This window comes from Argentina anserina, chromosome 7 (genome assembly GCF_933775445.1).
Source record: "Argentina anserina chromosome 7, drPotAnse1.1, whole genome shotgun sequence".
NCBI classification, from domain to species: domain Eukaryota; kingdom Viridiplantae; phylum Streptophyta; class Magnoliopsida; order Rosales; family Rosaceae; genus Argentina; species Argentina anserina.
Genome location: NC_065878.1, coordinates 1,449,100 through 1,513,297, shown reverse-complemented (window position 1 = coordinate 1,513,297; position 64,198 = coordinate 1,449,100). Strand labels below are relative to the sequence as shown.

Sequence of the window (64,198 nt, the reverse complement as noted above, 5' to 3'; positions counted from 1 at the left end):
TTTTTAATTTTACCCAAGAGGTTTTTGTTTTGCTTGGCAAGGTTTTTACCGAGACAACAGAATTGCACTATGTCACATTAGGATGGCGATACAAGGGAGAGTGTTGTAGAAGAATCGTCTCATATTCATACTTGGTGTATCTTGTCCTAATTAGTATAGCCTAGTTAGATAAGGAATGTTAGCTATTCTTTGATTCATCAAGATCTTTGTTGTAATGTATATATATAAGGTTCTATACTATCAATAAAATCATAATTTCTTCTCTCGAATTCATTTTACTATTTCAAGTTGCTAAAGATGCACTCTTTATTAATTGGTGTTTAATTGAGATTTTTAGATTGAGTTGTGAGTTTTTTTTTTTGAATCACTATAATTTATAGTATTGTATTAGATCTATATCTATTTTTTGTATTTTATGATTTTATTTATAATTATTACCTAGGGCTGCCGTCCTAATCCTATTTCAGAAAGAAAAAAAAAGTCTGAAATTGAAAATTAAAGTCATCGGAAAAAATGTTGAAAACCAATCCAAATTTCTTAATTGGTTAACGAATAATAAGAGATAAGATAACTGCAAAATTCAATTTTCAAAAAGTGATTTGGGTAGTAAGGTAGTTGATACCGATAAGGTCTATAACTCCAAAATTCCTAATTTTCACTAATAATCTTGGAAGTAATCATCTTATCAAACCCTATATGCCCCTATATTAAGTATAGTATATTTTCACAATAAATTTTGGGAAGCCTAAAAGCTGTGAAGAGAGAAATCAATCAAATCATCATTATATTTTAGGGTTTAATTGGCGTATTAAACGAGTGAGTAATGATGATTTAGTTCTCGGAAATCGTAAGGTCAACCCAAAAGTCCCAATTTCAATTCTGTTCTTTGTTGCCCCCTCCCCTTCCTTTTTTATTCCTCCTCCCCTCTCTCCCTTCTCCCATTTATATTCCTCTGAAAGTGAAACCTCTCATTCACCCCACTAATGGCTCCTCCACAACGTAACCACCGCCCTTCGTCATCGGAGTCAGAGTCAGAGTCCGAGCAGCCCAACGACACGACTGTGGTGGTCACACCCCAGAGGAACACCAAGCCTCAGAAAAATCATGTCAAGAAGCCGGAAGCTTCCCCGTCAAAGCCCCGGTCTTCTTCTCCTTCCTCCGGGGAGTATGAAACAAGAGTGCATGCAGTGGCAGCTGATTGCAAGCCCATGCAAGATTCCAAAAGGCCCATGCAGGAAGCCCCCAAGACTAGGTCAAAGTCCGCTGCTAGCCCTGCTGCAGCGAAACCCGGCGCCAAGCGTCCCGCAGCCGGCGGCGGTGACGTGGAGGTGAGCAAGGCGAGTAAGAAGGCCAAGAAGGAGGGGAAAGCCGAGAAGAAAGGGAAAGATGCTGGAGAGGAGAATGAGGATGTGAAGAAGGGGAGAGGTCTGTTTCAGAGGCTTTGGAGTGATGAGGACGAGATCAAGTTGGTGAAAGGCATGCTGGAGTACATTAAGGTGAAAAGAGGGGCGGATCCGGTAGCTGATTCGGATTCGTTTTATGAGTTTGTTATACCATTGCTGACTGTGAGTGTCAATAAGAGCCAGGTGCAAGATAAGTCACGGAGAATGAAGAAAAAGTACAAGAACATTGATTGCAATAAGTTTAAGCCAACCAAGGATCATGATTGGGAAGTCTACAAGTTGATGAAGAAGGTGTGGGGAGGTGGTGGGGATGAAGCCCGAAAGGTGGAAGAGCCCAAGCAGGGGGATCAGAATGGTACTGGGAAGGGTAAGGGTGTGGCTTCATCTGAGCCTTTGAAGGAGCCTGGGTCAGTTGGTGTTGGTGTGTTGAATGGGAGTGGTGGGTTTGTGAAGGGTCTGAATCAGGGTGGTGCGTTTGTGAAGGGTTTGAATGAGAATGGTGGGTTTTTGAAGGGTTTGAATGAGCTTGGGGGTTGGGAGGATTTTGTGAATCAAGATATGAAGTTGGTTGATGAAGCAAAGAGTGCAGATGTGAGTGGTAAATGGAAGGAGTTGCATCTTCTTGAACTGGAGCTTTTTATCAAGAAGACTCAGGTTATGGGGGATCAAGCCAAGCTGATCTTGGAGGCTCTGAAGTCTGCTGACAATTAGCTTGCTGAATAAGTTCAACCTTATAAGATTAAGACAATCTTTGTTTATCTATTGGGTAGAAATCCACTGTGATCAGGTAACCCCGTAGAAATTGATCTAGATGTTGAAAGAAATAGGGAGATGATCATATTTTGATTTTTGTTTGTGGATTTCTGACTTTAGTAGGGTTGAAGATGCAGTAATCGGTTAGGTCGTCATCGTTTGTATGTGAATTCTAATGTCTTTCCATGTCCTTTAAATGAAGTAGCTTTTTTACGTTTCTGGCATTAAAGTTCCTGCATTTATTTTGATCTGCTTGATTTGTGTCAATTTCTATTCTAAGTTACCAGAGCTCCAAAATCACCCAAATCTAAACATAAAGATTATGCAGAGTTTGCTGGTGGTGGGACTTGGGAAAGTTGTAATATAATCCTGCACTCCAACCAAATGACATATATGGGGGCTCTTTTATTGAGGACTTACATTTTGATATACTTGTATAAAATTAAGTTGTTTGAGTGAGGTATGTACATGATACTAGAAATCCTGTATGTCAATGGATTAGACCGTTTAGTTGTTGGAAGAAGATTTTGTCCGAGTACATGCTGAGTTCGAGTTTCTGGAAATTTGAAGAGGACAAGTATCCCATGTTATCTGAATCCAAACTTGGGATGCAGCAGAGATTTTCGCCATGGACTAAGAGACTAATTAGTGCCATTGTGAATGATTGTAAATGTGGTTGTTCTGGTCCCAAGAATCCTAAGTTCCCCAACTTTAAATTGAAACTTTCAGGTTTGGTTACTGGGTTCCAGTCCTTTTTAGCTTCTGGGATTTGCTTCAGCTGCAGAAGAGCATTGGCAGGTTAGTGATAATACCCACTTTTGTGAATTTATTACTCTGCAAGGATGGCTACTTTAACTATAAAATGAGCTAATAAGACTGCTTTGGGCAGTGTAATTGTTTTTCCTTGTAAGATAGGGTGATGAAGGTTGACACTTGACAGAGATTTTGATGCTGGGTTAGGGTTCTAAGTATCTGTGTGTAACATTATTTTCCCTGTGTTTACCTATTCAGAATTCTTTTTAATAGAATAGAATAAGGAAAATCATAACAATCTGAACAAGAAAAGAAACACTACTAAGTGGCTTACAGCCTTTCATTGAATCAGTTTTCAGTATTCCTCACTGTTTCATAATGTTACTAATTATGATTGTCCTTGGTCATGCAAGTAGTTACAGAATAGTGGGATAGCACTAACTTTATGTTGTTCATATTCTCTTATATATGTTTATCTCCAACTGTGTTGTTGTGCTATTAAGTATTAGGTGAGGGGCCTTTCTTTCTGCAAACACAGAGTTATTAGCTTACTTCAATTTTACAACCTTAAGAACTGAAACGGCATTCTCAATTTTGGTGTGTAGCCTCACTCTCTCTTTTCCTCTCTCAGGCTCTCAGCTATACATGGGATTTTCAATTCATTTCCTTTAAGGGTTTGTGGGGTTTTAGATGCAGACCTCGTTGTTTTGACAGAGATTCAGTCTTGATTTTCTGTCTTTTCAGGGTTATAATAAGTATTGGAGACGCCAATTTATAATTAGCACTATATCTGATAAATTATCTTATCCCAGTCCCCAACTTTGCTTTAGAATTTCGGTGTAATATTGGTGTCTTGATTGTTTGCAGATTAAGGAAGACTCAGTCACTTGCTGAAGCTTTGGGTTTCATGGGAACAATGACTACCTCATTCCTCGAGCAGCATCTAATAATGATGGGGTTTATATTCTGCGGAGCTTCTGTGCTTTGATGGTCTCAAGGTGTTCCTCGATCTCCTGCTTACATATTATATGAGCAATTGTACATGGAGCTCTTTGGTTTGTTTCATAACTCAGTTAAGAAATATTATACGTTCATGAGCAAATATTTATCCAATTCGAAGAATTGTTTTGTAATAGCGCTAGTATAGATAGTATTACAAATTGGTGGTCTGTGATTTACTTTGTGCATTGCATTACATTTCCAGGATGCGTAATACTTAGCAGTAGAGTTCTTTGAACTATCTTACAAATGATAACCAATACCGTACACGAGTTTTCATTTGTCTTGGCTGAATCATAGGTTGTTTAAATCCCCTAGATTTCTACCATGTGACTGGCGGTCAATTCTGTTTGAAAGGTTGACGTGGTCCGTCTTTGTTATCTTAACTTACAGCTGAATTTCACCTACTTGTTTACTCATATTCGTGTTCTGCAACTTCTGTCGTGGTAAAATTCTATATGTGAAACCTGGCCAGCGCTCATTGTGTAAAATTCAGCGACCTATGCAAGGTAAAGCTTCAATTGCATGCTTAATATGCTTTCATTATCAAAACTGATCTGAGATAATAAACAAATTGATGGGTGTATATGAAATCTCAGTGCATGCAGAAAATTTATGTGTTCATATATATGCTTGATTGCTAAGTCAATTGTAAGTTGAACACTGAAATGTGATCAAATCCAAAATGTATAGATCTTTAATTCAGATAGCAACTGTTAATGTTCTTCCAGAATGAAATTTTGAAAGATGAATACCACGAAGTTTTACCAAAGAAACACGGTCCGGCACTCTAATTTTTATATAATATAATCTAGGATTCTAGGATGTGTGTGGCACTAAAATTTCTAGTTGTGGTTTCTAGAACGTCAGGTAGCTTTTGCCAAGTCTGGATCCTGAATTCTTTGCAAACCCCATGTTAATTTTATATCTCGTATGTACATGGTGTGGTTTAATTTGCTAAATGCTTGCAAGTTGCAAATTGGTGATGGATTGACTGCTTTAGAAAATATGGCCAGGTGATTGGCTCATTGCATGCATTAAAATGTTTCTTATTCAGCACCATATTTGAAAGATGCTTTACATCACTAAGACATAAGATTTGAGTTTGAGAATCTATGTTCATTGTTCTTATCACTAAGATCGGCACAAGCATTTCACTCTTGCATGATTTGAAGTTACATACGGGCTCCAAACAATTAAATTATGGACAATCCTAAGGTAATGATTTATGCAGCCTACTAAAAGTGATCACATTAAGAAAACAAAGAGGTTGATTCCTAGGTTTGTTTTCTGGGCTCGAGTCATATGATTTTAGGACCAAACCTGGAAGATATGGTCTGCTTTCATTTTTGATTCACCTAATGTTTTCTTTTCTATTTTCGTCTGCCGTTCGCTTTCTCACTGGGAGGGTTGATGCAAGGTGGTTCGCTTTCTATTTTTTTTTTCGACCAAAAAATAAAAAAGCTATGGATATTCTGGTTCTGCTGGAAAGTGTCCCAATTGCTTTGGGTGTGCAAAGTAAATCTGAGGTGAATTCATGGGATTTGGATGTGCCCCTTATTTCTCTGAAAAAAGAAGAAATTGGGGTCAGCCGCCAGGTTTAAAGCTTAGGCCAATGCTCTAGGGTTTGTGGAGGTTGCAGATGGTCTATTCACCCCAGATGTTTCAATTGAGGTGAATATGAAGAAGAGGAAGGGTCGTCCACAGGGTTCCACGAACATGAGACCTCCCTAGGCGAAGAAGATAAAGGAAGCGGTGAAAACTTCTAGTTTGATTTTTCCTGGTGCACTAGTTCACCCTAATGCTAAGGGTAAGGATAAGATTTAGATTTAGTTTACATGCATATTTCTATGCTACGTTATTTGTAGAATAGGCATGTTCTTTTTTCAATCAAAATTTTATGTTGTAATGAATAGACATATGTTAAGTACCGACTATGGGTTCTCTTATGATCTATTATATATCCGTAACATGATAACGGAATGGTATGTAATAGTTATCATGGTCTTTCCTGAATTATTAAAAATCGTATGATCACATCACCAACCACTAAGATCGATGGTGGTCACTTTCCTCCGAAATATATGTTAATACTTGAAACATGATCAAACATTCACCCAAAAAACTACTGTCACCAACTTCTAACTCAATCAACTCAAAGTAAGATGGTTATTACCAATGAATTTGGGGATGTTGTAGTTTGCATGGGTAGTAGTTTAGGGTACTGAGCACATTTGAATTTGGGCACCCAAACGTGAGTCGTCTGCTGTCCCCAAACATCTTCAACAATTAAAAGATACCCAGCCTCTTAAACTACTTGTTAAACTGCACTGCCTAGTAACGTAAACTGAAACGCATTATATTTTTTGTTGTATTCAGATTTGATTGCTAATTAAACTGTCCATTACTCCAGTGTATAATAGCATCTGATGCTAATGTAAATGACCATAATTCCGAGTTCACGAGTGTCGAGTCTACAAATACCAAATTAATACATCAGGAAAAAGGAATACACAGCGTAACTTATCGCTGCCTTGCTCTTCCTCAAAAAAGCTAGCATGCAGAATGTTTGCACCCAAATAGATATAAACTTCAACAATTTAGGACTGTCAACGGAGCCGTGCTGATTCTCGAGTTCCCAAGTCTTGTTTATCTCTTTAGTATCTTCCTGTTGGCGCTTGCTTATATTAACATTGCAGCATCAAGAACTTCAATGCTAAATCCACCATTTCCAGACCATAGTTGCCTGTACTTTTGTCTATTGTCATTAGCCCATCCATAATTTCAGAACTCTATCCTTACCGCCAGAAGCAACCTTTTCACCATCTGGACTCCAATCAACAGCATAAACCTTTGCAAAGCAAAATAACAAAGTAAATTGGTTTTACTGATGCCAAAATGAAGAGAAAAGGACAATATACAGAGCTTCTCAAGCATACAACAGCTAGTTTTAAGTCACTGAACATCCAGAAATAAATGGGAGAATAGTTCAAGTGGTTTAGGTCTACTGTACTTAAAGATACAGCTATATATTTGTTTCTGGAGTCTTCTTATGTTTTGTAGCATCAGACGTTTAGAAACAAGTTAAAAGACTTGATTGACAGCAACAAAGTAAACACTCTGTACCAAATTACAGGACAACAAACTAAAGCCAAGTTATCAGATAAAGCAAACTGTTCTACCCAAAAACATAGACTGGCATCTCGAATGATCATTTTGCAGGCTCTACAAATGAAAGATAATTGACTGCTTGCAGGGTAGAGGAAAACATACCTCATCTGCATGACCTGGAAGGTCTTGTTTCAATTTCATTGTCCTGATATCCCAGACCTGATACATTGAATTTGAGCAACAGGTCATGGATGTGTCTCCGTAGAATTCCATTATTAGCAAACAATAACATAGTATACCGACCAAGGTCAAAATTAACACAAGACCGCAATGGCAAAGATTATAATTTTTTGATGCTCAAAAGTTGGAATCACAAATGGTAAACAAATTCTTTATCCACAAGGCACAACTTTGTCATAGCAAAGTAAGTTATGCCCGGGGTATTATAAGACTATGAAAAAGCTCTTTTTTTCCTTTTTTTTATCTCATATAAGACAACAATATTAGGCTCCATATGCACAAGCTTTATTTGAACGCCATTAGTCTGCCCCTCTGAATCTAGCTTAACATATGAACTGATCATTTTCCTAAACAAAACAAACTGAGCACTAGACCAGTAACAAGTTGGAAGATGATTGTTTTATCATGGCATATATGACTATTCAAATGTGAAGAAATCACATTGTAAATTTGTAATCATTCAAACAATTTAATGGATGGTGATTTTTAGCTACCCAACTATACCACATTAGTGACGTTACTCATGATACTTCAACTCAATGTGAAAGATGAAGAAACTCTAATTTTTCAGGAACCTTATCCGCAAAAGCATTTATATCAGTAAAGGTGTACCTTCAAAGTCGAATCTTTGCTACCACTTAAAAGTAGCCTGCTATCTGCGGACCAGCTGTGGGGCAATATATAATGTCACAATTAGCTTAGCTGTTAACATAGGCACATCCATAAAACTAACACAATTCAATATAGTCAGACCTGATCTGGTAAACAGGACCAACATGACCCCGGAGAACTCCAAAAAACTTGCCAGTCGTGCCATTCCATATTCTAACAGACCTATCGAATGATGCACTTGCTATCCATTGCCCATCAGGTGAAAAGTAGACATGGTTTACAAGCTGTTGGCAAGAAACATGGAAGTTTAAAAAGCTTCAATGCAAAAATTGGCAACTTTAAATGAACGTTAACAATCATCTAATCATAAACGTAAGTGCCACTGCGCGTAAGAAAAAAAAAACAAGAACACCCAGAGAACAAACTACAACAGCTTAGTATCCCGTAACATGTCTGAGTAGCCATCACAAGCAACCTATCAATAGAGCTCCAGAACAAAATTGACTTTACAATGGAAATGCATCATGCATTCAAATATGCTTGGAATGACAGTCATCCAATGTCAGCAACACCAATGAGAAATGAACGAAGATCCAATTTGCTCCATGTTTTAAAAATTCTTTAAATCAGCAAAACCAGGCAATAGTATGAAAACATGTTACCTAACAAACTCTTGCCAATGTCATCCAAAATTGAAATTGACGAACATTATACTAGATGTTTGCACACATAACAGATATACAAATAAAATACTTCTGAAATTGCTATCATCTTCAAGACTCATTTTTTCATATGCAATATTTTGCCAGTGTGCTGTGGCCCGTTGGTTATTAGGGATAAGTGACATGGTATGATAGAGAAGAACATAAATTGAAAAAGTACAGCATTATGACACTTCAGATAAACAAATCAACACCTAGAATCTGCAACTTAAACAAATCAAGAAATTCTTTTACCTGTTGATGACCTGTCAAGCGAGCTTTGGGTTGTTTGCTGACAAAAGGCTCCCACAGAAACATAGTGAAATCATCGGATCCAGAAACCAATCTTTCAGGAGCTTTGCCTTTCATCTTGTTATATCTTTCCAAAGCTGCCTACATGTCAGTTGAAATATAATTACTACCACGAATGGAGAAAGGAAAATAAACTATTCAAAATCAATAATGTCGTACAATGAATATATGGGGGAGGCAAAAAATTACAGAAAACAGATGGTAATATTTTATTTCTGATTGGATAGATGATAGTATTTGAACAAACAAAATTCATTAACAAGAGTAAGGATTAATAAACCAAGAAAAGTTTTTAACCAAATCAGTCGGCAGCCTAGATAATCAGGTGAAAAATAAGATTGCCAAGGCTTAACAAAATGGTATGCTCATGGATGTCAAGAATATCAGGTACACTGGCTATCTAATGTACGGATTATAGCAAGTGATTCTATTCTCAATGAGGAATATAAATAAAGGCTAAACGAAGTACCAAACCACGCAATAGATAATTACCTTTTTCATTTCCTCAGGCGATGAATATTGCTTGCCAGTGTGATCATAAGCCCCAGTGCGAAGAACGTATTCAGTACTCAATGCAAGAGTGTTAACCCAGTGCCCGTGACCCTATAAAGAATAACAGATGCAAATAACATGTAAATGAAGAATATGGAAAAATAAGACATAAAGGTAGAGTTGAATGAAACCCATGCCCATCCATGTTTGAATAAGAAGCTAATGTATTTCATCCTGATATCATTACAGACCGAACGACAATGAGGAAAAAAAGAGGGAGACATTCTCTTGATGAAAGAGCCACTATAATTTATCCAAGAGGCACTTGTCTATATCAAATAGAAAAAATAAATTATAGCATGGAAAAATAAGGTGCAATATCTCGTAAAACAACATAATTACTTATCAAACTCTTCTGCATAATAAAAGGACCAGTAAGGAGAAAGATTTCCAAAGAACCAATTATCAGTCTGAGTTATCAAATGGATAACGAAATACAGAAAGGTCCAATCCCCAGCCCAAGCACTCTTTGAGAAATAAAATCATGAGGTACCTAAATTGCTATCTAATGGATAGTGATGACGCATACGTATATTAAGAAATATATTAGATTAACACCCTCGTGATACACTGTTATGGTTCGCCAACTCAATTTATGGTTGAATTCCTGTATCTTAATTGATGGCAACAAAATTCCAACTAACCAAAAAATAAAACCACTAAGATATCATTCGTTAACACGGGACTACACCAAACAACAAACCCTGGAAGAATTAGGTTTTCAGAACATAATGACATATTTTCGTATCTAAAATTACAACCAACAATGCGAAAAAAAAAAAAAACTTAATTTTGCCACGGCTTGAAAGATGTATTACTACCTTGAGTTCACGAATCAGCTTCCCCTGTGTAGTCTCCCAGACCTTAATCGTACAATCTTGGGAACTGTGCAGGTAAGGTTGAGAAGTTAGTTAGATGTCTACAGTACATTTTAGCTTAATAATGTATTTAAAAATGGGCTAGTAGTATTGCTGCTTCAGAATTCTAGTCCCAAGATACTATGCAAATGAGAAAAGGTCATCTTTTAAGTGGACACTTCCAATGATATTTCTATTTTCTGAGCAGCAAGGCATCATTTATTATTAACGAAACTTAGGACTGTTTACACTTGGATGTCAAAAGACATCCAATTGATTAGCCTTGTGGACACCTGAAACGTTTACTGTTGTACAACTTATAGAAACATACAAACAAAACTATCAACTGGTTTAATTATTATTGCATGAGAAAAGAAAAAGAGCATACCCTGTATATATAAAACCATCTCCACCCCATTTTACACAAGTTATTGCTAGTGTGTGGCCACTAAGACAAATTACGCATTTCTTCAATGTAACGTCCCATATGCGTGCATCACCATCTTTCCCAGCACTTACAAAGCGTCTACATGGAGCAGCGAGGTGGACTGGTTCCCAAGAGATTCCAGTAATCCATTTCTTGTGGCCCTATTACACATGAATAATGCATAAAGAGTGTCCAAAAGCACATACACACCGAATACGACAACTACAATTCTCATAGAAAAGGTTGTTTTAGGAACCCACTTTGTCATTCAGTTGTTCTCACAAGGGTGATCATTTACCACAGTTGGACTAGAAGGTTTAATTAAGTCACATACACGGGGAAAGATCTTTTTATTGAAATCTTCAAATATTAACTTCGAGTTAACAGACCTATCCATGCTCTTACTCGAAAAAGTAGATGATTGGTTAAGGATAGAGATTTTACAGTAAGTGGATTGCCTGATGGTTTTCCTGTCTGTGGATCCCAACATTGAAGTTCTCCAGACTTGCTCCCACTAACAAGATACTTTCCATCAGCAGACCAAGCAATACAAAGAACCCAATTCTTATGTCCTGATAAAAGGAAACAGAACAAGGATGAAATCGATTAATCTCACACCAAAACAAGAATCATGGAATAATGTGCAGCTACCAGAAGATCCCACAAGCCTATGCAACAAAGTCTTAGCATCTAATAAGAAAATAATTATTTCTAAATTAACGAGTTTCTCTTCAGCTGTTTGAGCTACAAATGAATGTGATTTTTAAATGTAATGCAAATGAGAAAAGTCAAGGGGATCTCAGATATTTTACCTGAACATGTGTACAAAGGTGTCTGAGTATTAAGGTCCCATAACCGGACAGTTGTATCACCAGAACCACTCGCCAAATGTTTACTATCAGGACTAAAAGCAACAGAAAGTACAGCTTCTGAGTGACCTGTAGTAAGAAAGATAAAATGAATTCGAAGATGAACCATATAAATTCAAGCTGCATATCAGTAACAAAAATTGACCAGATGATGTAACTGCTTGGCCCCTCATGAAGCTTTAGAACAATTGGTTCAGACTTCAATAAAACTATCTAGACTTCAATAAAAATTGATCATGAACTTCCCAATTTATTTGACACACTAAGACTTGGCCATGATCAATAAAAAAGATGATATCTGGCAGTAAATAATGGTCGTGCTGGAACACGTATATGAAATTAACACTCATACCAGCAATTGTGGCTGAGCAACGATTGACAGGGCGAATTCGGAAAACAGCTTGTGGTTGATACACGATTTTGAGTACCTTTTCAACAGAAACTGCCAGGAAAATAACAATAAATAAAAGAAGCATCCACTAATGTTTACACAATCAAGTCAGCTGAATTGTTAATAAGAAGTTCCATAGTGATTTAACTAACTTTTGTTCTTCTCCGCATACTCTCCCAGCGACTCATTAAGCTCCTTATTTCCTACATAGAAAGTATAAGGCAGCTTCTCCTCCTGAGCAAACACAAACCACAGACATATCAGTTATAAGAGCATGACAACAACTTAACATCACATGATCATTTCTTGCTAATAGTATTCATCGAAGTAACGAACCATCAGGAACACATAATGTCCAAATTATATTGAGTTACATATATCAAATTGGGTATATTTAGTATAAAAATCAAAACTTGAACAAGTATGACACGAGAGCAACATCAACAACAAGAATAACATAGCAAATATAAATGACGGAAGAGTAAAGATTGAAACTTTAGTGAGAAAAAGAGGTGGGTTTGACATTTTCAAGGAGCTGATTGACGATTTGTTGAAGTTGGTGGGTGCCAGTTTGTTGAGGAAAATAGGTCGACGGTCCTAATGGATTGTCATCTGGGTCCGTCAGAAGGCACATCACGGTCTTGTCCATTGGGAAGCTACTCACCTCAAATTTGAGATTGAGGGAAGAAGATTTTCTGGGTTCTTAGATTTGGGGCAGGAGAGACTAGTGTGTTTGGCGCCGGTGGGAGAAGAGGACTTAGGGTTTATGGCGCTGGTAAATTTCAAGGGGTTTATATAGGCTACCACGAGTTGGGTTTTACTTCTTACGGAATTTTACGACTCGAGTAAAACTTAAAAACTAACATACGGATTTTAGGGCATCTCTAACAATACTGTTAATTGAAATTTTCTGATAATTTGTCGAATTTTTAGAGTTCTAGCATAATTGCTAAAAGATTGCTAAAAATTGAATTGCCAAAGTTATCAATTGACTCATCCATTACTAAAGAAAAAAACGTCTCACCTGTCAACCTACGATTTGATAAATATAATATTTCAGCACTATTGTTTGATTAATATTTTTTTTTAACTACGACAGAAAGTCTAGTATTAATTGGTAATGTATAAAGCAACATAAACACGTTTTTTATAATCACAATTGAGAACATGCAAAATAATCAACAACTATATAACAATCTTTGCAGAACTAGAACTACAACCAAGCCTTTAGCCATTTATATGCTAAGTCTCTTCAGTTGGCTCATATAGTAACCAAAAACAATGTCATGTCAACATTAGCTAACTTATTTGAACTTACCGTAACACGAGATCTAGGCTTTCGACCCAAATAGATTTTGAAGCCCAAATCTGCCAGCATTCATCACTTGAGTCCCAAATATGGATTGCAAAATGACAAGGACTGGGAGACAAAAATCCAAAGTTCTCATACCCAAACCATAGTAGCCCAGGCCCACAAAGGAAAAATTAGCCTAAGCTGCTCGGCCCAGCCCAAGTCACTTAAGTATCTAGGCACCCAATAATGGTCATCCTAAGCAACTCCATCCTCTTATGTCGACTAGCATGCCACCGGCCGCTCCCCATATCTCTCTGCTTGCATCCTGCCTCTCTTATACGCTGTCGGGATCATCCTTGCAAGAATTGAACCCCACCGATGTCGGAATGAGAACTTTGTGTTGGAAATAAAATGGACTTAACATTATCTCAACTACTTAAGATAATACAAGTGAATTAAATCAAGTATAATAGCATAATTATATACATAGTAATCCTATTACGATTGTTATTGAGATGTATATCTCTTAGTAAATCTAGAAGTCTTATCAAATTCACAACTTGTTCAATATAAAGTTTGTGATATCAATTAGGTTTCTTAATAGATAATACTTCAGTCAACTTTGGACTCTCTATGGGTGAGCACAAAGTGGAGTTTAGACCGGTATAAATACAAAGAGATATTCCCCGATCACACACAAGAGAAAACATTTCAGTTCAGCCCCATACTGAGTTCTTGTGCTGTGCTTCAGAAGAGTATCTTTGGTGCAGCTACTGTGAACGTATAGCAATGGCTGGATTTGGAAGTTTTTCAACTAGTAAGTCTCTATACTATTAGGAACCTATTATGTTTCATTTCTTATTTAGTGTGCATTTTTGGTGGAATCGATCCTTGTTTAAGATGTTGAGATGTTTTCATTTACATCATTCATATAACACTTAGATTCACAAAGACTCGGATTTAAACACCACCGTCACATAACAAGCCAAACCGCCACTTATCTCCTCCAACATCATGGAGTCGACACTGACTTGGATCCCAAATCTGGATCTAGGTAGGGGTGGGCATAAAAAGCTGAAATTTTGATCTCATCCGATCTCGTCCCAAAATTTTAGGGATGAGATGTGACAGAGGTCTAAAAACGTATGTCCCATCCCGATCTCGTCCCGTTTCATAGTAGTGGGACGAGACGTGAGACGAATAATTTCTATCCCGCTTCATCATGTCCCGTTATGTCCCGCATAATAATTTGTCTTTAAATCAGATGGTATGTGCATTAGATTTCTTATAGAGATGTATGCTGTCATATTAAAGTCAGTACAAAATTCATTGTCCTCATAGATTATGATACTCTAATAATTGTAGTTACTAAATTAGCAACCAAGTCATGTGCAATTTGTTACATTGTTCGTTCATTTTTATGCTTAAATATACTGATGTATTACAAGGTATCGAGTTCATCATGCCAAATCCAAATCAGGATTTAGTTTTGCTAGCAGTCACTTGTAGCATCTATAACCACACTCATTCTACTAATACACTTATGTAGAGATCTAGTTAAGAAACTTACTTTTGGACTCTTTCTCCTTTTTAAAGATCATGAGGACACTACTTCAAGTATGAACAATTGTTCACCTCCAACTCCAAGAGGAAAAGGAAAGGGAAAGTCTGTACATGCTGCAAATGTAATCGATGTTTAAGTTTGTACCTCTGTTTCATGTTTGTTTTGTGACTAATTTGATATTTAAGTTTGTGATGGATTGATGTTTTATGTTTGTGATGGACTTATGATGGATTGTTTGGACTATTTAAATACTCAATGTTGTTAATTCATAGTTGAATTACTTAAAATGTTGAATGATAATTATATGTGAGAATTGAGAAATTAGGTATATTAAAATCATGGGACGGTAGGATTATGCCCGTCTTATTCCAATCCCAGCCGGGATTAATTATGAGTGTGATACATTCTCAAAAACCTATGTCCCGTCCCGTTTTAAAATAGCGGGATAAGTCTCATCCCGTCCCATGCCGCACCCCTAGATCTAGATTCTCCAACTTGGACTATATCAAATTGGGGCTTCAACCATGTCACCTAGAGCGATGCATCCCAGTCCAGCTTGCTCAGCTCTCTACCCCCAACCTCGCTAAGCAATCTCCTCCATCAACTAAGGCCTATGCGACCCTCCATGGAAACACCACCATGAAGAGTTGAACGCCGAGTTGACCAGAGAAGGCACTCCGAAAACCCATTTTGAGAAAATGGGGTGCACAATCGCTTACGGAGCACCATATTGGCATCATTAGGGGAGAGTGGCTCAGCGAAGACCAAAAATCTCATCAATCCTATGGCAAGGGGCAGCAGCCGCCAAACTAGAGAGAGAGAGAGAGAGAGAGAGAGAGAGAGAGAGAGAGAGAGAGAGAGAGAGAGAGAGAGAGAGAGAGAGAGAGAGAGAGAGAGAGAGAGAGAGAAAGAGAGAGAGAGAGAGAGAGACTCTTATCATAGGGTTTTAGAAAAAAAAACACAATATTATATGGAGTAATATTGTTAAATTAACTGCTAAAAACCCAAAATTTCAGTTGCTTTCGCTGTATCTCTACTATTATAAAGCCAGAATTTTACAAATCTCTACTATCATATAGTCAGCAGCCTACAAATGCACTAAATTAAAAATGGACTAATATGTCCCTCTATAATCTTACCTTCATACATAGATCAAAAGACAATTACAAAGTCAATTACGTAAAATTGTAAAACCATGTGTTTTACTGTTTTATTTAAGAAGAACAAAGTTATGAAACTATTATTTAATTTTTGAAATTAGTTTATAAATCTGATGGTTTAAAAATGGAGCAAAAATGTCAAGTATCAATTAGTCTAATGACATAAATCTCATCATAAACAAAGAAGTTGTGTGTTCGAATCACAACATACTGGTGGTAATATAATAGTTGTTGTATTAGATAAAAAAAAATTGGAGCAAAAATTGGAGTACAAAAAATGGAACGTCACGATCTGCCCGATAAAAAAACACGACAAGACTAGTCTGTCGACTATCTGACTATATGAGGGTCATTGTATGGTTCGACAAAACCAATGCCTCACAAACCTTTGAAGACCATGAGCAGTTGATCACTCACTCACCTACTTCGGCAACCATGTCCAACTTAACAACCCAGTTGACGATTCTGTTGCTTGTCTTAGTACCAGTAGCTTTTTCAGTAGAATCACAACAACCAGTTGAGGCTTTGCTGCGTCGTCTCGACTCCAAACGCTCCTCTGCGTCTGTTCAAGAAGCCGCAGTTAAAGCTCTTCTCTTTAGATTGCTGCCTACCCATGTCGACAGTTTCGAGTTCAAGATTGTTGGCAAGGTAGGTACCCATCAATTTCTCTATCACTCTTCTCTCAACCATTTTCTGGGTTTGACTTCAATTCAATGCTAAGTTGTATTATGTTTATGCTTGAATATTTATATATAATTGCTGAATGTTTCGAATTCGAATGTCAGGATGTTTGTGGTGGACATAGTTGCTTTGCGATCAACAATCACAACCTGTCAAGCCGATACGACCCCGAGATAGAGTATGCTTACTTATAAACTTGCCTAGTTACTGATCTAGTCTTTGTAATTTGGCAACACTTATTTAGGTACCATTACCTGCATGCATCTCGTCTGCACTATTTCTTTCAATTTTCCATTTCAGATCATTAGCCTAATTTTATATCTCTAGAAAATTTCTGGATTATATGGATTTCCTGTTATAAAAATTGTGGAGTTTCGCCTTATAAAGCCTCCAATTTCTGGTAGCACTTTTTTTGAAGTCAAAAGTTTCTACCTTCTAGCTCTCTTGGTCCTTTTTTTCAGTGTCCACTACTATCCATTGATTATATAGTTTAGATAGCGCATGTTAACTTATAATTTCATCAAAAGCAGTGACCATAGACGGTGTGGGTGTACTTGTTAATCAAGCTTAAAGCTCAATGAAGTTTGTTGTGTAGCTAAACTCCTGTCTAATCTTAGACGTTAAAAGGTTCCTGGTATCTAGAAACTTGTTGATAGGCTATGCACAGTATAGGGTGACTAGTATGTTCTTTTTTATGAAATAAACAGGTTAAGGTTTTTAAGAATTTCGTTATGCTTGTCTGGAAACTTTCCTCTATAACTGATCAAAAATAGAAAAGAGAATGAGACTGTAAGAATAAAGAAAAAGAGAGAAAAGTATTACCAGCTACAATTGTAAGTTTTATAAATAAATTGCATTTCTCTGCCAGGATTAAGGGTACCACAGCAGTTGATATTGCTTCTGGCCTTCATTGGTATTTGAAGTACTCGTGTGGTGCCCATGTTTCTTGGGACAAAACTGGTGGTGTTCAATTAGCTTCCATTCCCAATCCAGGATCACTACCTCGTGTAAAAGACAGGGGGTTGAAAATACAACGACCAGTCCCGTGGAACTATTATCAAAATGTCGTTACATCCAGTTGTGAGTCTCTGTTCTTTGTATCCACTTTCATATCTTTCTGATTGACTATATATCGTTGTAGTGCGGTCATGTGCCACTGACAATAAAAAAGGGGTGGCTGAATGCATGAGAATCCCTCGTTTATGAGTTATAGGAGGGTAAAACATGTGCAGCTACATGGCCTTACCCTTGTTTGGAGAGTGTATCTTTCATGACTCAGAATGAGTAATAATCACATAAAATGGATGAAAGGCCAACAGTTACATGAAATGTAGTACTACTGTCAAATATTAGGTGGTATATGTATCTCGACATTTGCATATCAATGAACTTATATAGAGGTAATGCATATTTTCAGATTCATTTGTTTGGTGGGACTGGGAAAGATGGCAGAAAGAAATAGACTGGATGGCTCTTCAGGGGATAAACCTGCCTTTAGCATTCACAGGGCAAGAGTCAATTTGGCAGAAAGTTTTCATGGTATGTAATAACTGGATCTTGCTTGTAGGTGTTTGTCCAATTGTAGGCTTCTACTTAATATGTATTCCATCATGTTGCGTCTTGTTTATCAAGCTCTCTTCTATATGTTGCTTAAAGAAACATAAAGTCTTCATTTGCATGTGTCTAATCATGTACAAACAAAGGGCACACAAGATCTTAGGTGTCACCACAAGAGTCACGCAGAGCTTAAATTTGTGTGTGTTAAACAACAAGTGTTTTCATTTATGCTTGTATGCTTCTATGTTCTTATTGTTTGCGAGTCGGAGCTATAATACAACTTAAAACATTAGATTACCAATTACTAGTACACCTTATTGTTTCTGTGTTTCTGAACATTTCCTTTTGTTGTATAATTGGGATTACAAATATCATTTCTAGAGTCAGAACATGTTAGGCTCCTTGTTCATTATAATGTAATATTTGCTGAAGCTTCTGTGTAACTGAAATCAAGTAAGATGATATGCATTTTGTTCTAGGGCTTGGTGTTAGGTTAAGAAAATTTGTGAGCACATTTCTGATGAAGTAAAAGTTGACACTAAAGAGAAAATTGATGAAGTGAAACTGACACTGCTAAGAAGATCGTAGTAAGCACATATGTCTTCAGTGAATGCTCCAATGAACAGGATGGTCGTGAAACTTCTACCTAGTAGATTAAACAGAAGTGCGGTAACAAACTGTTTTACCAAGTGTTATGCATAATATGTAAGACCATGCATAGAACATTGCAAGTTAAGGGGCCTCTCCACCCAGTTCTCATCAATGTTGGTTAATAGGCCCGATGCCTAATAAGGTCTTTTGTAGGAACCTACCTTTCTAATATCAGATGTAGAGTGCTGATTTATCAGAATTAGGTTGTTCCGTTGAAGTGTTTTTCCTGATTCTTTTCTAGATATTTATTCTCACTGTTTCTTATTAAGTTATTATTAATATTATTATTTCTTTTTACACCTTGTCTGAAAAAATGCATGAATGCACTATAAATAAGCAGTGTTGTTGTCCACAATATCCTGTAACAAGAAACTTTGTATTGCAGAATTTCAATATTAGTAAGGGAGACTTGAATGATTTCTTCAGTGGTCCTGCCTTCCTTGCATGGGCTCGCATGGGGAATTTACATGCGTAAGTGGAAGTGATATTAGAATCTTTAGAATACACAATATTATTCTGCGGATAGAATAAAAATATTCTACTTGATGTTGCTTGTAATCTTATAGATCCTGTAATTTTGGTTGAAAGAGTCTGCATTAATCTTATCGCAGGTGGGGTGGGCCATTATCACAAAAATGGTTGGATCAACAATTGGTTTTGCAGAAACAGATACTGTCCCGAATGTTAGAGCTAGGCATGACCCCAGGTGTTGTTATGTCATTCCAGAAATTACCTTTTATCATTTTGTTGACATCTGATGCTCCAATAAAAACCCACATAGTAATTGCATGTCTCTTTCGAACATAATGTATAGTATATATAGTTGCTAATTTGGGACCTCTTCTGTGCTCCAGTGCTGCCAGCATTCTCTGGAAACGTCCCAGCGACACTGAAGAAAATATATCCTTCAGCCAATATAACTAGGCTTGGTGACTGGTATACGTTTATCCTCTTCTTATTTTCCTCTAGTGATATCTCATGTCATATGTAGGGCCCATTTTACAGAGTAATCTGACCGAAATGCTATGTCAGTGCCTATAGCTTGATAAATTTGCACCTGACACGTTTGGAACAAATGCTATGGGGCAACATGTCTTTTATCCCCATCTTAATCTCCATTTATGAAACTGGATAACTTGCCCTCTATCATATACTATACTTGTCAGAAAATAACTCCAATATGTCTTTTCTGAGGTTTTACCTTTTTTGTGCTTTTATTAGGAACACCGTCAATGGTGATCACCGTTGGTGCTGTACTTACCTTCTTGATCCTTCTGATCCTCTATTTGTTGAAATTGGGACTGCTTTTATCAGGCGACAAGTTGAAGGTGTGTGCTCATGTTGCCTAGAAGTGCTCGAGTCTTTCCTTCTAGATTAAGGACAGCAAATCACGTCACTTGCTTTATTCTCTTATAGTTAATCTTGTAATGGCCTGTGTGTGTGATCCTGGCAAAATTTTTGGCTTGCATGTTCAGTTTTCCAATGCATTTGACCAACAAATGTGGGAAATAAGCAGAAAAATTAGGGAATGTAGGGATTTTGCTGATGGATCTGAGCTAAGACCTCATGCACTGACAACTCTGTACATACTAGTACTGTTTGGTGACTTTTTGTACCATCCATTATAGGAAATGAGTTCCACTTTCTGTTGTCATTTTTATCTTTAGCTCTATTTGCACCCACCTATTAAAACCTCAGTCTTAAAATACAATTTCCCGTTAACCTTTCTGATAATACACATACTACTGCTTTCAGACTTAGGTTGGTTTGGTATAGCTTCATTTTTAAAAGAATCAGCTTTTACGTTGTCTTTTATATTTTAGTGTTTGGTAACTTTTAAAAAAATCAGCTGTTTTTTTAGAATTTGTAGGTCACTCATAGTAGCTTTTAGAAGCTGCTTTTACGCAAAGCTCAATAAATGTTAATATTTATCTGTAAAATCTCAAATAACACTCTTATATATAATCATTCTTAATATGTTAAAACAAAATCATGTCCTTTTTAGTCGTTGACTAATTCTACAACAGTTTTGCTTAGAATTTACCAAACAATTTATTTACTGACAACACTTGTAAAAGTAATATTTACCAAACAAAAAACTGGTTTAATTCACAGCTGATTATTGTGACAGTACAGCAGAAGCAGATTTTTTTTTAAGTTGCAGCAATACCAAACTAACCCTTATATAGTTATCTGACTTATCTTGGTATTGAGGTAAAGTACTTTGTCTGAATAATCTATACTTGCTTCGTAGTGTTTTTCTGTCCGCACAAAATATAGCATATGTAGGTTTGACTGATAGAGCTTATGCACGATTTCTTCAGTTTCATGTTTTTTATACTGATTTACAATCTACTGGTGCCCTTAACTATAATGTTAGGCTTATTATATTGATAAATGACTGCCAATTGAGTATTTTGGCAGTTTATATTACTCCCCAGTTTCTTGCTTTCTGTTTAACTAATTTTTGTGGGTTATTTCTTACAGAATACGGGGATGTGACGGACATCTATAACTGGTAATTTATCTAATTTGTTCTTCTTTTTTCACTTCACCTTTTTGCTTAAGTTATTATTATTGTAAAGAACTAGTGAAAGTTGGTTTCAGAACATATGATATATGTATATGTGTATGTAAGTACATATGTCTTTATATAGATAACATACAGTTAGGTATGTAGTATGTCCCTCTTGGCACAGCTTGGTGGTAGAAACACCTTCCTTGGATTTTACCTGCTTTTGGATCTTGCATGCCAAGGTTATCTGAGTAAAATAAACTATATCCAATGCAGTGATACATTCAATGAAAATACTCCACCGACAAATGATCCAGAATATATTAAATCACTGGGAGCTGCTGTATACAAAGCAATGTCCAAAGGTGATACAGATGCCGTGTGGTTAATGCAAGTATGCTCTTAATTCTTCAAATCCCCCTCTCAGTCTGATATCATTTTAGTATATTATAGGATTTATTATATTCTGTTCCACCTTTCGGCCTTTTAGTTTTGTTAATGGATATTTATGGAAGAACCTCATTGTTTTTATTGATGTAGGAAGTTTACTGTCTGTGAGTATGGAGATGTTTCCATATGGACAAGTTTACTCGGTTATGCTCGAAATATTCCAAGCTGACAGTTATTTCATTTTGCAGGGATGGCTCTTCTACTCAGGCTCTGGTTTTTGGAAACCACCTCAAATGAAAGTATGCATGTAGATTGTAAACCTTAATGTGTATCTTTGCATGCTGTAATGTACAATGAATACACCTGTTTTGCATTGCCAGCAAAACATAATCATGCTTCTCTAAATCATGTAAGGTTAGGAAAAATCAATATATGTTGTGAATATGTGAAAGTAATTTCAAATAACCATAAGATGGAACATAGGGGACCCGGAGGAGGAAAGACTCCGAATCAATTGAATTCAGTAACCTAGGGGATATCCACTTCAAGGAAACATCAGCTAAGAGCCCTGGGTCATTAGTGATGTGCATAGACTGCATATAGCAATGCTAGAGTAGGCAGGGGCTTTGTGTTGGTGGGAGACCATAGGATAACAAGCTCCCTCCTTTAACATCAAGTATAATAGAGTGGAAATGGCTGTAAGCTCTATGATCGTTTCCTCTATGAAATGTTCTAGTGACTTTATTTAAGAAGGAAATGTTCAAGTGACTTTAATTTTATGTCATCTTGAAAATTTATGGAGTTGGTAATCTTTTCTAGATTTCCGTCTGAACTAATCAATTTACAAAATCCTCTCGCAAGATATGCTTTTGTTACTTTGGTAATTTGAATTGTTTCAACTACTTATCAATATATGCAGGCTCTTCTGCATTCTGTTCCATTCGGGAAAATGATTGTACTTGATCTTTTTGCGGATGTCAAACCAATATGGAACACATCATCTCAATTTTACAACACTCCTTACATTTGGTAATTGGGGGCCTTCACATGTCATCTGCTTTTAAGACCTTGAACTTCGAAGCCTCTCTTTATACTTGTTTGTTTATTTCTGTTTTTATTTTAAGTAAGTTGTTGTAGTTGCAATACAGAATACTTTTTTAAAATTATGTATTTCAGGTGTCTCTTGCACAATTTTGGTGGGAACCTTGAGATGTATGGGATACTGGATGCAATTTCTTCAGGTCCTGTTGATGCCCGAACTAGTGAAAACTCTACTATGGTATGCCCAATACCTTGCATATTTGTCCTATTACCCTGAATTTCACGTATCACAGACTATAAATGATCTTTTCATGTAACTCCACTTTCTAACACTGATAGAATTAATAGTTCTAGTATCATTTTAGCCTTGTCCATATACACTTCATGAACAACTATGCATGAAAATCATAAGTGGTTTTGTCACATAAATTACTTCTTGGCACTCAAGTAATTTGTCATAATAAATTAATAATAGGTTGGGGTTGGCATGTGCATGGAAGGAATCGAGCACAATCCAGTTATATATGAGTTGACATCTGAAATGGCATTTCGCAGTGAAAAGGTTACAGTTCAGGTAAATATGAATTTCACTGTCGTGTCATAAATTGTAATTATGGATGCAATTAGTTCCTTTCGTAATTTTGTTAAATATAAATTCAGGTGTTCTATTCAGAATAATATATGATGGCAACTAATAGATGCAACTATGATGTGAAAATGCGTGAGCTACATTTGTACTTAATATGCACACATGAACAAAAAGTGGAAACAAAAGATGGGAGTAATAGGATGAGTCCATCTGTCCAATGCTTTCACCAACACAACATATAGTGCTTGGTTTTGTTAAATGAATATAGAAAGAGGTTTATGCTTTTGTTGTTTATGATATATTTTTGTATGTCTGCATCCTTTTTTTCCTATGAAGGATTGGCTCAGGATGTACTCCCGTAGACGCTATGGTAATGCAGTTCATCAAGTTGAGGAGTCTTGGGAGGTTCTTCATCGCACAATTTACAATTGCACAGATGGAATTGCTGTATGTTTTTCAGTAAACCCACTTGTTGCATTTGCTGATGATTTTTTCTCTTTATTTCATCGATCATAATTTGAACAAAAATTAATTTTTGGAGGAGATCTGCTACCTGAGTGGATAGAATATCCGGTGTGTTAATGGTTCTGTTGTGTTATATGGGCTGCAAGGGTACCACGAACAGATTATTGAGTCTGATATAGTTATTGGATAAACACTGTTACACTCTGCTTTAGCAAATGAAGTTCCCTTGCTCCTTGTTCTTATAGGTGTCATTCCACTCTATATTATTCTTGTGTCACTTTAATTTTATCCATAGATTATAGTAGGAAAATTTAAGATGACATGTACACCCTACTGCCGGGAAAGAATTGAAGAGTTTATGAAAAAATTGAACTAAGCAAATATTTGTGTGCATCTCTTTATAACATGATTTAAACATGCTTATGTTTGTAAAATGATATAAGCCTGACATTTTGGGTCAGTCTAGACCTTTTGTCCTTCCTCAAATGGTCACTAAAGCTAATTTTTTGTGGGGGTCTTTTCACATTCTGTCTTCTGATGTTTGTTATTGAATAATTTGCTAGGAAATTTTCTTAGCAGAACTTTCAGTGATTGTGTTAGTATTCCTTGATGTGTCTCACTTGAAGTACTTTTGATGAGTTGAAACTTAAACTTTGCCATGAACGAGAAATATCTCACTGCCATATTACATTTTATGGGGCATGTTAGGTAATAGTTGAATGCACTCGCTGAATCATGTGGGTTCATACTAATGAGATGGGGATGTAACATGCTGCAGAACCATAACACAGATTTCATAGTCAAGTTTCCTGACTGGGATCCATCACTAGAGAGCGTATCGAATATGTCAGATCATAACAAGATGCACATGTTTTCGACACTTGATAGAAAGAGGAGATTTTTACTCCAGAAAACCAACTCTCAGTTTCCAAGGGCACATTTGTGGTATTCAACTCAGGATGTGATCAATGCTTTACGGCTTTTCCTTGATGCTGGAAATGATCTTTCTGGAAGCCTTACATACAGGTAAAGGGAGATAGCACAAACCTAATTTTCTGCTTTCACCTCTCCTTTAGTCATCTATGAAGGACATGGTATCTCTAATTGTTCTAAATTATTGCTTGTTTGGTTGATATATTTGTTTGCTTTTGTAATTTCCACGACCTCATAGAAAGCAAAAACGCATGATCACCAATCGTTAAGTTCAATTTCTTCCAGAATCTTTTAGATGAAAAAACGGACTTACTATGTTGCCTCCATTTATCCCATTATTATCACTAAGGCACTTTAAGGAGTCAAAGCATTGGATCTTCATATATGTTGTCACCATCCTCACAGATATGATTTGGTTGATTTAACACGCCAAGTGCTGTCAAAGCTAGCAAACCAAGTATATGCGGATGCAGTGACAGCTTTTCAGAAGAAGGATGTAAAAGCTTATGATGTCAATAGTAAAAAGTTTGTCCAACTCATAAAGGATATTGATGTGCTGCTTGCTTCTGATGATAACTTTTTACTTGGAACTTGGCTTGAAAGTGCAAAGAAGCTGGCAACTACTCCTACGGGAATGAGACAGGTAAGAAACAGTTTCCCTCTTTGCCTTTTGCTCATAGCTTATAAATCTTGTTGTGGGCAATATAGCTACTTATGAGTTTTGACATTATTAAGATATATCATCGTGAGGCAACAAACCTTACTACATATATTGAGGTCAGGTAAACCACACATTGCATTTTTTTTACTTTGACTTTTATTCAATTTATGCTTATATCTTATGCTTGAACAAAGGTCTGAGTCACCTGCACCTTTTTCTGATTTTTGTGTGCATGATTACTTTGTTCAACTTCTTGAATTTGGCCCGCAGCTGCCCATTGAAATTGTAGCACATACAACACTTACAATTGATTCTGTCTCATTACCCCATCATTTATGTGACAGATAAACTAATGTTGAAAATGCTTGATTTAAATTTGTTATTTTATTTTTCAGTATGAGTGGAATGCAAGAACGCAGGTGACGATGTGGTATGATACCACAACAACCAACCAGAGCCAGCTTCATGATTATGGTAATCTTAATTTCTTGATCATATAGTTGTGTCAAGCTTAGTCATTCGCCCCTTGACTTAGTGATCCTTCTCGTCAGCAAATAAGTTCTGGAGTGGCCTATTGGAAAGTTACTACTTGCCACGAGCTTCAAGCTACTTTTATTATATGTCAGAAAGCTTAAGAGAAAATAAAACCTTTGAAGTGGAAAAGTGGAGAACAGAATGGATATCCTTTTCAAACAATTGGCAAGCAGGTACAGAGCTTTACCCAGTGAAAGCAAAAGGAGATGCTCTTGCTATTTCTAGCGCATTGTATAAAAAATATCTCATGTGAGAAATATAGTGTTGCAAATTGTAACATATGCTTCAGATTTGCTCCTTACCATAAAGCGATCTGGTGAATCAATAACAACACACTTTGTCATTGATTCTTGAAATTTGATGTATGGGATTGTCAGTACAACAATCATCATTGGAGGAGCCAACCAAGATACTTTGCTGTGAACTGCAATTTCAATTCTGAAATAACATGATATTAGCAGCTAAAGGGTGTCATTGACTGCTTTTAAATTGTGTTCCTTTTATTTTTTTCTTTGGTTGAAACTTTGCTTTCGAGCTAATCACTAATGATGATAAGGTTATGAGAAGTCAGAAAGGAACCTCCGAATAATGGAGTCGAACGCTTGAACAACCAAATCAATGAAAAACAAGAGTATTCTATGTCCTCTCCGAAGATGAAGCAATCATAAAATGAGCTTTCCTTTTGACAGTTGCTTCCATTTCTATGCCCTTTGGCAAATCATAAATGTATCTGAGAGGTTTAGGGAAACTGATATAGCAAAGACACCGCTGTTTTTGAAGTTTGCCTGGGCATGGACGTTCAAGCACACACGATCTTTCAACAGATATACACAAACAAACAAAAAGATTAGCACACCAACATCAAATCCTTATGGTCACCCTTCCATTTTCGGTTAACATAGTCTTTCATATTATTCCCCCAACTTGCTAAAATTAACCAAAAACTAGCTTCTATGGGAAGAAGAAATGTACTGTGTTCAGTGTGTTGTAAAACCTGCCCTTGATTTACCCAAGACCTGCCCTTTGCATGTTGCATCATTAAGAAACTTTGGTTAAGTATGTACTGATTTACCGTAATTAATCAATTGCTTGCAGAAATTTGTATGGAAGTATGTTTGTGTTTTAAGTTTGTGAAGTTAGAAATGAACCTCCAAATAATGAACAGCAAGAACGGCCAAACTAATCTATGGGAAAAGAGTAAGGTCATCCGAAGTTAGACCAGAGGCAGTAATGAGTTCTCAGGCTTTCAAAAATGCCAACCATTTGTCATTTTATTCTTTCTTGAATCAATAAATCGAATACATGGAAGCTTATACATCAACAAATGAATCAGATTGTGGAACAGGCAACAAAGTGAACAAACTAAAGATTTACAATTCCAAAAGAAAAGAAAAGCAAAAAGTAAATATCAAAGTTCACTAGTCAGTTTTACAGTCATCCTACACTTCCGGTATGAATCTCTACAACTGCGACGTACCTTAAAATAGCTCCATTAGAAGTGGATCACCAGTTGCCATGGATCTTATGAGTTCAATGAATTCTGACTCACTGGAAACGGTCCATGGGTACACGGCTGGCACTTGAGCAGAATAAATGTTTGAATAGTTGCTCGATGATGCCTCTGGCCTATAAATCATTGTACTGAGCACGGAGTCATAGTTGTAAGGCAAATCCATTGCCATGAAAAACATGGGCACGGCTACCTTAGTATGGATTCCAAACTTGCCAACAAGACCTACAAGATCTACAAAGTCCCCAACAAATTGTCGAGGAATATAGAACACCTCTGCGTTGCAGATCATGAGACTCTGCTTACTTGTGTTACTCTCCTTGTAGTTGACCTGTAAATGAACTGGCATGTTGCTGACAACTTTCTTCACCATGTCCGCTTGTTTAGAAAACCATTGTGAGCCTTTTCCCTCAATTGAGAATGTACTCCAAGACTGAGGCACCTATGAGTGAGAATGAGAGACAGAGTTAGAGTTATAGTTAGTGTAAAAGCCTGGGTGTTGTACTTCGGATTTGCATTACCTTGTCAGTGATCCACAGCTTAGTTTTATCTGCTTGTAGTAAGTTCCAGTAGTTGAGAATTGTATTGTCTCGGAGGAATAAGAATCCTTCTGCATTAGCAAATCTATCAAATATTTTGGGGAGGTACCTGCAAACCATTGGAACTATCAAAGGAAGGACAACACTAAAAAACAATAAACCTGGGGGAAGTGAAGGAAAGTAAGTGAGTCAAATTTCGCCAACATATTATCTTATAAGAACACATATATTTACAACCTGAATTGTTGTATAAACCAATTACAATAAATTTAAAAAAAATATTTGACACCAGTGAATAACCAGCAAATAATATATATAAACAACCAATAAGAAACATAGAAAATAATCAACGAACATATCTAACTCAGTGCTCTCACCTCTCCAAAAAGATGATATCCATATGATAATGAGTTTTGTTACCACTAACTACATAACTACCACTATAATTACCGTCAACAAGATCCTATAAGTATGTACCAGAAGTAACGTATACATAGTTCTCATCAGTATTACAAAAAAACTTCTTTAGAATCCAAGCACTTCCTACCAATTAGCCTGCAGCAGTTCCTCAAGATCTGACGTAGTTCGCTGCGAGACCAGTTTTGTTTAGCTTTATACTTAGGGTGTTATCTCAGTTTCACATTCAAATGCATATTGAATGGAATCAACCAAAAAAAAAACAATACAGAATAACAGCCAATCCACCAAGTGAAAACCTAAAACGCAGCATTCACCCTCGGATCAAAATAAACACACAATTGCACAAGAGAAAAACCAAGACAAACAATTCTAACCTATGATATGTGTGGTACTAAGTGAGAAACATCAGAGAACCATGACATAAGTAATTACTTACTTGTATACTTGGTCCAGTGTGGCTTGCTCCACAGCTAAATCTGCTTTAGCACTGTCGCACAATATCACCACAGTTTTAAACACCCTACCATAAAGTAATTTCCACTCTAATGCAGTTCGCTCCACAGGCCCACCGATAAACATGATGACAACAACATTACCAAAATATTTTCTCCAGCGAATAAGATTCCCAATCTCATAATTCACCGTGTCGGATTCCTTAACTGCAAGATGCACAGAAGGTAGTTTTTGTGGAACAAATTCCTTCCTATCTGCATGAGTCGCATGACCAATGGCGGTCGGTCTCAGCTGATCTAGTTTTATAGCCTTCAGCCTCGGCTGAACATACCCAACGCCAAGCAGATCTTCAAGCCAAGCCGCAGTGAATTTCACATCCTTCTCATTCCAAAATCCTTCGTTCGCCATCAAAAAACTTAATTCCAATATTTTGTCAAACAACTTGACCTTTTGAGATCTCCAACTAACTAAAAACTTAATCAATCGACCCGCATTTACATGAAAATCCTTCTCTTCTGTAACTGGATATGCTTCAACATTATCGTTTCTATGTACTGTAGGGGGATAAACAACAACATGACCACCAATTTCCCACAATAGTCTTTGTGCCCAATAACCCCTCAATATATCAGAAGCCATTGTACTAACCGAAACAGGAAGCATTAAACCCCAAAATGCATTGGAATGGAACAATGTATTAAAAGAATTCAAGGGCACCATCATACCTTGCGGTAAAGCAACTTTTGGGGCATGCTCATCAAACTTTATATCCAATGCTTCCGACCCCGACCTCCTAGTGAGATAAAAAACTGAATCCACATCCGGTAAACCATTCGATATCCCCTGCTGAATGTACTGCATTCCCCCAAATACTTCCCCATAGAACTCCTCATGCCCAATATCACCTACATTTTCCAAAGGCAATCCTCTAGGCCAAACTGACCGCTGCCCGAAATGAATGTACGGATTCACAACTGTTCTATTGGTGTCCTCATTACTGTACTGCAAAATCCTCTCCTGCATTACACTTGCCTTTGACAGTTTCAAATCAAAATGCTTGCCAAGATCATTATCAACCACATTGCCTCGATCATCAGCGTCAAATATCACTTTGGCCCCATGCTGAATGGCGAAAAGATACCCAACACTCTTCCTTAAATGAGACTCATATGGAAGATACTCCACAACACGAAACTCCAGCTTAGCTTGGTCCTCCATTGACAAGTATATAGCTCCCTTGAGGCTCCAATCCAATGGGGCCCTTGAATTCCCAATAGCAAGCAGTTGCCAGCCCTTCATCCTGACTAGCTTTCGCAGCGAATCCGATGGAGGATCCGAAACAGAGACCACAATCCATCTGTCAGAGGTGAAAGAAGAGAAGGACTTACCTGAAATGGGTGGGATGGAGTTGAAGTTGATTGTGGAAAGAGAAATGGGTTTGGGGATGTTGGAGTGGGATTTTGGATTGAAACAGAGGAAGGTGGTGGGTGAGTCGTTGTTGTTGTAGAGGAAGAAGAGGGCTGCAATGGTGAAGCCTAAGAGTGAAATGGTGGCGATTTTGAAGAGATTGAAGGATACCCATTTGGAGAAGATCAAGGCTTTGGGTTGAAGCAAGTGATTGTTGAGATTGAGTTTGTGTGGTTTTGGGATTGAGCGATCTTGGACCAACATTTCTGATGTGGATCCAAAACTGCCCTGAGTTGTTCAGTCTAAGTTGTCTAACAACCAAAGATCGAATCCTTGTTGGTTTTCATGTTTCAGTTAAGGCACACGGACAGAGAGAGACTGGAAAATACGACTGTTGAGAATATCTGCCAAAAAAATGTAGAAGGTTCCACATTGGGATGATTATGATGTCGTTTATTATGAATGCATCGGCTTTTGTGAATTTGATGAAGTGATCATATTAATCTAATTTATAGTATACAGCAGTATGGAAAACCTCACTATAAATAAATATTGTATGTTAGTGTGTGTATATGTATAGAGTAAGGAGGCGACGTGACTGAAGGGATATATATACAATCCCCTATAGTGTTATATAGGGTAGATGCCTCCTATGATGACTGATGTATATCTAATTGGATAATTTGATACCCGATGTATGAAAATGAACAATTTAGTATCTAAAGTTTTCATTTGTAAATAATTTTGGTACTTTTGTTAGTTTGACCATATTTTCAAAGCTATTTTCGTCACTCTAGCTCTAAACTCTTTAATTCACAATTTACTTCATTTTTTCCTATTATCTCAAAATTACCTTTTAAATTTTGATACAACTCCTCCATTTAGATCTATTATGTATATACTTAAATTTATGTATTTTTAATATAGTTGTCACATCTAAATTACTACTAGTTATAATTATTTAAAAAAATATTTATATTGAGATTACACAAAAAATATCTATTTATTTTGCAAAAAATAATTAGAATGCAAAAAATAAATTAAGAATTTTTTATTTTTGATATATGCGAAGTAATGCTAAGTGAAAGAGATATATCAACCTTTTGGAGATAATTGAGAGGCAATTATAGGAAAAATAACAAACTACTAATAAGTGTCAAACAACATTTTAGTTTACAAAAAACTCACTTCCTAATTTGATAAAATAAATTATGACTAAAAGTTTCAAATAATGACCACATAATAGCAAGCTGTCACATATCATATGAAATTTTACTTTTTTTGCCCCTCAAAGCCCATCACATTTAAGAGAATTCAAAATTCATTTTCATTACCACATATCACATCTACATGTGTGTCTGCTACTGTCGACTAAGAAACTATCTGCTACTATTGAGAAACTAGCTGCTACTATTGATTATGAAACTAATAGCTACTATTGAATTAAGCAACATGCTACTGTCGAGTATGAAACTAGCTGCTACTGTCGGCTATGAATGTATTTGCTATTGCTATGAATTTAGCTGCTACTGTCGACTGAAAAAGTAACTGTAACTGTGGTTTTTAGTGAGCAAAAGTTGAAATTTCAAAATTTCTAAAAACAATTTGCATAGGGTACTTAAATGAAAGCTCATGACGTAAGAAACAATTTTATATATTGGCTCACCTCCAAATTGCCGGTGGTTTGACCAGAAAATTTAAAATTGCTTGAAAAAAAAAACTAAAAAATGAGGAGACACGAACTTGTTAGATTTGTAGTGGCAGCTTGGTAATTTTCGTGAAAATAGTGGTAGTTTTGACATTTCAGGATTAATAAGTAATCAGATTTAAGTTCACTCATTTTTGGGATTGGACTTATGTCCTCATTTGTATAAGAAATATGAAATTTGAGTTTTTTTATTAATTCAAATATTGTATAATACTACTAAGTAATTTTCTATAAGAAAAAAAAAGTAAAGTGCGGATTTAAGAAGTTTAGAGCTAGAATGACGAAAATAACCCTGAAAATATGATCAACATTGACATAAGTACCAAAATGACTTACAAATGAGAACTTCAGGTACCAAATTGTCTGTTTTCATACATCATGTACCAAATTGTCCAAGTAGCCATACATAAGGTATCATAGGAGGAATTTGAAGAAAAATTGGTTCCTTGTATCATGTGTTCCGGTTTTAAAGGTTGTTGATTGTCAAATCCCGGGACCGCTCTTCTGTAACACGATATTGTCCGCTTTGGACATAGCCCTCACGGTTTTGTTTTTGGGAGCTCAAAAGCAGCTTCCCAGTAGGTCACCCATCATGGGATTGCACTAGCCTAAGCAAACTTAACTTCGGAGTTCTCATCCCCTCTGAACTCATTGAGCCCCCCTAAAAGGCCTCGTGTTAGATGGAAGTTGACATGTACATATAAATCACATCACCCCCTCTCCATTGGTCGACATCCACGTCGGCACACTCGCATCACACGGCAGAATGGTTGTGTGATAGGTGCAAAAGCACCTATAAAGATACCATATTATAAAATCAATTATATCAATTATATCAAATGGCAAATATGGGTCATTACCCGCATAGAATTGGTGAAACTAAACTTAAAAACACAAACAGACGCATAAATCAGAAATCTGGCAAACTCAACCTAGGAGCGGAAACTAATTAATTAGCTAATCTAGACTCAACCAAAAATTACGAAATTAAATAAACACTAACCAGACACAGCGGCGAACTACCACACAAATTTTGAGGGTATTCGGAATTGGTTTGATTGGTGTACAAAAATAAATAAGACATAAGTACCGCTAAAACAAAATATTAAAAAGTGAATATAGATGTAACTATGAGAAAAACAATAGCTATGTACTTCTCTCCACCACTAGATATGCTTCAATCACCCCAAAACAATATAAATAATTATAAATGAATGCACTCACAGTTAAGCCAATGTCGTTAGGTCACTAACCGTATTACGTTCTCTTACTTGTCATGTTAAGTGAAATGTTGGTATCGACTTAACTATATTCTCAATTAATTGATTTATGAAATGTCGGTATCTAGACAAAAATAATTAAAATCATGAAGTTCTAAGAATGTTTGAGTAATAACAAAGAATCTAAGGACAATGTCGGTAGCCTTAGATTACTAAGAAATCACTTCACACAAGTTCATGCAAGATAATAAAACTCTAAAACATGCATCAAAGTATAAACTCAATGAGACATGCAATAGAATTATCAATGAACAATCAGTGAAGAAATTCTCATCTAAAATTATAGAAATCAATTGGAGTTTAAATCAAAGACATATCTAAAGCTTCGATTAGTCCCTAACTATCAAAGAATTTAATTACACATAATCTTAAATAAAAACATCAAAGAATACATGAGAGATGAATTAAAAGAGAAGAGACCGAACATCATTTTTCTTGTGGAGGCTTGATGAGATTTTAGTACATTGAGGAGATATGGGTTATAGCTTGAGAACTGAATCATCTGGTGGAGCTTTCAGCTCCCAAAGCTTCAAGCTTCTGTTGTTGGGGCCATCCGAGACCGAGTCCTGTCGGGTCAGTGGGTCACGGATGACCGTTCTGTCAGATAAAGGCTTGAGCTGCTCCGGTAGCTATAGCAATTCAATGCACAAGCCACTTTCAACTTGTTTGCTGCATGCATGAGCCCACGTACGACTTAAGAACGAGTTTGAAATTTTGCCGTCAAGGATTGCGTGGTGTATGGATGTTCCAATGGCAAAGCCACGACCAGGAAAGAGTGTTATTTGCAATGCAATGGCTGCAGCTCGTTCGTGAGACACTCCAATTGGAGAACAAGAGGATGATAAGCTGCTCTGGCTCCGACAAAGACGTTGTTGCTCAAAATTGTCAGTATCAGACTCCGCTACTGTGAATGAAATGGTGTCACCTTGAACATAGATTAGAATGGGTCTGGGGGAGTCCTGAGGTCAAGTTAGGTTTCCGGCCAGAGATCAAGTATTCGAGAGTGAGGGAAAGCGAGGTTTTGAGATAGGCAAGTAGAGAATCAGTAGTAGTGGAAGATCGAAGATGTGAATTCATAAAAGTAAAGGCGTTGTACGGGTGGAAATCTTAGCCAAAGCAAGTTAAAGTAGGTAAGAGGAAGGGACAACCGATCTTGTGCTCCTGGTTTCGGAGCCACCCTGCAAATCTCAACCAGTTTCACTGGGTTTGGTTGCGCCATTCAGGAAGCTAGAAGATCGATGTGAAGAAAACTGGACACAAACTGAATCTTGTGCAGCGTTTTATGGTTATATACTTATATTTCTTCAATAAAAGGCTACCTGAGCATTGAAGTACGAACAGTAATACTGATAACGCTAATATAGCTGAAGGACAATAAGGGACACCATATATAGCAACCATACTTCCACTTTCATGAACAATGCTTACAGCTAGCTAGCTAGCTTTGATAAATCTGGCCATATATACCAAAACGTCAGTGTGTCTCACTGAAATTGAATTTCGCTCCGGTACGTCAACTCCCAACATTAATTAGCGCCTCACTATAATTGTACATTAACGGACCAACTGACATGGATGGTGAATGTACAAAGATAAGACATTAAACAAAGGGCCGCGCTGGGAGGCCTTGAATATAGTCATGCACGACCTCAAATGTACGTGGTGTACTCGATCTCTTATTCGATCACCACTTATATACCATATTAGTCTTACAACTGAACGAAATAAACACGCAAATTAATAATTATATATTTTACTGTGCATATAGCTAAATTTCTTAGCCCGTGTATGTAAGTATATATTTATTATGAAGCCAAAAATGAGCGAGGAAAACGTTGGGCTTGAATGTTTGATCAGACAAACTAAACTCAAATGGAAGATGACGCATTTATATATATGTACATGCATGATGCATGCAAGTGTTTGTCATGTTTGATCGAGCTTGCACTTTGAGATAGATGGATCTTGGATCCTTAATTATGCAGTTATATGCCATTGCGAGATATAATGTTGGCGTTATATCTAAAAACAACCATTATTTCTTGTTGAAAACTGTTAACAGCAGGTCTAAAACTAGAAGCGTTCTGGAATGGTCCAACCCCATTGTGATCCGAAGCTGTCGGGGACATGTGTCAATATTTCATTCCTCCAAATAGATCGAACTAACGGTAGTTGGGGTTGGTTACTGTTCATTTTTTTGGAACCGATAAGTTTTGTTAAAAATCTGGATAGGTAAAATCAAAAATTGAGGAGGGTAAGTTTTAAATTGAGTATTAGGTTATGAAATCGCGAACTCGGAAATTGTTGAATTGAACTTTCAATTTGGGGGAAAAGGCATTGTCTTCCTCTGCGTCTGTGAAGAGAAGGAATTGCTTGGTTGAAGCGCTGACTGCATCCATAATATCAGGCTGGAATCATTAAATTAGTTGAGGTAATTTTCTATGAAGATCTATATACAATTATGTTTTTTCGTGGATGAAGAAACTCCGGCCGGTTTAATTTCCTTTTGAATTTTCAAATTTCTCAGATGAACACCATGTAATTTAGTTGACGACAGTGCTATTAATAATCCCTGATTATGAAAACTCATACCTTTCATTGTTTAACTGTAAATGTGGATGATGAATGGGTTAGATTTAGGCGAATTATAGTTGATTGAGTTTGGCTTGTTAATGTTTTGCTATGTTTGGGTGGTTACCCTTTGTTTAATATTCGATAATTGAAAACAGTAATCAGTACATGCTTCGTCGTGATATTTGATCTGATTTTAAATTTTGGTTAGATTGATTGTTTGTTTTTTAGTTGAAAAGAATTTGTTAGTAATGTTTTTGTAATTGTGAATTGAGTTTGGTAATTTTGTCTTGTGTCAGGTGTTTTAAGATGAATGATATGGATTATATGGATATACATAGACAAATGGATCAGTTTGATGGTGGTGGTCTTCGTTTTTCTGAGAAAAAGTACAAGGAAATCAACATTTCTGATGAGAAAGACTGTGAGGATGAAGATGTAAAGGAAAACTCAGTTCCGCAAAGCATCGATGATAGGAGAAAAGGAAACGGTAATGGTGATAATGGTTGGACTGAATTGAATGTAGAAACCGGAAAATCACAGACCTAGCTTCATCTGGGCGGATGAATGACACATACAACTTGCTGGATTCAACTTCACTTTCCCGTGAAGTCCTCGAAGGATTAGAAGAGTATTGAAATACATCAACATAGGTGGTAAACAGTCTGTTCACCACCACTGGTTGTATAACTTTTAACTCGTATTTCATAAACTATATAGACCGACTTTTGGTGGGCGACTGTTTTTCTCTAGTTATAGTCTGTTGTGTTTTGCGAGAGTTAGCAACCTTGACTAGCAATAAACCCTAAACAATTTGTTCACCGCCACTGGTTGTATAACTCCAAACTTGGGAAATATGTAGACGCATACATTTTTTGTGGGAAACTATTTTCTCTGGTTAGAGTCCCCCATGTTTTTGAAGACTTACCTTTGATTTGTACTAATATTATGCGTCCTATTTTACTTCATAATTCAATGGAATTAAGATTTTGTAGGTCAAATATGACCTCCAATCCCTGGATAAGGAAAATAAGAAACGGTACTTAAATTGTGAACAAACAACAAACCTATCCTTGCACTATTAATCAAAAAGGTCGAACAAGTAAAAATGGCGTTATTATTACTGGCCTTTCGCATTGAGGGATCACATGGACATTCTGTTCATAAATCATGCATTAGTTTCAAAACCAATTACCTTCTCCAGTTTAAAGCACACAACAAATAACTTCATAAAAATGACGAAATCAAACAGATTTTTACCAGATTAGGTTGACATATTAATGTCTAAACAACTACAACACTTGAGGACGCAACAAAAAATGAGGTTGGCAACCTTCTCACAACTTTGTAAAAAATTTAATACAAATCTGATGTATTAATTCAGTTCAATACATCTACAAATCTTAGGGAAGGTATATTAAACCCAGATCATTGCTCAATACCAAAAGTATGAACTTACAAACAAGTGAAACCCTAATCACTTGAATTCCTTAAATCTACGTTCATCTTGTGGGGATTAATTGAATGACCATATACGATCATAGAGCCAACATTTTTGCCTAAGCTTCTCCTGAAACATTTCAAAATGACATGTTAAACAACCCAAATAAGAGATAGTTGAAAAGACAATATCCCAAAAGTCCCATGACAAACCAAAACGAATTACTATCACTACGTGAATCCGTGAACAAATAACTTTACACAAATCATTACTTTATCAATCAACTAAGTTTCAATTTGCCATCTATATACGGAGTTCCGTATATATTTACTAGAAATATTATATTCTAAAATATCAAATTGTAAAAAAACATAATAATGTTACATTTCTTTCACAGCCAACTATTAACCAATGTCATAAACAACAAGACAACATAGTTCTTCGGGGTTAAGGCTACTACAATGTCAATGAGACAATTATAGAACAATAGTAATATAGCTTGCCCTGTGAAACAAACAAATACATTAGAATGGGGGTATGACGGTTTTTCCCTAGTAACTACTACATTGTTATTCTTCTAGAGGAAAGAGATGCTTGTACTTCAATAGTGGAACAACACCAAATAAAGGGGGTAAACTTCAGCTAAACTGTGATTCATTCTATTCACTCAAAGATTTTGAAATGAATACAGTTCTACTGTGATTCCACCATCAATTGATATTGTATTCCATCAGAGATTTCATTATTGTAGTAATATATCACAATTTCAGACAAAGAATGAAGTTCATGGGATCTCGTACCTAAAAACTAAAATGCAAATAATCAAGCCAACATGAATAGATAGAACAATGTGTTTCTAATGGTTCGTTTCTTTACCTTTCTCCAATGCATCATCACAAATTTCTTCAATTTAAAAGCACACTTAGTTTCAAGTCGAGATTTTATCTACAGATAAGTTCACTTACTTTTTATGAAAATCATTAATTTTCATCTAAACATATAATCAAAACGAAAAAATTAGAAACTAGTATTTAGCATTATCCCATATATTTGCTTATCACTGTTGCACATACTAGTCTCTTCCTCGTAACCAATAACAAGTAACTGTAAACAAAACCAACAACCTAAAACTACTCTGAAGAACACATAAGATAGATCACCCAATCAGGACATCTGAACATGCCAAAATCAACCATAGAGGCCTACATTACAAAGACAAACACAAATCATGACTATACAACAAACCTGAGAATCAATAATTGAAGGAGATGAAATCAAGAGAAATCAAGTATGTTTACCACCATGGTGGCACACGTGGCTTAACTTGACACCTGATAGGGACAAACAGTTAAACTTGACAATCACCAAACAATTAACACTTCAAGTTCCACTAAAATACCACGACACCTCAATCCCATTAAATGGTCAAAACCATCCTCCGTGTGATAGACAACTCACGCCCGTGGATGTTAAAACAACTCCGATCCAAATCAAAATTTTCCACGAGTCTACGGCAAAGTCGGAGATTGAGTTTGGTGCAACGGAATTGACGAACTCGTCCAAAACCCATTTCTTCAGTTGCAGTTAGCTTTTCATCAGAAATCCGAGAGACTACGCATTTAAACCCTTTCGGATCATATCCTGTCAAAATATTAACTTCCCTATCTCTGCAGTTTGTCGGCTTCTCCACCTCTTGACTTACACGATCAGAAAACACCTTCCAATGAATATGCATATAACTCCCCCTCTTGCACACATAATGTCAAGTGTTTAAGAAGCACATAATTTGAAAATGCAGCTAATATCGGTAAAATTAAACAAACTATAAACTACCTTCTCATTCCATTGGTGGCCTCTCTTACTGCCATGAGTATTGTTCGCCTTAAACCTGCACGTTTCATAAATTAAATCCCTCCTGCTATAAGTTATACTTGGTAAATTACAAAGGCAAGTAACTTAACTTGCATAGAATTTTCAGTTACCACATTTTGGCCTTTAAATATTGCCCAATTACTGTCTTTGGGTTTTCTGACTTAGACCACCTTCCCCTCTCACATTCATTCCCCTCCATGATCGACTGAGACTATAGTTTAATAAAAATAATAAACTTCGGTGGATTCATGAAACAGGGTCAGCAAATGGATCAATTTTAAGCAAATTGAAAATTTTAAGCAGTTTCGGTGGATTCTGACTAAAATCATACTTCAGTATATAACGACAGTGAGTTGCACTAACAACCCCAAATTGAAAATTAACAAAAATCCAACAAATAAATCTAAACAAAACAAAAATTAAGAGATTGGGTATGTCAGAATCATTCAAGGCACAAGGGGGAGCGGCGAACCGCTGCGTCAGAAAAAGAAAAGACATTCACCAACATTGAAAAGTGTTCAAGGTAGAATTCAGCCTCACCGGATCAAATTAATACAAGAGTGATGGTTATGGTGCAAAGAAGCTTCCCCAATGGATCTACTGGAAGAACACGGCGAATTGAGAAAAACCCAGAATTTCAAGGTATTAAAATAGGAGAACATATCAGAAACTAATTGAATATGATTTCTAATGGCCTCTTATTCTACAGATCCCTGTTTCTGGTCACGTGCAAACCGACCTCCCCTATTTAAGGTAAAAAAAAAATTCACCGCGCCATTGTATGCCTATAGTGATAACGGGGATAAACGCTCGATAGAGTCGGACCACGATGGGGTTGGACCAGAGCAGAAAGCTCCCTAAAACTGATATATTTACAAACCTTCAACAAACAATCTTAGGCTTTGGCACTTTGCTTTACCTTTCTACTCACTCTTAATTAATCTGACACCTGACGCCCTGGGGGATCTCCGATCGATCAAACTCATCTCTGACACCTGACGCCCTAGCTTAAGACTTGCGAGATGTACGTTGTCTTAGATTTTAGTGCTAGCTAGCGTCTTACTGTTGTTGGAATTCAAGACCGGGATGAATTCATTTCCCAGGAAGAATCGACTAGTACATATACATATTAGTTATACATATGCTACGCCTCTAGTTATGATTGAAAATCAGTACTCTGCGACTCTGTATCTGGCTTTCATCAATTTCCCAGGAAGAGTCGACTAGTACAAAACATTTGATAAAGATTGAAGACTACGATATTGCTGAAAAGATGTCGAGTGAAACCAACACTAATGTCATAAAAATTTGGACTATGTTACATACGAATGCAATAGGTATAAAATAGGGAGAAACATCATATTTATTCATTAATAAGGAGGTCTTATATATATGCATTACATTGAGTTCTCGTTGAATAAATGATTATATATTTTTCCTTATCTAAACTAACTTATACTAATTAAGACAAGATACACCGGAAGATTACGGAGAGTAATTTTTCTATAACACTCCCCCTTGTATCGTGATCCTAATGTGTCATGGTGCATAACCGTTGCCTCAGTAAAAACTTTGCCAAACAAAACAAAAACCTCTTGGGTAAAATAAAAAGATTGGTCGAAGGGAAAAAGAGCACAACGCACCAACTATAGTTGAAGATAACATGTGGTATAGACTCCTCTTGAAGTCTACAAAACAACTCCCCATGATCGGTAACTCAATCTCGGAGTTTAGATAGATAGCGTATACGAACGCTCTGCACATTCTTCAAAAGTAGCAATGGGTCAATGATTTGAATATCAAATCTCACCAAACATTATTAAATCAAACATGTACACTTATCCGTACATGCATCAAAATAAAGGGAATTGCATAACAACTCAAAACAAGAGTTTGCAATGAAAATAGATTCACGCGTGGTATGACATTTACGTACTTAAACAGTCATAACGTCTTCGATACAATAGGTATAGATGAACCGTAAAATGTTCTGGAAAGTAGACACCCGTAGCTTTCGGAATTCTAGAGCCGATGCATAAAAGTCTTAGCTCCGCTTCCTCGCGAATGCCTATCGTATGCGCTTAACGTAGCTTAAACGCTCTTATTTTCCTAACTATCTTCTCTGAATCAGAAATAACCTGAAGGAGAACCTCTTCCTTTTGCTAAGCCCCTCGAAAATCCCTTTTTTGATTCCTTCCTTCATCTGATCATCTTATTCTTCGGAAAATTGTGAATTTAATACCATTAGAAATCTCTATGTGTCTACTTTCCAGGGATACCAACCATTTGACCATATATATTATATTGAGTAAGGTAAATCTGTTTTAGTAAAATAGGATGGATCTGTAGCTGAGTCAACTTCGACAGAGCATTGTGATCAGCTCAATATAGGTCCCATGGAAGTTGACCTATGAATCTGAACAGATTCTGACATCGCTTCATTAAATTGTCTTTTGTGTTGGGATTTAGGATTTGATGTCATAAACATGTTGTGATCAAGCATTGACATGATGTGTGTGGGCGCACTCAACCATTATCTTGGCCTTATGAGTTTAAACCGAATGAGGTGTCGAATCATGTATATTACAACAAGTACATGCATACACATATCGTACTTAAATGTGGAGAGTTTCATTTCTCAAGACTTATCATCGCTCATACGGAGGAAACATGTCTTTTATGACTTCGACTAAATCATAGAATACTTGTAGATATTAGTTTAACGTCCTTGTTGCATTTAACCAACCGATGAACAACATCATCGATAACGATCATTATTTTCGAGACCTAGTATTCTCAAGATCATTTCATTCTAAGTACAGTTGCATGCAATATTGCATATCCCCAGGCAGTTATGGGTAAATTACTTACGCGTAACGAGGGCCCTGGCTATAAGTTTTGACTGCTTAATTGTCGCTCATGCTCATCCATTCATGCAGAATGAACATGGGGTTACATGGATGTCTAATCCCGACTATGCAATAAAAAATTTTCGAAGTGAATTCTCTTGCATTGTCAGGGTGGTGAGCCCTGAGTTTTGAGCAAGGAGCTTCGGAAAGCAGCATTTGGCTCTTAGTTCATCAAGAGTCCATCACACTTCATTGTACTATCCATACCTTAATCAAGTTATCGCACTCCGTGGTCTGGAGGCACTTGAATTAGGTGAAAACCAATCCACTTAGGATCTTTATCTACATCTCTTAACTTAGTCCTAACAGAGATGATATGTGACCACAAGCTGCAAATTCAGTTGTTTTGGAAACCACCTAACTGACAAGGTATTATGAGAACAAGCCGTCTCATATTTTGATTCCAGTGCGTTTTGCTAGAGAGTTTGCGCTATAAGGTGAGTCTAAATTCTTATTTTTCTCAATACGCCTAACAAAGGTATAACCGATAGGATTTATATTTGCGGTGTTGGCATTACCTGACCAATGACCTATCTCTTTGTTAAAACTGGATCCTACGCCTTTCTAGGAGGCTGTGGTGGCTACATGGGTCAATCATCACCATCAATTCCTGCCGGATAACACTTTCCATGTAGGCCAATCTACAATGTTGAAATTTTACTTCAACATAGTATGTATGGTTCGACATCAAACTCATTCACCATTGTCACTCTTCGAGGTCTCTCATTTGGATTAGTATTGACATTGAGGCGTCCCCCAATAATAACCATCATCCAAGAAAATAGACGATTGAGTATCATTAATCATAGATCAAGTTGTGCCATAACTCGCATTCAACAAGTATTATCGACCCAAGCGATCTCTCTACACTTTCGTAAGAGCCACGACCTAGTGACACAAACTACCACATTTGTGGAGTCACCACGTCACCAACAAAGAGTGACTACATGTCCATCTGTCAGACATCAATCCTTACAGGCATAGTTGCAATATGTATCTCTAATCTCGTCACTTCCATTTATAGGACTATTAGGAACATGATGAGGCACAGTGGGACAAACCATGACAAAACTAAGTCGTTGAACTTGAAAACAAACTTGTTCTTCTCTCTCCCCCAACGACGGGGAGACTGGCTCATCAAAAGTGACTAAACGAGATCGCCTATTAAGTTCTTTATAAGCGGACATAGATGGAAGTTCATGTCTTATTTTTCAAAGACGAAATTCAACATCAAATAACCCATCATTATGCGCTTGTGGAGACGCAGTTTGGCACATAAACTATGTGGACGATAAACCGTTAACATAATCTATTAACAAACATGCATATTGTTAGATTTGAAACACTAACATGCAAATCGTTACAACTGTAACATCAATGATGGTGGTATAGATGGATACTGTAAAACAACACGCTACAAGCCGTAGCTTATGGTTCAAATTTGTTGGTTCTTTGGAAGCCTAGGCACATCAACGACCAATTCCGAACCTCTGTTTTACACTTCATTGAATGGTTCACTGACATTCTTAACCCCGAATGCTACGAATTTTTAGGAGCATGTAAACGTGGGTGTTAGGAATCCAATGCCATGGGCCTTACTTCTGGAACCGGCCGGAAATGTACCGAACCGGACAGAATACTCGCCAGAGGCCAATGACCAATTGTGTCAAGCGGTTCACCATTTTCCATATCACCAAATGTGCTCAAATTTTGTGAGTATGTAGCCTTGGATGTTATAAATCAGTGGCCGCAAGTATCACCTCAATAGCCCATTGAAAAGTAGGTGAACCGGTCCTCACAATGACAAGTCTGCAATCTGTAAATCCTGAAACTTTAGGCTTTTTCAACTTTTGTCATTGTTTTGGGTAATCCATAACATCTAAGTGTTATGATTTGAGTTTAACCATGATATATGTATCACCATAATATATTTTATCCTCAAAGGGAATCATGATAAGCCAATTTAGGCTGCTATCTTATGTCACATTCTCTTTAGCGTAGGAGGGTGCATGACACTCCTAAATTTTGCTAGAGAATAGGCTTAGAGATTGAGCATAGTCAATGTAAGATCATAGGGGGACTTATGCACTTGTTAACAAAAATATTACATCTCCATTACTTTGGAGGAATTTTATTGATCCGTATAACATTTTTATTCAAAAGAATAGCCTAAATGAGTATTCGATTCATTATTCTGAATCATAGTATCGTGAAAGAATACAATTCATACTATTTCAACTCATGAGATGCGCTACATCATTAGAAGCGATACATAAGAACTCGTTCACAATGAGTTTGTAGGTGATACACGTTGGTATATGTATTGCCTTCAAGTAGCTTATCGTCTCACCAATTTTATTTATGGTTTCGTTGTTAATTCAACAACGTAGACAACTACTATAACAAAAATCATTTCATAAGTTCAATTGCTTTCCTGATGCATAAAATCATGTGAGTAGAATCATAACGCCATAAGGCATATAAACTTGAGCACCTAAACCACTCTTGATTCTATGTGTGATGATTTCGTCATCATAGTCACAATGGATTAAAACTAAATCCATTAATAATTTTCATTTAGCTATGCACTCAACGTCTTTTTAACATATTCATAAATAAGAATATAGAGACAAGTAATCTTAGGTCAATACATATAAATATCACAAGATAAAGCTCATTAAGTGCACTGATATAGTTCTGAATGGCCGCTTAACGTTACTTAAGGGTTTTGAACCCTCAAGTGTCATTCACGAGTGATTTTGACATGCAAATATCATGCATATACACCATAGATCCAAATACCAGAATCGGTGTTACCTAAACATACCCAAAAAGAATTTCCAGCGTAAAAAAAATAGAGCAAAAAATGTTAGGAGGTCGTGAGGAGGCCATGCGAGGGAGGCTACGAAGGCCGTGCGAGGGGCTGTGCAGGGGCCTGCAGGGGGGACTGTAGGGGGCCTCGCAGGAGGCTGCAGGGGCTGCCAATGGTCCTTGGCTCAGCCAATTTTGATGCCATTAGGGGTAAAATCGAGCGGCGGACGGAACATCTTGGCGATACTGTTAAGGTTGTAACTCGTGAACCTGTTATAGTTTGCCACTCCCTTAATCTTGTACGAGCGTTAATTCAATTCGTGAAAACATCACCATATTTTGAAACTGTGGAATATAGAGTGCATTACATGACATGTAAGACTACAAATCATCACAAAAATAAGGTGGAAACATGTCATAACAAGACATCAATCAAGGCTTCATCATACCAATGAGGCATAAATATGCTACAACAAGCATTGTCGGTTGGAAATAAAGCCGAGAGCAAATGCTCATGGCTTGGAGTCCTTCGGCATTTTGCAATGCTAGTTTACAAAGTGTTGATCAAAATCAATAGATGATGACCTAATCCGCCAAAGATTATGAAGAACCGAAACAGATGTATAATTACAACATCAAAGATCATATAAGTGTGCATTGCGCCACACAAAGAACGTGTAAGCCTAACTTATGCCACAATTAAAATTGTGGGCTTATGTAGGTAGTGTCATGTGGTATGTAATACGTTATATTGCATTAACATATTGCTTTTGGTTATGAAACCATAAATGCATCGAGACATTCTTGTATGTTTGTTTACTTGAACTACATGAGAATTTTATAGCTAACAATTAGATTAAGGTCTTGACCATGAACTAATTTAAAAATGCATCGACTAAATAACATTAGTCACAGAAACTTGGGAATAAACGGATTTTTAGTTAGTCAGACTATTAACCGAAGTTTTATACTTCATTCTTTTCATTTTATAACCGCAATGTATAATTACTTTATAAGATATTCTCATGTTCTTCCATATAATGAGTGTTTTGTTTCAAGAACTTCTCATATCTCGCTCTTGTATATTTTGACCATAATGTTTATGTCTTTCAATGAAGCGATGTTGCACCAAAAGAAATTAATATGGACTAGGTGCATAAACACATCCAACATGAAAATGTCAAATTTCATACACATGTTGCGGTCAACAAGAGAGAAGATTCATTAGTATCAATACGATACAACTTCCAAGTACTAATTGGAGGTCAAGTCTCATAGTATGGTAACTCAATTCAATAAACCGTGACAAATTCCACCACAATGGTATAAGTAACAATTTCAGTCACAAACCGGTGGTATAAGCGACAATTTCCGTCGCAAACCAATGTTTGTCCCATTTTTTCAAACCTGTAGCTATACACAATGGCTACGGATGGTAACAGCAGCACTCTCAGCCGCTTCTAAAACTCGGTACCAGGGGAATCATATCCATGTATACCATCCGAGAAGCGAAAGAATTGGGTTAAAAAGGAAAGGGATGTTGAAAGTCCCCGATGAAAGACAAAATTCAGAAGAATTTAAATATGCATGAAAGCAACAACGTTAAATAAAATAAACTTGGTTATTTTGTTAAATAAATAGCTTAATAGTTGCTCTTGCTTGAATCCACGAATGCATCGCGAAGTAAGTATCGCCGTATCTATTTACCAGTTTACTCGGTGGTAAAATCCTCTTCAACCGAGTCGGGTCAAGCCTCGGGTTGGACCACAAACCGGGTCGAAGGGCTACGATCCGGAGCTCTCGGTTGGGATGCCAAGCAACGGCGGCGCTGGGCTGGAAGCGTCGAACGAGATAAGAACGCACAATGGCGCTACAAGGAGCGTGGGCCTGCTCTGGTCATCGGCGTCCGACTTTCGTCGGGTCGGTTCCGCGTATGGGTTGTGTGTGCGTCGTCGTCGCAAGACCTGTGCAACAGGTCTAGGTTTGGGGGCGGCACTGTGATGCGTTGACGATGGGTGCGAGGGTCATCGATGCGGGATGGGGCGGGCGGCGACGTCGAAAGCAGATCGGATGAGAGGATGGGGTGCCCAAAGTGATATTTTTGGGTGCGCACTGGTCAAACCCGATTTTTGGAATTTTTTTTCCGTATTTTCTGCAAAAAAAAAATTCAGCTGAACAATCTTTTTTCAGTCATCTTTTGCCGAATTTTTCATGGCAAAAGGAATTTTTCCGTCTTCTTCTGTCGAATTATTTTCATGACAGAAGGAATTTTTTTCTCATAAATTAGGTTCTTGATTATCAAGCACATGACTAGAACTACGTGCTGATAATGTGTTACAGAAGAATGCAATGCGTATCAAATAGGGAGAAACATCGATCTTTATTCATTGATAAAGAGACCTTATATATATGCATTACATTGAGTTCTCGTTGAATAAGGGATTATATATATTTCCTTATCTAGACTAACCTATACTAATTAGAACAAGATACATCGGAAGATTACAAAGAGTAATTCTCCTACAAGACTACTTAATTAACAATCTTACTTCTTTAGAAATGTTTACAAATACATATTACATTTTGGAATATTCTAGTATACATTTGATAAATGCTATATATACCACATCCGACAGTCAACATTGTTTTGTGGCTGAAGTCAGAAAAATAACCGTCGGATGTAGGATGTATAGTAGACAAATCAGGTTATCGATCACTTACAAGCTTTCAAGAAAAAAAAACTACTTATGGTAACCACCATTTGAGCAGTTCGTAGCTAGTATCATCCACGCGAACGTATTGAGCAAAATGTAAACAAGTTGTACATGCATGCAGCGAGTCAAATGTCACATAAATATTTTATCTTGCACATAGCGACTATATGTATCCCAACCCTATAATAATCAAGATTAGTGTCTATTGATATAGAGAATTAGAGATCAATCTTCTTCTTTTTCTTCCGTCAAGACTAGGGCAACATATATACCTCTGTGTGCGTGTGTGTGTCAACTTTTAAAAAGGGTCAACTATATATAAAGTTCAACATTTATACAAGGAAGGCAAGATGAAGAATTGATCATTGACCTTTCCTAAACCTAGCCTCTTTGCTCTCGGCGTCGTCGACCATGCACTCCATGCATGTGTTTGGTACTGGAATGAGATTCTTGTAGACTTGTAGTCAACCTAGCTAGCTAGGTACGTACATTTCTACGATAAGAAGTTACGCAGTTTGATACGGTGGACATGATATATTTGTTATATAAAAATCATATTCATTTATAGATTCGTTGATCAGTATAATATATAACCCTCGTATCAATTATATGTAATTCTATACAATATTTAATTAAGATTAGCTAGTTCTGTCATGAAGTAAACAGATGAACAGTACATGCCCTATTACCCATTTTAAATTTCATGATGATCCAAACAATAAATGAGCACCATGAATCAATATTGTATGCGCTGCCATTGGATTTGAATAGCGTGTTAATTGAGCGATTGTCGTTTGTTTATTTGTTTGTGTAAAGGGAAATCAAATTGAGGTACATATGAAGTAAATTGAAACCGATTTCATGTCCTATATATAAAGATCTGAAAATCAAAGTTCCTCTTAAGAAAAAAAATACGATATTTTAGGCTCGCACCCGACTCGATCATGCTCATTTGTTGTACTCGAGCATGAACCTAATTGCGTGAAGTGCATGTTGCCCAAAAATGGATGCCATTATCAATCGACTTTTTCAACACAAAAGAAGGGTCGTTTGTGTGGAGCACGTCAGAAAGGTACTTCCCGTAATTTAGAGTCAAAAGCCAGGGGTATAACCGGAATGAGGAGCAGTAAAGTACCCTAACGTCTAAACGCGGCGAATATGATGCGCATTTTCACAAGTTACCGAAGTCGCAACGCGTTTCCGTTCCCGTCAAATTCGGACATTTATGGCTCACAACTGTACACGTGTTTTATTCATTTTTTATTTCTTCCTCCAGCCCTCCCCATACTTTCTCTTATTTATATTTTTGCACACTTTCTATTCGTTTAACCAAGTGGGTATTTTCATTGTCCGATTCTTTTGTTCAAATAGATCTGAATCGGACCGATTCCATTATCCAGATGGATTAAATAGGTTTAAGACATATAGGTTTAGGACCTCGTTTTATTACTAATTAAAAATCTACTAAGATTAGAATGAGGGCTACTCTAGTATTACTGCCACTCTTAAAAAAATTTTGTTTCTATTGTATTGTGAAAAAAATCAGTTGTAAATTAAAACGGGTTTATGTTTAGTAAATATTATTTTTACAAGTGTTGTTGATAAATAAATTATTTGGTATTAACTGTTGTAGATATGGTTAACGACATGATTTTATTTTAACATATTGAAAATGATTATAGATAAAAGTGTTATTTGAGAATTTACATAAAAATATTAATATTTATTAAGTTTTGAGTAAAAGCTGATTTTAAAAGCAACCTGATGTGTGGCCCATAAATTCTATAAAAAACTTATTTTTCTAGAGTTATCAAATACTTTAAATTTTAAAAATCGATATGAAAGCTGATTTTTTTAAAAAGTGAAATTGTATCAAACTAGCCCTGAATTTTATTGTAATCCACTTGGACAATTGCATAGGACAATGAACATTATCTACAAATTTAAGATCTTGTTTGACTTGCAAAATAAAACTAACTAAGATTATTAAAACAGTGGAATTAGTCTGATTTCGATCCATTTGGACAATTGAATAAGACAACGAACATTACATGTAGATTTAAGACCTCATTTGGCTAGAAAAATATAAGCTTTTCTTCTAATCAAATTGAAAGTGAAGACGTTCAAATACTGTATATATCAACAAAACAAGGCAATACAAAAAATATTAAATAAGACTAAAAAAATTTCACATGAGTACTTCAATCATAGATATATTGTAGCAAATGACTTGGTTATTATTGAATGACAAGGTGAATGAAATTCAATTGAAAATGGAGAGTCTCAACTGGCTCCATTAATCATAGTTGTATCATAACTAGTGGCTTAAGTATTCCTTGACAATGTTTAATTAGTAACACGAAAATAGTGTGTTTTAGTGATTTAAAAAATTGAAGCAAGAGTTCTTCATTATTTAAATGGGTGACTTTCTTATTTATTCTACTACACCAAACAAACACGAAAATGACACACTTGTTTATTCAAGCGTCTAGCCATGAAACAAATATGTCCCTATGACTATTTGAATGCATTCCTTGCTTGTTGGACTTTCATCTCAATGGAAGTAAGGTGCTTTCTGGGGCAGAATGTCCTCATTTAATTTCTCATAACGTTAAATACACAAAAATAAAAGGGCTTGACAGCAAATACGTCACCAAAGACAACCGAACATTCGGTGGGTCAAACTGTCCAAGTATGAAAAGCAACACCAACGAAGGGAAGCACCTAAAACGTAGGGGCCAAATTTAAAATCAAAGAACAACGAAGCCCTTAACAATAAAATCATAAAATAGGAAATTAGGGAAAACCATGAAGCCTATATAAACAGCTCCAGGGCTCCTCATATCTGCCGTCATCTACCTCTGTCCCAATTTTCATGGGTGCTTCTGTCTTCATAGATCACTTCTGGGACGTTTTCTAAACACCTTCATTCTTTGCTCTCCAACCCTCGTTTGTTGTTGTTTCGTGTTTTCTCGAGATGGGTATGAAGCTTGTGGAGCTTTTGGACCAGGGAGCCAGAGTGGCCTGTAGGTTTCACTCCAATTGCCCCCAGACTAGCCGCAAGTACTACCATCCTCCGGCGCCTAACCACCGTGACGACAACCACCATGACCACCTCAATAACAGCAACAGCCACGCTTTGAGCGGCGGCAAGACGGTGGCGGCGGCGGCAGGGATGCATTTCAAGGACGCGGAGAGCAGCCATGAATTTATTCTTTTCTCTGTTTGACGATTCTTTTTTCGTCATCATTGGCAAATGTAGAAACATCAAAGTTTTGGTCTTAATATATTGTCATTGTTTTGAAAGGAATAGAAATTCTTCATTGTATCTTTCTGCAGTTCTATGTTGTTCCATATTTCTCACAACAATGGTGGCCTGGTGGGTTTTCTGAGTTTTGGGAGATACAGCTTGTGTGTGTGTAAATCCAAAGCAAGCATCTTTTTTGGGGAAATTGACAGATCTGTTTTTTGGGCTTTTGCCGATTCTACAGACCTGACTCATGATATCCATGTGTCGAGAAAGAGCCCCGAGTCCTCCACAATTGGCTCGATGCCCTCTATTTTTGGTCCACCCGTGTTACCATATGGAGAATTTGATACGATTGTACCATGAATTCATGAAATTTTGTGATTTCGTAACGCTATCATGTGTAGATGATAAAATATGCACTCACACATGAGGGATAGTGTCAGTTGTGAACAAAATAGATATTCAAGAGGACAACCGCAATCGATCTGGGCAAATTTTCAATGCATTATTTGACGTTGAGGGTCTGTCCTCCCAAAAAGGATTGGAATGGTTAAGATTTGGTAAAGCACTAGCTGTCTTTCGTCCGAAAAAAATTATTGGAATGGCTGAGATTTGCTAAAGCATCCGCCAAGAAAAAAATGAAGTAACAATATGAAATAGTGAGAAGAACGTATGCGGCCATCTCTTTTAGCTGAATGTTGCATACATGTTTGGAATATCTTGGATAATTTTTCTAGCAATGGTGAGGCTATCCCAACCTAAAGGTACAATTTTTTTTAGTGATTTGGAGTTTGGACATGAGTAACACCAATTTCTGAATCCAACAATTTGGGAGTTGTAGAATTAACAAAATTGTTTGTGATTTAATTTTTCTGGGTTTAGGATAGTTGAAGCTGTTAACATCTATGTTGGCCGGCGGCTTCAAGTTGACAAGTAGTGAGCGAGGTCACTCTCAAGAAAGCTGGACCGGACCAACTCAAGTGGCTTAGGGTTGGGGTTCTTTTTCAATACAAATGATCAAGTCAAATTAACAAGCAAAAGACCCAATGCTGGACCAAAACACCAAATCTGGACTAAATCAATTCCAGTAACTAGAAGGAGACTGTGTCATGAACTCCGTTACCTCTTCGGAATTTTGACACGAGGGGCATGTTCCAATGGCCGAAATCGGGGTGACTATTCTTGCCATGTTTTTAGCTACAGCCTACAAATAGAGATGTATTCAAGATGGTAGATAGAAATCATAGAACTTGTATCAGTACTAATTGCTTAAAATTTGATTCTCTATCACAAAGTTCTTATGTAAGATTACCATATGATTAGTTACCATAAGATTAAGATGAGCAGGTGCCATAGTGAATCGATAGCATCAAAGCACTTTGGCAGTATTTATATATTTACTTGCATCCTTTTGATAGCATAGTCATGCATATTAGTCTCAAAGTATCAAATTAAAAGAAAGGCCATATAGAACAAAACGACTTTCGGTGACTTGAAATGGTGCCATTTGCATCTCTATTCCGCACAGATGCTTCTGGTTTTTCCATCTCCACTATTTAAAACAAATGACGAAGGATTATAGACTAAATAATAAAGGGCTGACAGAGTTCATCTAAACATCATCATATGCGTAGTTTATTTTCTTGACTTTGGCTTCATCTAAACATCATACACTAGTCCTTTGCCGGACGAAGTTTTGCGTTACCGATAAGATTACGTACTCATGCGTAGTAACGTTTGATCGTGATATTACCGTCACAGACTCACGGCCTAGTTGTTATTTATTTTTAGTTAGATATATTAATGTTTACAGTACACTAGATTTTCAAGTCTTGCGATCGATTAGGACAAATTTTAAAGCATTAGTTGACATTAAGGATCTATCTTCCCAATTGGAATGGTTAAGATTCGCTAAAGCATTAGCTGTAAAGTTTGTTTCTTGGAACAGTACATAATCCAAAAAATGATTAGAATGACATTCTTCTTAAGAAATGTGAAAAACAAATGGTGTCGAAAAGATGAAGCAATAAGATCGAGTAATGTTTGCGGCAATCTATCTAAAGTTTCCAACATCGTAGGGGTTTGGAGTCTCTTCCCACAATAATTTTTTCTTAAACCAGGCTTTCTAGCAATGGTGAGGCTATCACAACCTTAAGAACTAAAGCTTTAGTGCTTTGGACATTAATAATACCAATGCTTATTGAAGCCACACATGATTGCTTTGAATGTTTAACATTCAACAGTTGTGGAATTGTATGTTTATGTAACAATCTTGTGATGTCTGGGTACGTTTAGGATAGTTGAACCTGTTAACATCTACTACTCTATGTTGGACGCCGGGTTCAAGTTGACAAGTAGTGATTAATGAACAAGATATCACTTTCAAGAAAGCCGGACCAACCAATAAATGGCTTGGGGTTGGATTCTTATACACAAAATTAAGACAAATTAACAAGCAAAACAAGCTTATTCAAGTTGCTCAAATTAAAGGAGATTGTCTTAAACTCAGTAAAAACGTTCGACATGAGGGGCATGCATGTTCCGATGGCAGAAATCGACGATTAATATTCTCGCTGTCACGCCGATCAATAGCTGCAAAAGATAAATGTATTGAATTTCTTGGTAGATAGAAGTCATAGAACATGAATCAGTTACTAATCGCTGACAGTTCATTTCTGGAATGCTCGCTCGAACTTGGTCATTGCATGTTACGTACGTAACTCTTCTGTTACAGTCATTGAGCTCTAATTTTTATACTAGTATGTGATTAAGACCAGGTGCCGATAGCATCATAATCTTTGGCAATATCTACTTGTTTACTTCTGTCAATCTTAGATCAAAGGGGGAGAAGAAAAATCACACAGAAAAAGCAACAAAAAAACTTTCAGTGTGTTGAAATGGTACCATTTGCATCTTAATCCCCATACATGCATCTATGCTGACACTAGTTGACTTGTACAAAAATAATAATAAGAACATGCTTTATTCATTATTGAAACTAACTTACAACTACGATTAATACAACTAGAGAAAGCTTTGTCAATGACCTTTCTTTGATTCAACTTTGATATTTTCCATCTGTATCTCCCATGTATTTCGAACACTTTGAAAGCGTCGAGATTAGTGTAGATTTGAAAGTTTCGTCCATCTTTAAACTCTTATTATCTACGTATTATACATGCCTCCAACGATCCTACATCCATTTGTATGTCAATAAGTCTGTACCATGTACGTATAATCGAAAAGAGTTGGGTTTCTCACATCTCTGCTGCAGACTTAAAGTCTAATAATGTGTTCTATAGAGAGTAGTAGTCACAAGTAACGAATATACGCGACTATAGTTAGAACGCATAATACACAATGTCAATTCAATACATGTAAACAGGTTGAAACATTAATTTCGTTCATGACAATATATACCTAACATTAACGAACTAACATGAAGTAATTTCTATGAAAAAAAATTGAATTGTCAGATGTGAATCAAAAGTATGACATTGTACCAGATTGGGTGAGCGACTGTCACTTTCTTTCAACAAGATGTAAGAAAATAGAACCAACTGGAGAAAAGTAGGTAAAAGAAAAGAAAAGAAAATAATAGCAAGATTAAAATTCAGATTACATGATAGGCAAACCTAAAGTAATCAACTAGCTGGTATATATGAAACTTGTGCGCATGGAAGGCAGGGCAATGATAGTACATGAAATAAAGAACAAAACAAAGAAACAATACACGAACAAACAAACCAGCTGAACCAGGATCGAAATTTCGTTATCTCATTGTCTGTATCCAAAGGGTGGACAAGGATGACAAGTACAAATACAAGTACAGATGGTAATAATTAATAAACACACAGGATAAAACACACACAAGCAGCTTCGACAACTTCCATGTCAGGTGAGCATGATCACAGAGAAACTCTAAGGTACATCTTCTTCTCCATGAGATAGAATCCCCAGGAAGATTCTGAAACCACGGAGACCGTTAACGAGTCTGGACTACTAATTTACTGACTATCTGCAGCTGAAAGTGGCTTCCGGGCCACAAAGAAATACATTGCCGTGAAGATCTCTTTCCTGAAGGTTATTAATCAACATAATTGTCAATATAGCCAGTATATGCAAATCTCTCGACAGATTTAAGACAGAACATAATCTGCTCCAGAAGGAGAAATTTGAAACATCACTCTAATCCAATTTTCTTCTATTCCAATTCAGAAAAGAGCACTTACTTTCCACCATCGACTAGCCCTTCAGCAGCTTTCTCTAGAAAGTCTTGAACTCTTTGGCTTCCTTGTGGAGCAAGTCCAACATATTCTAAAGCTTTAACCTACATTAATAGTAGCAGAGATAAATTCATATTATTGCATATTCAACAGAAGAAAGTGGTCTTCCAAATCTTTGTAACAACCATAATTATAGAATCATACCATGTTTTTAGTAAAAAAGCGGCCGACAGCTGTTAGACGGAAACTACTAAGTGAAATGCGAGTTTTGTCCAAAGGCAAGTACCAAGGAAGAGGCGACTCCTTTGCAAGATCTTTCTCCCATAAGACCTTTGGTAACAAGAAAAAGGGAACAAGTAAAATTACACAACATTTTTTTAAAATATGTTATAAGATTACGGAAAGGGAGAATATCTTCTCAACTAACCTCAAAACCAGCTTCTTTCAAAGCTTCAAGGCACTTTCCTGTCAATCTGATATCCGGAAGGCCATTACCAATCTCAATCTCTGCCTGTGTCAGCAAAATTGTGTTCATATATGTTTCCAGTTGGAATCTAAATTCCAAAGGAGTGACTTTAAAGTTCATTTCAACACCTAGATTTATGCATCTAGTCCTGATACCTTAATTTTTTGATGTTCTGCATTGTTGGGATCAAACGAATCAGTCATGCACCACTCATATGCAGCAAAACATTGACCAGGTTTTAGTACTCTATAAATCTCCTTGTAGCATCCATACTGCACAAGAAAGAACAAACATTAAGCCAACATCACACTGAGTGTTTTCTTTTGATACACATATGAGTTGGATGCCCTTAGCCAAAAACTGAGAGGCAACTTACTGCATCTGGTGCATGGCAGGTAGCTTCAATTGCATATACTGCATCAAACGTATTTTCAGGAAATGGTATTTTCATGAAGTCGGCCTGCATCATTTAGAAACAGATGGTATATATTATGTCATTGCTCTGGAAAATTAAGGAGGGAGGAGGGGACTACTTCATATGGAACCTCCTAGAACGTGAAGTGTACATTGGATTACGAACCTTTACAAAGTCACAGGTCTTGTCTACTCCAACTTTGCGATTAAGTTCCTATGGAGCAAAATAGCTAATTAAGTCACCTTAAAACAGAATCATTCTAGTGGTAATTCAAACTCTATATACATATATCATCTGGATTATATACTTCACTAGACTAGTGACTGAAAAGCAAATGTTCAACGTCTACCAACCTTTCCTCTTGCTATCTGATACTCATTGTTGTTCAACCCAGTAATTGACGTTGAGCTGCATAAAACACCATATACCAAATTACTAACAATAAATTCCAGAGTATTCTTAAACAATTAAATTAACTTTACCTGCATAAGAACATTGGAAATGATTGAAATTGGCCTAAAAATCAATGCTACTTATATGTATTGTTATTATGCAATAGCAGTATTGACTGAAAATAAAGAAACCATGCAGATTGGAAGTAGCAGTCTGGCCTCTAGATGTATGAAATTGAATAATCGAAATGTCAAAGCCACTACAAGGAAGAGTGGAAGACCACATCAACCAAAGAAATATAAATAAATGGCATTCACCTGAACCGGGCTATTTCTCTAAGTGGCCCTCCAATTCCACAACCTACATCCAAAACCTAGTAGCAAAAGATACCATAAACTAAGTCAATATATTGAATATATACTAAAGTATTTCTGGCTTGATAATTCGTGTTACATCAAGTCTACTTGAGAAGGGTAAACCTTCTGTCCAGGTTTCAGTTCTAGCTGTAAGGCAAGGAAGTGTTCATGCCGCTTGATGCTCTCTCGAAGAGACTCTCCTTTCCATCTGCAAGAGAAAGGTTCATCTTTCAGAAACTCTTGTCAAAGAGATGATATTCCATTGGTTTTCTGTTTTTACACAAAACATTCCATGCCTTATATGGAGATAGGAAAGGGAGGAACCTGGGTGCAAAATGGAAGGACTCTCCCCAACCATACTCATAAAAACTGGTGACCAGATCATAATATTTATTAACCTGAAATGCCAACGAAAAAGTAAGTAGTTTAATTAGTAACAAAGAATCATTCATCTTAAAAGATCAAATGACACTGAAAGGCCAACCTTGCCCATATGCACAACATTATCAATCAAGCTAATAGTTGTGTAATCCTCAGCCTATAGCTTATCCATCGAGTCACATTATTGATGATATTAACAGATTAGATCTTTATATTGCTAAGCCTTATCACTGAGGACAAGGATTAATCAGTAGGATCATGTACAATGTAAAACATGAAGCACTCATTTCCAGAGGAAGTGTTAAGATAAATAAGTTTGCAGCATATCTCAAAATTCTGACAGATAGTCCCCAACAGAGAGTAGCACAATCACAATCAAGAACATATGGCCTATAAACAGAGCTTCTCTTACCATATCAGTATAGTTGGATTTTCTTGCTTCCTCTTCACCTCCATAACAGACATGATACTTCTCATACCTGAACCATTGTTCAATAAACTGAGATTACCACGACTTAAAAAATAAATAACTTATGTATCTGGTTTTTTTTTCTTGGAACTTTTCATGAGAAGAGGCCCAATTGGTCTCCTGCTCCTTTTAATAGTTTGATACAAATGAAGTGCTTTGTAGTCCTTACTGTGTCACAACCCAATACAACAGGTGGCTAAATTTAATATTTAATGTGAGACTATGATTTTAACTTTGCAGTGTATTAGCTTCCAATTGAAAAGGTTGAACAAATGTTGGGTCATTATCTTTATAGAAATTGATGGGAAATTACAGTTTGCACAGTACAGTAAGCTAGCTGCATCAAAAATTTCAGAACAAATCCAGGTAACAATAAATGCTCCCACATCGAACAATTGTTGCTCAATACACATGTAACTGGTGAATATTGTGAAGTCAAGAGTATCTGCCCATCATCTAACTAATGATTATTTACAACGCATAAGACCACCTAAAATTTCTTTAAGAGCACATGAAAAATCTAATTGATTCTAAGAGAGCAAAGGCAAAAGAAAAAGAAACTCAAGTAAGCACTCAACTTTCGACCTTTACTAGTAGCACTAATGAAAATGCACGTGTGATCTTTTGCCTCTTGGCACAAGATAACATGTAGCAGTTTCCGGAAAATAAAGGCTCAAAATAAGTTGATAGGGAATATAACACGGCAACAACCACTCAGACTCTCATTAGAAGCTCAACTGCAAAACAACCAGAGAAAGAATCACCAAACTACCCAGACAGAACACTCAGATTTTTGGATGCCAAAAACAAGATTGGGACCTATAAAAACTCGGGGCACGAAGGAATGGGGCAACCCCAAACATGACATCATGTTAGTCTCACCAAACACCACATCACGTGACTTGGCCTAAACCCCATGGATCACCCATTACAAAAGCCTCGTAATTTAGTGATTAGCTTTGATCTCGAGTCTTTGACTGTGCTTACTCGGGTCAAATCAAATTAAAACAACAAGGTTGTAGGTAACAATTATCTACATGGAGAGAAAGATGATCATGCATTTGAGTTTCCAAATACAATTTAAAAAGAGAGAAAGCAATGGGGTGGAGAAGAATTACTTGTCAACAGCAGAGAGAACGTCAGTTTTGTCGATCTTGCCGCCGAGGCCGGACGCGAGATCGAGAACTCCGGCTTTCGACATCTCCTCCTTAAAATCCCAGAAGGCCGATCTGCAGACATAATCAAGTCAAACACACATGAATTATTGCTTCTTCTTCTTCTTCTTTTGTGGGTGTCAAGTAAACTAAAAAAGAAGAGAAGAGAGAAAAAGGTGAGAGTGTGTTGGAAGATAATGTGAGAATGAAGGAGGGGTTACATGGAAAAGAGGGAGAGAATCCAGAGACCGCCCGAGAAAGGGGAGAGACTTTCTCGCTGGAGACCAGGTAGTACTACTCCTCAAGAAGAGAGATTCAGAGAGAGAGAGAGAGATTGGCTGGTTTAATAGAGCCAACCTAACCTCTACTATGGTGTTGTACATTTAAATAATTAAATCACATCCATCCATCCATCTCCACATATCCAACCGGCTCTTACTGTAATTTCTTTTTCTTTTTCTTTTTCAATAAGCGTTACAATAATACAGCTAGCTCACTGCGAGTACAAGCTCAAACAAAGAAACAAAAATAGGGAGAGACTTTCGTGTTCTTAAATCGTGTTTTCGTAAAAACATATGGAGGTAATTTTTTTAACAAGTCTCCACGGGGACTCACACGGGCTAACCAACGTTTCAAAAACAATATAAAATACGCAACTTTTGACGATTTGGTATATAATCTTTGAAAATGAACAATTTACACTTGAAATTCTTTGTCTTTTTCTATTATTATTTTTTACCAAATACAATAATTAATATGCTACAATCAAAAAATAATGTCTTATTTATGTCACTATACCAAATAATATTTCGTTTTACTCCTATTAATTTTGACAATATTTTTTTAAATTATTTCCGTCATTTAATCCTAAATTTCAACTTTTCATTCCACATTTTTGCTTCTTCTTTTTTCTATGATCTTATTTGGAGTACTAGTACTCACAGAAGTATAAAACAAAATGAGAATTTTAATTACTAAATCCAGTATCAAATAATAGTCATCTCTATATATATATCATAAAAAAATAAAAGCGTAGCATTAAATTAATTAGATCAAATAGATTTAATATTAGCAATGCTCTCCCTCTCTCTCGGTTTATATCTTAGATTTAGCAGATCCCATAAACAAGTTGAGGAGATCCGATAATGATAAACGGAGTCACTACTCACTAGTCTAATCACAGAGTGTCATTAGTGTGGAGATTTTCTGATTAACGTCATTAACCCACCAAACCAAATCGGTTCTTCCCTTTAAACAAACAAAAGGTGGGTCAGAAACGACAGCGAAGGCAGTGTCACCTTGTCTGTCGTGCTGTCGTAGGGCGCTGGATTCGACGGTATCAAGCACGTGCCTCCCAGCACAACACGTGAGCCACTCAAATTAATTATATATACTCGCATCAGTCGCATGAGAGTGGAGTCCCACCGGATGGGGGGAGAGATTTGGCAAATCTTCAAGTGCCTGCACTTCATCTGCACTCGCCATATAAACAGACAACCTGCATTTCTCCTGTTTCTCTCTTGGATCATTCTGCACACTGTAAGTTTATATTTACTTTCTGTAATTTTGTATTCTTTGTAGTAAGATTATTATTGCCAATTGGTTTCAGATGCACAAGAACTGCTTCTGTGTTAGGGTCTGATTTTTTACTTTTTTACTCTGATATTGTACTCAGTCGTTTAGATGTGACAGTCTGAGCTTGGTTGAACGAATTTATGTTTTGTTCTTATGTTTGAAAACTTTTGTGTGTACTACAATAGTGGGTTTTATATGTACCACAACAACGGGTCAAAGTTTATATCATATGATTGTCAAGAGTTTATGTGGTAGAATCTTACTTATTTCTAGTACGTGGTTGGTTTCCTGTAATTTACTCATGTTTTTTCCTAATTTGTTTGATAAAATTGCTCGCCTGCTTACACTACTTTAAAAGTAGGATGCAAGTGTTAAAAACTTAAAATGTAGCCTTGTGGAGTGTCATAATCAGTTCAAATTTCTAACAAGAAATATTTTTTGTTTTTTTTTCTTTTTGTTATCAGATTACAAGATAATCTATCATCACAGCCGTTTAGTTTAGTTGTTTTTAATCGTAACTCCAAAGCTTTACATTACAGTGGCATCTTCTAGATTTTTCCTACTTCAAATAGAAACCACCTTATTTGCGAGAAACAGTACTGTAAAACGGGATACATTTCTTCAGGTTTTATAGAACCATTTTATAACTGAAAAGGAAGTCTTTATGTGACGAAAAAGCATGCACATGTGCAATGAACCACCAATAAAGCATGGGCTCTTATAGCCTAAATATTGGACTTATACATTTTTTTGGTGCACAAAATGGTGGACGGTGGGTCTACCACTCCAGGTATACGGTACATGCCCTCTCTAAGAGTGTTTTTCACATGAGGATGATTGAACTAGTGATCTCTTATTACCACCAGGAATATCACATCAGTTTTCGCCCAACATACAAATACAGCCTGCATTACCTATATATCAAAACCCTTGAGTAAATATTGGACTTGTACATTTAGTACTTCACTTTGATTTTTTGAAGATAAAGTCTGCATTTTGGTATATAATAAGCAATTATATATTGAGTCTCTTCTTGTTGGATAGAGATTGATGGTCCTTTTCGAAGATGCGTCAAGTTAATTAAAAGAGTAAAATCTATATCAAGGAAGACTATTGCTTTTGCTTGTTTGCATTGAATTTTGAAGAGTCGAGACTAGGTTTACTTGGTTTTCAACGCACGGCGGCAAGGCTTAACAAGGTGGAAAGGTTTTTAATAGCATGCATTGGAATTTAACCAACACATTAAGCAAATAAAGGATGATCATGTTTTCTAATTCTGAATTTCATTTTCAGGTGGAGTACTACTCGTAAGAATTGTCATCCTTAGGACATTATTATTTTCCTGGTATATAAGTATATTTTATCTGGCTTCTACAACCTCTAAAATAATAATACTCCGATCCATTGACAGTAATTAAGCGTCTAATGTATGATTATACATTTATACTTCTAATCAACATAATGGTTGAAGAAGAATCCTCGTCGACATTACAAAAGGGATCATGGGAAGGCGCAGTTCCTTGCTTTTAAAGAGATGTGATGGCTTTGGTTGTGTCAAACATGAGCTTCAGATGCTCCAGAAGCTAGTTGCCAAAATCAAAGCTGCATGTTATGCTTGAAGCAGAATAGAAGAACACCGATAGTGAAATCAAAGTGTGATTATTTCTGTTACAGTTAGCCATTGTACGTTGTGCCATGCATTATCAACTGCTCGGAAAATTGCACAATTACTCCGATCCAATTTCTGCCCCAGATTATGAGCAGTGAAAGTACCAACAGCATCTGCAACAAAGCAGCAATGAACTTACAAACTGAACAATATTAAGTAGGTTGTGAGTCACTGAGTTGTGACTTAGTTTTTAAGGTTCCCACAATCAAGGAGTTCCTTGGCAACATAGTGAATCCTATAACTTCTGCTGCTAAGAAAGTAGCGGAATTTGCACGTCACTACAACTACTTCTATAAAACAAGGCTTCTTGAAAATGAAATACAATAGGCTGCCAAGGTCCTAGCAACAACTAATAGACCAAGATATATAATAGCAGTTTATGGCAGAAGCTGGTTCCTTGGGAACAACTTACCATGATCATGTTAGACACTACTGCGACTCTACCAGTACCATACATGATACATGAATAATGTGGTTGGGTTTCTTAATAAATTCTTGGTCATCGAGACTGGATATGTAGATTTAGAGAAGCTCCATGGTATTGTGGTCCAAACTGTGAAAGATTTGGTGTTGTTGCATGACTGCCGAATTACATAGAACCATTTGCACTGATCGATATTAAGTCTAGAATGTGTTCCTTGACAGTAACCTGCATCCAGGGTAAGGTTGCCAATTTTTTAGCGGCCAAGCTTTTCAGCATATATAGGAAGCGCGCAGTCGAATAATAAGCTCTTATCAAACGTTCAGTTATAGTATAGGCTATGCTGCACTAGCTAGATTGTTGTATGATTATTTATTAGTACTGTTTTCATATAAATGCCATAGTAGCTACCAGTGGCGGACTCAGGATTGGAAGGTAGGGTGGATTTGAGTTTGCTGATATACATTAGGAAAAATCTCGATGGTGTGAGAAAATTTATTAATTATAAAAAAAATACACTTAAAAAGAGGACATAAAGCTTTATCCCTCAAATGTAATATATGAGTTTAAACTAGCTAAATCCAACTCTACAATTCGACAAATCTTCAAACTCTTGTATAACCTTCTCATTGATGAAGTCAACTTGTGGTACTGACTCCGGAATGGAAGTTTGGGGTGAATTATTAATAGGTGGAGTGCATGCATAAGGCTGAGAGATGACATTTAAACTAGAAGACTCAACATTTTTTCTTGAAAACCATGAGGTAATAAATTTAGATCTCTTCGGTAGAGGTTCATACATTATAATCTAATACCTATACATCAAAATATAGATATTCAATTATTCAACTAACCAACGAATTAATCTAATTATAGATATTCAAGTTTACACGTTTAGATTATCACAAACATGAAAAAAAAGGCCGCAAATCAATTGTATCAATGCTAACATTCTTAGTTGCTAGTTAAATATATTAGAATGTGTGCCTAAATAAGACGTCTTTACTCTTTATGACTAGTTTGTAGAGTTTTAGTTGGGCTAAACACCTACACTTGAATACTTTGTTTGTATTCTATGGGTTTAGAAAGACTTTTCATTCATATATATATATATATGTATCAATTCTTATATATATATTGCACTAGGATTTTTTTGGCGGCAAGGAGAACTAGGTGGACTTAAGTCCACCCTTTAGTGTACCTGGGTCCGCCCTTGGTAGCTACTAGAGTGCTGCTAAAATTGGGGAATTTCAGATTTTCAGTGGAGGTGCAAAGAGGAATACACAAATTCTACAAATTTCCCCACAAAACTGACAAAACTATTAACGACCAATAATATCCATTGGTTAGATGATACAGAATTACACGAGTTTTGTTTTATCTAATCATCCCATAAAGTTTTTCTTGGGCGTCACTTTGCAAAATAGAAAAGAGAAGAAGTCTCTACTCCCTTGTGTGCTTCAAACATGACATATAAACCTCCCAAATAGGACTTTCTCGCGAATCTGTACTGTGTGTTCAAGGGTGTTGTAATTGGCAAAGACTATAAATTGTGACAATGAACAGGTGCACATAGTCAGCGACTAATTTATCAAGACAATCTTACTCGGGCATCATTCGATACAAGTCCAATCCAAGAATAAATTTTGACTTAAACTCTAATCAGCATCGTCAAGATTTGAAGTTTTGAACCAAGTAACCATATACAATCACCCCATGAACATAAAGATTCCTAAAGTGATAGAAAGGTGGATTCCTCGGGACTTGGCAAGT

General features: G+C 36.6%; 5 protein-coding genes across 5 annotated transcripts; 2 read left to right on the top strand and 3 right to left on the bottom strand.

The window, feature by feature from the left end:
* The first annotated feature begins 866 nt into the window (after nucleotides 1-866).
* Nucleotides 867-2,371, top strand: LOC126802793 (probable transcription factor At4g00390). The gene has a single exon (XM_050530497.1). It carries the CDS (start codon nucleotides 984-986, stop codon nucleotides 2,112-2,114), a length of 1,131 nt encoding a protein of 376 aa, XP_050386454.1. The 5' UTR covers nucleotides 867-983; the 3' UTR covers nucleotides 2,115-2,371.
* A 3,896-nt stretch (nucleotides 2,372-6,267) lies between these two features.
* LOC126801930 (notchless protein homolog) lies at nucleotides 6,268-12,725 on the bottom strand. Its single transcript, XM_050529428.1, has 13 exons — nucleotides 12,504-12,725; nucleotides 12,133-12,214; nucleotides 11,942-12,031; nucleotides 11,533-11,658; nucleotides 11,165-11,292; nucleotides 10,682-10,881; nucleotides 10,258-10,321; nucleotides 9,377-9,487; nucleotides 8,828-8,965; nucleotides 8,013-8,155; nucleotides 7,872-7,926; nucleotides 7,182-7,238; nucleotides 6,268-6,759 (listed from the first exon to the last, which is right to left on the bottom strand). Exons 1-13 carry the CDS (start codon nucleotides 12,627-12,629, stop codon nucleotides 6,676-6,678), a joined length of 1,404 nt encoding a protein of 467 aa, XP_050385385.1. The 5' UTR covers nucleotides 12,630-12,725; the 3' UTR covers nucleotides 6,268-6,675.
* A 3,622-nt stretch (nucleotides 12,726-16,347) lies between these two features.
* On the top strand, nucleotides 16,348-26,488 carry LOC126801678 (alpha-N-acetylglucosaminidase). Its single transcript, XM_050529099.1, has 19 exons — nucleotides 16,348-16,646; nucleotides 16,784-16,857; nucleotides 17,548-17,759; nucleotides 18,097-18,218; nucleotides 19,273-19,358; nucleotides 19,499-19,593; nucleotides 19,742-19,823; nucleotides 20,109-20,215; nucleotides 21,375-21,405; nucleotides 21,679-21,796; nucleotides 22,041-22,091; nucleotides 22,712-22,821; nucleotides 22,969-23,071; nucleotides 23,309-23,407; nucleotides 23,759-23,869; nucleotides 24,666-24,913; nucleotides 25,226-25,463; nucleotides 25,877-25,955; nucleotides 26,033-26,488. The coding sequence occupies exons 1-19, from the start codon at nucleotides 16,434-16,436 to the stop codon at nucleotides 26,266-26,268; spliced, it is 2,415 nt and encodes an 804-aa protein (XP_050385056.1). The 5' UTR covers nucleotides 16,348-16,433; the 3' UTR covers nucleotides 26,269-26,488.
* A 781-nt stretch (nucleotides 26,489-27,269) lies between these two features.
* LOC126802662 (probable glycosyltransferase STELLO2) lies at nucleotides 27,270-30,716 on the bottom strand. The gene is made up of 3 exons (XM_050530314.1): nucleotides 28,921-30,716; nucleotides 28,047-28,173; nucleotides 27,270-27,967 (listed from the first exon to the last, which is right to left on the bottom strand). Exons 1-3 carry the CDS (start codon nucleotides 30,606-30,608, stop codon nucleotides 27,494-27,496), a joined length of 2,289 nt encoding a protein of 762 aa, XP_050386271.1. The 5' UTR covers nucleotides 30,609-30,716; the 3' UTR covers nucleotides 27,270-27,493.
* Nucleotides 30,717-54,651: 23,935 nt separating this feature from the next.
* Nucleotides 54,652-59,109, bottom strand: LOC126801448 (cycloartenol-C-24-methyltransferase). The gene is made up of 14 exons (XM_050528800.1): nucleotides 58,982-59,109; nucleotides 58,725-58,835; nucleotides 57,550-57,616; nucleotides 57,081-57,154; nucleotides 56,880-56,964; nucleotides 56,718-56,773; nucleotides 56,361-56,415; nucleotides 56,173-56,220; nucleotides 55,969-56,052; nucleotides 55,748-55,864; nucleotides 55,554-55,637; nucleotides 55,331-55,456; nucleotides 55,133-55,230; nucleotides 54,652-54,977 (listed from the first exon to the last, which is right to left on the bottom strand). The coding sequence occupies exons 2-14, from the start codon at nucleotides 58,805-58,807 to the stop codon at nucleotides 54,908-54,910; spliced, it is 1,047 nt and encodes a 348-aa protein (XP_050384757.1). The 5' UTR covers nucleotides 58,808-58,835; nucleotides 58,982-59,109; the 3' UTR covers nucleotides 54,652-54,907.
* Between the last annotated feature and the right edge of the window lie 5,089 nt (nucleotides 59,110-64,198).

Bases quoted from the DNA above. Each gene is read 5' to 3' on its own strand.
- LOC126802793 (XM_050530497.1), top strand. From the start codon at position 984: ATGGCTCCTCCACAACGTAACCACCGCCCTTCGTCATCGGAGTCAGAG.
- LOC126801930 (XM_050529428.1), bottom strand. From the start codon at position 12,629: ATGGACAAGACCGTGATGTGCCTTCTGACGGACCCAGATGACAATCCA. The intron at 7,927-8,012 runs GTCTGACTATAT...ATTGCCCCACAG, and splicing joins GGTCCTGTTTACCAGATCAG to CTGGTCCGCAGATAGCAGGC. The intron at 7,239-7,871 runs GTACACCTTTAC...TCAATGTATCAG, and splicing joins GCAAAGATTCGACTTTGAAG to GTCTGGGATATCAGGACAAT.
- LOC126801678 (XM_050529099.1), top strand. From the start codon at position 16,434: ATGTCCAACTTAACAACCCAGTTGACGATTCTGTTGCTTGTCTTAGTA. The intron at 18,219-19,272 runs GTATGTAATAAC...TTTGTATTGCAG, and splicing joins TTTGGCAGAAAGTTTTCATG to AATTTCAATATTAGTAAGGG. The intron at 25,956-26,032 runs GTAATCTTAATT...CCTTCTCGTCAG, and splicing joins GAGCCAGCTTCATGATTATG to CAAATAAGTTCTGGAGTGGC.
- LOC126802662 (XM_050530314.1), bottom strand. From the start codon at position 30,608: ATGTTGGTCCAAGATCGCTCAATCCCAAAACCACACAAACTCAATCTC. The intron at 28,174-28,920 runs GTAAGTAATTAC...AATGGTTTGCAG, and splicing joins ACACTGGACCAAGTATACAA to GTACCTCCCCAAAATATTTG. The intron at 27,968-28,046 runs GTAATGCAAATC...TCTCACTCATAG, and splicing joins AGCTGTGGATCACTGACAAG to GTGCCTCAGTCTTGGAGTAC.
- LOC126801448 (XM_050528800.1), bottom strand. From the start codon at position 58,807: ATGTCGAAAGCCGGAGTTCTCGATCTCGCGTCCGGCCTCGGCGGCAAG. The intron at 57,617-58,724 runs GTAATTCTTCTC...ACAATGGTTCAG, and splicing joins GTTCTCTCTGCTGTTGACAA to GTATGAGAAGTATCATGTCT. The intron at 56,416-56,717 runs GTGAATGCCATT...TGTTTTATGCAG, and splicing joins AGAGAAATAGCCCGGTTCAG to CTCAACGTCAATTACTGGGT.